The sequence below is a fragment of the Sphaerodactylus townsendi genome, linkage group LG08, assembly GCF_021028975.2.
Source record: "Sphaerodactylus townsendi isolate TG3544 linkage group LG08, MPM_Stown_v2.3, whole genome shotgun sequence".
NCBI lineage: Eukaryota > Metazoa > Chordata > Lepidosauria > Squamata > Sphaerodactylidae > Sphaerodactylus > Sphaerodactylus townsendi.
This window is the reverse complement of record NC_059432.1, coordinates 106960135-107031306: the sequence shown is the minus strand read 5'-3', so window position 1 is coordinate 107031306 and position 71172 is coordinate 106960135.

The following is a 71172-nucleotide window of genomic DNA, read 5'->3' as shown; positions in this document are numbered from 1 at the left end:
GGGAGGCAGTGGTGGGTGGGGTTCACCGAGGGTCAGGCCTGGGGGCGAGGGAAGGGACACTGGCTTGATTAAAATACGCCATCCTGTACCTGGGGGGAAGGGAAGAAGTCAGTCCGGGAACGCGAGACAGCGTCGAAGCGTCACACTGGAGCACTGTTTGCCGTCAAAGAAGGTGACCGAGGTGGTGTGTGTCCCAGAGCTGGAATGGAGAAGGGGGCCTTTATGTGGAAAGCTTGTTCATCAGAGTGACCCTCATAGAATCATAGAGTTGGAAGAAACCTCAAAGGGTCATCCAGTCCAACCCCCTGCCATGCAGGAACACACCATCAAAGCACTCCCGACTGATGGCCATCCAGCCTCTCTTCAAAAACCTTCAAAGAAGGAGACTCCGCCACTCTCCAAGGCGGTGAATGCCACTATCCAACATCCCTGACGGCCCGGAAGTTCTTCCTAATGTTTAGGTGGGATCTCTTTTCCTGCACCTTGAACCCGTTGCTCTTCGTCATGGTCTCTGGAGCAGCAGAAAACAAGCTTGCTCTCTCTTAAACATGACATCCCTTCAAATATTTAAACATGGCCATCATGCCACCCCTTAACCTTCTCCTCTCCAGACTACACATCCCCGGCTCCCTAAGTCTCTCCTGGTAGGGCATGGATTCCAGACCTTTTACCATTCTGGTCGCCCTCCTCTGGACCTGTTCCAACTTCCATCCTTCTTGAATTGCAGTGCCCAGAAATGGACGCAGTATTCCAGGTGAGATCTAACGCAGAATAGAGTGGTATTATTACATCCTTCAAAGATGGCATTGCATCAGAAACAGGCCATTTGAATCCTCTCTGTGCCAGGACACACACACACTATATTTGCATAAATAAGTTAGTTTGGAGTTTAGAATAGGCTGACCAGACGTCCGTCTTTTGGCGGGACAGTCCCACCTTAAAACAATTTGTTTTTTCAAGTGTCCCGATTTTTGGAAGGCTTTAGCAGGAGTATAGCCTTGTGTTTAAGGCTCTCATTTCCGTCCCAGACAGGGCAGGAAACGGGATGCCTCAGAAGGCAGTGTGTGCTCCCATGGTTGTGTGCACCCATGTGTCACTTCACCAAATTGGGTCCCGGTTCACAAAGGTGACCATTTGGTCACCTTAGTTTAGAAGCACCTCAAAGACCAACAAGAGTTTCGAGGTGTGAGCCGAAGGTCCCAAACACGGCGCCCAGCTCCGTGGCACCTGCCAACACTTTTCTTAGCACTTAGCAAGTGTTTTTAGAAAATGGACCTCTGCCCAGCAGGGCTTCTAATTGTCCATCAGACATCGGATTATTTGTGCCGATTAAAATAATGTTTTGGCACAAAAGACTTGTTGATTTTATTTGTTTATTTGTTTATTTATTTATTTCTTGAATTTGTAGACCGCCCCATCCCCGGGGGGCTCTGGGCGGTGCACAACAATATTCATTACAATCAGTAAAGTTATTAAACTAATAAAATCTATTAAAATCTATTAGAAGCAGCGGTTAGTACAAAGATATCAGGCACCCCAAAACCCAATTTAATTAGAGGCCTCCCTAAGGAAAGGGAACCAAACACGGACTCCCCTCTAAGAGGGTAACATATGGTGGTAATTGAATATAGAGAGGGGGGCGCACATTTCAGCGACTGGACACTCCAAAGGCCCGGTGGAACAACTCAGTCTTACAGGCCCTGCGGAACTCACCAAGGTCCCGGGCAACTGACAGCTGGAGGGAAGAGTGTTCCATTCAAGCCAAGCCAGGGCTGTCAGAAAGTCCTGGCCCTCGCGGTGGAGGCCAGCCGTGACTACTGAGGGGCCAGGAACCACTAGTAATTGGCATCTGCTTAGAGGTCAGGTAGGGGCATATGGGGTAATGCGGTCTCTGAGGTACGAGGGTCCCAGGCTGTGTAAGGCCTTAAAGGTCAAAACCCATACCTTGAAAATTTTATTCCTTCTCTCTCTCCTTTTTCCCCAGGGCAATTCCACTTAGTATAAAGAATAATGCACTTTCAATCCACTTTCAGTGCATTTTGAAGCTGGATTTTACCGTGCAGAAGAGCAAAATCCACTTGCAAACAATTGTGAAAGTGGATTGAAAGTGCGTTATTCTGCATGTGCGGAAGGGGCCTCAGACCCCGCTGCTTGTGGGGGTGGGGGTGGATTGAAGGGCTGATTATTTTTTATTAATTTCTCACACATAAAACAAACAAAACACACAAACATAAAAAAACCCATCCTACTACACATTTTATATTGACTCCCCGTTTCCTCATCTTTAATTAAAAGTTATCTCTAGATTCATGCACATATAGTTAAACCAACAATTCAATGACTATTTCTTAAGTGTATTCTAGCAGTTGCAATCTACGGTTTTCTTTAGATTTCAGACCCTGCCACAACTTCTCTATTTGAAAAAGTTTCAAGCAGATATTCCGTAAAAGGTTTCCAGTTTTCTAAGAATAAAAAATGTTCAAACGAATGTCTCTTGTGTCATCCGCTTCGCCGTTTCTGAACATTCCGTGCCTTTCAAAATCCCATCTTCTTTTGTTGGTGTCTTCTTGCCTCTCCGCCTTTGCACATATAAAGTCCTTGCTGCAGTTGTCATATACATAAACAGGGTTCTATATTGCTTAGGAGATGGGGGGGGCTGCAATTAGTGCATCCCCTTTGTTTACCGTATTTACATGAGGGCAGGGGGACTGTCAGTGGGGCGGAGGGGGGGCTCAAGAGGTAGAGAGCCCCAGGGCTTCAGGTGCGAGGAGTCACCTGCGGGTCAGGCGGACGGAGGAGGCTCATCTCTAACCTGGGAAAGAGACAAGCAGTCATTGTTTGAATGGCTCAGGAAGGCCAAGAATGCTGTTCAGCGTCTCCCCGCCCGCCCCCCCCAAGCCCTCGGCAGAGGGAGGCAGGAACCGATTGTACATTGCCTTCATTCAGGGCCTCCAGCCCCCCAGCTGCGATGGGAGGGGCAGCGGTGGGGAGCAACATTCGAACCCAAGAGCGCTCCTCCAGCACGGCTGGTATAACGCATGACACTGCATCCACCTCCGCTCTTGCAACAGCGAAGTGGAGCTTCCATGTGTTGAGGTTGTATACCTCAGACTATTTATCCCTGAGGCTGGTCTAGACCAGGGGTGTCCAACTCTGGTGCTTCAGAGATTCATGGAATATCCCATCAGCCCCTGCTGGCATGGCCAATTGGGAATTGTAGTCCATGAACATCTGAAGCGCGAGGGCGGAAATATGGGGTATACATTAGGCTACAGAATGGGAAAGTCACCATCTATGCTTATTATGTCTATCTCTGTTGATTATATATGCTGCTATGATTATTGTTGCCTTGAAGAAGAAGAAGAAGAAGAAGAAGAAGAAGAAGAAGAAGAAGAAGAAGAAGAAGAAGAGGAGGAGGAGGAGGAGGAGGAGGAGGAGGAGGAGGAGGAGGTGGAGTTTGGATTTATATCCCCCTTTCTCTCCTGTAGGAGACTCAAAGGGGCTGACAATCTCCTTTCCCTTCCCCGCTCACAACAAACACCCTGTGAGGTGGGTGGGGCTGAGAGAGCTCCGAAGAACTGTGACTAGCCCAAGGTCACCCAGCTGGCGTGTGTGGGAGTGCACAGGCTAATCTGAATTCCCCAGATAAGCCTCCACAACTCAAGCGGCAGAGCCAGGAATCAAACCCGGTTCCTCCAGATCAGAGTGCACCTGCTCTTAGCCGCTACGCCACTGCTGCTCCATTATAGCTTATGACGTTATGATTATTGACGTTCTTGTTTATAATTCTATGTTTATAACGTTGGGTTTATTGATCCTATGTTTATTGAATTTGTTGTTGCTTGATGTTATGGTTACTGATGTTTGCTGTTGTTGTTCACCGCCCTGAGCCCTTCGGGGGAGGGCGGTATACAAATCAAATAATACAATACAATACAATGCAGAGTTAGACACCCCTGGTCTAGAGAAGGGTCCCCCAGCTTTTGGAGACTGAGGGCATCTTTGGAATTCTGACTGGGGTGGGATGCTTGCACAGTGCTGCTCTTTAATTCACTTGCGCGTGTAACCCCTCTGTTCAGAATGGGTTGACCCAGAAAGGGGTGGAGACTCAAAGCAGCAGAAGGCTGCAAAAACTGGTGAAGTTGGAGGAAGCTCTTAGGCTACCAGGCTGGGACCTTGATTTAATTCTTTATAAGCTCTTAACACCTTGTTTAAGGTAACTGCAAAGTTGTTGGGAACTAGTGGGAAGGGAGTTGTTTATTTTTGCTATATTTGTAAATGTTAGAATTTATTGTTTCAGGGCTTGCTATGTATGTAATTGATGGGAGTTCGTTTGGGGACCTTCATCATCTTGGATCCCATTCACCCAGCCTCTGAAGTCTTCATAAGCCAACCACCAGCAGGAAGAATTGGACTTGGCATTTATCAGTAGATTGTCACGATAAGGACTTGAAATGCAACCTAGAAGGACTGTAAATTGTTAATGTTAAATGTTAATGTTAAAAGTGTTATTTGTTAAGGAAGTAAACCATTTTGTTTTAAAATTTAGTTCTTTGCAACTCCTTCCAAGTTCTGCCCCACAGAACCCACAGTTAGAGGTTACACGCGCACACACACACACACCACAAATACCCACAGCCCCACAGTTATCCTCTGTCCTACTTCATCACTGCGGGTGGTCAAGTTTCCGGTCTCCACGGCCTTCCCACCCTCCCCCCCTCTCTCACACACCAACCCTTCACCCCAAAATTTATGACTTCTTACTGGCTGCAATTAAATCCCCTCCTGTGTACTGCCCAGCCCCGGCCGACGGCTTTCCCACGTGGCCCCCCCCTTACATATATACATACATACACCCACTCGCAAGCCCAGAACAGACTATACCCCGTGATCTTTATGGAGCTGCCTCTAATGGGCTCACACAGGTTTATGGGTCACATTAAATATTTCATTTATTCCTGGTCCCAAGTTACGGCCCATTTTAACGGCTGCTCGGTGCAGCTGGCCCTTCGGCCCCCCAGCTCCAGAAACCTGGTTTGGAACAAGGAGAGACAGGAGAGAAAGACTCTCAAGCAAGCCATCGAGGAAGGAACAGGGAATTGGCACCGGCTTTCCCATAATAGCCTGTGCCAAGCTAATGGGGCTTTCTCTCAGGCCCCAGGGGCGTTGGTCCCTTTCCAAAAAAACGAAAATGAACTCTTGATATTGCTTGCGAGGGAGGGGGGGGGAAATCCCTGGGATTTATAAGGATTATTCGTTTTATTTCTTTATTTACTCTTTTGTTCCGCCACGGGCAGGTTTCAATTCTGCTGGCAGAAAACCCCCAGAAAGAGGCATTATTAGGCACAGAATAGTTCTGTTTAAAAATGGCAATTTCTATTTTTTTTCCTAACAAAGGGGGCAGGTTTTTTGTCCTCCTGACTGAAAGCACGTGGGCACGACCTTCCTTTCAGCCCCTATCGCAGAGGTCTTCAAACTATGGCCCTCCAGATGTTCATGGACTACAATTCCCATCAGCCTCTGCCAGCATTGCCAAGTGGCAGGGCTGATGGGAATTGTAGTTCCTGAACAACTGGAGGGCCATAGTTTGAAGACCCCTGCTCTATCGGATTGCCATCCTGCAGGTGATGTTTGGAGATCTCTTCGCATTGCAACTGATCTTCAGGTGGACAAAATGGCGGTTTTGGACTGGGCTCCAAGGCCATTTATGCTTGCAGAACAAGAAGAGAAGGAGGAGGAGGAGGAGGAGGAGGAGGAGGAGGAGGAGGAGGAGGAGGAGTCGTTTGGATTTATACCCCACCTTTCTCTCCTGTAAGGAGACTCAAGGTGGCTTACAAGCTCCTTTCCCTTCCTCTCCCCACAACAGACACCTTGTTAGGTAGGTGGAGCTGAGAGAGTTCCAAAGAACTGTGACTAGCCCAGCAGGAATGTAGGAGTGCAGAAACACATCTGGTTCACCAGATAAGCCTCAGTCACTTAGGTGGAGGAGTGGGGAATCAAACCCGGTTCTCCACATTAGAGTCCATCCGCCTGCTATTAACAACTACACCACGCTGGCTCTCTTTTGCAGTGGGGTCTCCCTGCATTTCCTAGGGGCTTTCCGCACTACAGAAGGGAGCTAAGGTCGACTCGGTTCCCTTCAGTGGGGGGCGATTCCAGGCTGTTCGCACAGCAACTTACTTGGCCCCCTGGAACCGAGCTAAGTGGGCGGGATCATCTTGGTGCCTGTTTCGCTCCTCGATCGTGATTGGAGCTTGTGTTACCATGGGAAATGGGAGCGTTCTTTTTTTTTTCCAGTTTTTCCAGTTTACAGTTTACAGTTACATGCCCGCCATGACTCTCCCGTTCTGCGCATGCCACAAAAGCGGCTCCTGATTGGTTGAACGGATGAGGTGTCGTTTCGATGCATCCGCACTTCGAAGATTCGAAGTGGTATCGACCTTGTTCTAGCAGAAAGATGCAGTTCATAACTGCGACAGGGATGTCGCAGTTCTGAGGGGGGGGGGAACTGAGACAAAACAACATTGAGCTCAGTTGCAGTGCAGATACACTGAGGTGAACCTAGATAGAAACCAGTACAACTCTGTCAGTGCGGAAAGCCCCTTAGTGTACATGCAAGATGTGCCCTACTGATGCCTCCCGACCTAGCCACCATTTTGCCTTCTCCTTGCTTCCAGGTCATATCTGCAACCTCCATTTTGGGATGCTGCATACCACCTTTGGAGGAGCAGTTTTAATGTTCTATCATTCTTGTAATATACCTAAAGTGTTTTTGAAAGCTCCATTGATCCCCCAAAAATGCTGGCCGAGAAGTGGGCAGAACTCATCCTACACGTGTGGGGGAAGGCAGAGCAAAGGGGCAAACCTGGAGCAAATGAAATGGACGCTGGCCTACTTTGCTTTCCCTGCACAGGCAGGGGAAAAGTCACATTTTACCCACTTTCAGAAACGGCGGGGATTTTCTGATCTGTGGCACGATGAGTTCGGGAGCAGGGAAAACATGTGCACAACTGAGAATCTGATGCAAAGGAAATGTGCGCTTGGTTGGGGGAGGCCACAAGTGCATAAATAGCCTGTGACATTATAACTTGCTCCCCAAACCCCACCCTCCCCAAATCTCGATGAATTTTCCAGTCCGCAGTTGTCAACCCAACCCCCACAGCTAGCCAAAAGCGAAATAGATTGTTCTCGATAGGCAACGCTGCAGAATGCATTGTGCAAATTCAGAAGAAGAAGAAGAGTTTGGATTCATATCCCCCCTTTCTTTCCTGCAGGAGACTCAAAGAGGCTCACAATCTCCTTGCCCTTCCCCCCTCACAACAAACACCCTGTGAGGTGGGTGGGGCTGAGAGAGCTCCGAGAAGCTGTGACTAGCCCAAGGTCACCCACCTGGCGTGTGTGGGAGTGCACAGGCTAATCTGAATTCCCCAGAGAAGCCTCCACAGCTCAGGCGGCAGAGCTGGGAGTCAAACCCGGTTCCTCCAGATTAGATACACGAGCTCTTCACCTCCTACGCCACTGCTGCTCCTATGATGGCCAATTTCCTTAACGTGGTGATTCATACGGGTCGCAAAATTCAGTGTCGGGTTTCGTAGTACTGCGGGGGGGGGGGGGGATTTTTTAAGCACAGAGTTTCCTGCAGCCCTGATAATTCCCTTGCTTGAAAGTACATAATGACTTCTGTTATTAAAATCAGTTTTGACAAGGAGAGAGGCCCTGGAAAAGGTCTGTGCCAACAGCTTTCCAACACACACACCAAACACTCAGCATAGCAACCGGCGCATTTGTATGATTACGATATATTTAACCAGATAGGGCCAGAGCATTATACTGAGGTTTACTGACTTGAGTTTGAGGCCAGATATGTATGCAAAATGCCATCAAGTGACAGCTGACTTACAGCAACCTTGGAGGGGTTTCCAAGGCAAACGAGGCATGGGTGGGGGGAGTTGTCACTGCCTACCACTACAAAGAGACCCCAGGATTCTTGGCTGGTCTCCCATCCAAGCACTAACCAGGGGGGTCCCTGCTTAGACTCTGAAATCTGACAAGATCAGGCTTTGCTGAGTAGGGTTGCCAGTTCCAGAAATCCCCGGATATTTTAGGGGGTGGAGCCTGGAGAAGAAGAAGAAGAAGAAGAAGAAGAAGAAGAAGAAGAAGAAGAAGAAGAAGAAGAAGAAGAAGAAGAAGAAGAAGAAGAAGAAGAAGAAGAAGAAGAAGAAGAAGAAGAAGAAGAAGAAGAAGAAGAAGAAGAAGAAGAAGAAGAAGAAGAAGAAGAAGAAGAAGAAGAAGAAGAAGAAGAAGAAGAAGAAGAAGAAGAAGAAGAAGAAGAAGGAGGAGGAGGAGGAGGAGGAGGAGGAGGAGGAGGAGGAGGAGAAGGAGAAGGAGAAGGAGAAGGAGAAGGAGAAGGAGAAGGAGAAGGAGAAGGAGAAGGAGAAGGAGAGGAGGAGGAGGAGGAGGAGGAGGAGGAGGAGGAGGAGTTTGGATTTATATCCCCCCTTTCTCTCCTGCAGGACTCAAAGGGGCTGACAATCTCCTTGCCCTTCCTCCCTCACAACAAACACCCTGTGAGGTGGGTGGGGCTGAGAGAGCTCCAAGAAGCTGTGTCCAGCCCAAGGTCACCCAGCTGGCGTGTGTGGGAGTGTACAGGCTAATCTGAATTCCCCAGATAAGCCTCCACAGCTCAGGCGGCAGAGTGGAGAATCAAACCCGGTTCCTCCAGATTAGATACATGAGCTCTTAACCTCATACGCCACTGCTGCTCTCAGAGGTTTGGTGAGGGGATGGACTTTGATGGGGTATGATGTCATAGAGTCCCCTTTCCAATGCAGCCATTTTCTCCAGGGAAACTTATTTCTTATCAACTGGAGATCGGTAGTAGCAGCAGTAATAGTAGTAGTTGAGAGTGGTAGTGGTAGAGCTGGATTCTAATCTGGAGAACCAGGTTTGATTCCCCACTCCTCCACTCGAGAGGCGGAGGCTTATCTGGTGAACCAGATGTGTTTCTGCACTCCTACATTCCAGTTGGGTGACTTTGGGCCAATCACAGTTCTCTCTGAACTCACTTAGAACCACCTACCTCACAAGGTGTGTGTTGTGGGGAGAGGAAGGGAAAGGAGTTGTAGACTGTCTGGAGTCTTCTTACAGGAGAGAAAGGTGGGGTATAAATCCAAACCTCCTCCTCCTCCTCCTCCTCTTCCTCCTCCTCCTCCTCTTCTTCTTCTGACTTCTATGGCCACTTCTGAGGTCTTCCTTGCCAGCCCTCTTACCTATTCCCACTGACTCAAGAGTGGCCAACCTCTAGGTGGGGCCTAGAGATCTTCTGGAATGACAACTGGTCTTCAAACTAGAGATCCATTCCCCCAGAGAAAAAGGCTGCTTTGGAGTGTAGACCCTACAGTTTTATAGGATCTTGGTGTGGTCCTTCCCCTCCCCAAAGCCTATCCTCCTCAGGCTCTACCCAGAGGTGGGATCCAGCAGGTTCTCACAGGTTCCCGAGAGTAGGTTACTAATTATTTGTGTGTGCTGAGAGGCGGTTACTAATTGGTGATTTTGCCACGTGATTTTTGCCTTAGTTACAGCCCTCCCTCCTCTCAGCAGTAGCCAGAGACAAGCAGTTTAACTTGGGAGGTGCACTGGCGTGCGTGGCAGCCTGCGCCTGCGTGCATTAGTTTCAGCCCAGGGACGAGCGCGAGTGGCTGCATCCTTGCACAGCCTAAGCCCAGGAATGCCCGCCCCAGAATGCCTGCCGCCCTGTGGTGCCCGCCCATCCCCATTGGTGCTCATACAGTTTGAATCCACCACCATAGGAACCTGTTACTAGAATTTTGGATCCCTACTGGTTTTGGGGAACAGGAGGGATCTCTGCAGGATTTAATGCTGTAGATTCCACTCCCCAAAGCTGCAATTTCTTGCAAAGGCAACCCGACCTCTGCCTTTGGAGATCAATTGTAATTCCAGAGCGTCTCCAGGGCCCATCTGGAAGTTGGCAGCCTTTCTAGGGGTCAGGCCACACCTCCTTTCTCTATGCATTCTATCAGAAGTTCTGAGTTCAAGCCTTGGCGTTTATTCTTCAGGGCAGGGGAAGAGCCCAGCTGCATAAGTTGGGCTTGGACAGATTTATGGAGGAGAAGTCGATCTATGGCAGTGGTGGCGAACCTTTGGCAGGTGCCAGAGGTGTGCTCGACCATCTCTGTGGGCACCACACAGAGTCGCCCCACACACACAAATCTATGCTGGCCGGGGCCCCGGGGCGCGATTATTAGCGGTAAAACCTAAGACTAGTTTTGGGGGAGCAGTGTAGGTCACCCTGTTAAGCGCTGTTAAACCTCACTGATTTTCATGAGAACTAAAGCATGATCCTTTACTTGGGAGTAAGCTCGGTTGCTGGCAATGGGGCTTGCTTCTGAGTAAACCCTCCTAGGGTCATGATTCTCAGCAGTAGCGCGCAGAACTTGAAGCAGTCTAGCAGGAGGTGCACCTGCGTGGCAGCTCTGCGCCTAAGTGCGATGCATATCTGCTTTCCCACCCAAGGATCTGGGGCGTGAGCGACCAAGGCCTCCCTTGCCACAGCCCCGCCCAGGAATGCCCCACCCCTGGGAAGCCCGGCCCGGCCACACCCCCATCGTGCCCCGCCCAGCCCCATTGGTGCTACGCCACTGTTTGAATCCCACCACCATGGGAACCTGTTACTAAAATTTTTGGATCCCACCACTGGCTCTACCCCCAAAATCTCCAAGAATTTCTCAATGCAGAGTGACCCTTGTTGGGCAACATTCTTGTCGCACCCCTCAGCCATATGGCCTTTATTATTATGGTCTCCAGCGCCACGTTGGGAATTACCTGGAATTTTGCGGGGTGAAGTTTGAGGAAGGTGGTCTTTCAGGAGGGGAAAGATAATGCCACAGACTCCACCTTTCCAAAGCGGCCATTTTCTCCAGGTGAAGTGATCTCTGTTGCCTGAGGATCAGTTGTAATAGTGCAGTGATGGCGAACCTATGGCACAGGTGCCAGAGGTGGCACTCAGAGCCCTCTCTATGGGCACTCGCAAACAGAGTGCCCCCCCCCCCCACATACACACACACCCTCTAGGGCTGGCCTGGGCCAATGCTTGGAAGCTCCGCATTAATATTAGCATTACTAAAAAACCTTAAGATCTAGTTTTGGGAAAGCAGTGTAGGTAACCCTGTTAAGCGCTGTTAAACCCAATTGATTTTCACGCGAAGAACTAAAGCACCATACTTTACTTGGGAGTAAGCTTGGTTGCTGGCAATGGGGCTTGCTTCTGAGTAAACCCTCCTAGGGTCGTGATTCACCCATTGGAAGAGTTGCACGGTTGTTCCAAAGCAAAGCCACCGACTACCACCAAGCTTACTCCTGAATAACGCACGCTTCGGAGCCAACTGTTTTTTCTAAACTAAAATCTCAGTATTCAGGTTAAATTGCCGTGTTGGCACTTTGCAATAAATAAGTGGGTTTTGGGTTGCAATTTGGGCACTCGGTATCGAAAAGGTCCGCCATCACTGTAATAGTGGGAGATCCCCAGTCACCACCTGGAGATTGACAGCTCCACTCATTATCTAGAGCAGTGGTGGCGAACCTTTGGCACTCCAGATGTTATGGACTACAATTCCCATCAGCCCCAATTGGCCATGCTGGCAGGGGCTGATGGGAATTGTAGTCCATAACATCCGGAGTGCCAAAGGTTCGCCACCACGGATCTAGGGCTTTGGAGGTGCTTCCCTCCTGCCAGTAGCTACTCATCTGGAGGAGATTTGTGGTCTCCTTTGCATTATTTTTTGTGGTCTGGGCTTGCCCATCTGCTGTTTCCTGTGCGGTCAGCCACATACTTGTCAGGTCTTTTTTCTGCTACAGATAATGGAAAAACGGTACTTTTGTGGCTTGGTGTTAGAAGGAGAACCGCTTATGGAGAGAAGATGACAACTTGGCCCCTAATAAATGGAACCCACAGGAGCCCCAGACAGGATCTCTGCCCCTAGGGGGAAACCAAAGCCCAAGGGTATAAAATTATGCATGGGGTAGAAAATGTTGACAGAGAGAAATGTTTCTCTCTTTCTCACAATACTAGAACCAGGGGCCATCCATTGAAAGTGCTGGGGGGAAGAATTAGGACTGATAAAAGGAAACACTTCTTCACGCAACGTGTGATTGGTGTTTGGAATATGCTGCCACAGGAGGTGGTGATGGCCACTAACCTGGATAGCTTTAAAAAGGGCTTGGACAGATTGATGGAGGAGAAGTCGATCTATGGCTACCAATCTTGATCCTGCTTGATCTCAGATTGCGAATGCCTTAGCAGACCAGGTGCTCGGGAGCAGCAGCAGCAGAAAGCCATTGCTTTCACCTCCTGCCTGTGAGCTCCCAAAGGCACCTGGTGGGCCATTGCGAGTAGCAGAATGCTGGACTAGATGGACTCCGGTCTGATCCAGCAGGCTAGTTCTTATGTTCTTATGTTCTTAAGGGGACCTCTGATATACAAGAAGAGTCACAAAGTCTGGGTCATGCTATGAGTGAAGGAGCATCCTTTTCCATCTCTCTGACTTCCGGGTATGCCAAGGGACATGAAGCCTCTTTAGCGTACATAAGAACTGCGGCCCATCTGTGTTGTTTAACTTCAAAGGTCATGGGATGCTGGAGTTGGACATAATTATAGAATCATAAAGTTGGAAGAGACCCCAGAGGCCATCAAGTCCAACCCCTTGCCATGCAGGAACACAATATGGAAAAATGTATTTCTTGAGTGTGAAGGTCACACCATGGAAAATGAGACAGAGAGAAAAGAGAAACTAAAGGGAGGAAAGAACAGGGAACTAGGCCTGTGGTAGCCGCAAACACAGGATATTGACGCATGTTTGTGCCACATATAGAATTAGCTGATTTCCTAATAGGAGCAGCAGTGGCGTAGGAGGTTAAGAGCTCGTGTATCTAATCTGGAGGAACTGGGTTTGATTCCCTGCTCTGCCGCCTGAGCTGTGGAGACTTATCTGGGGAATTCAGATTAGCCTGTACACTCCCACACACGCCAGCTGGGTGACCTTGGGCTAGTCACAGCTTCTCGGAGCTCTCTCAGCCCCACCTACCTCACAGGGTGTTTGTTGTGAGGGGGGAAGGGCAAGGAGATTGTAAGCCCCTTTGAGTCTCCTGCAGGAGAGAAAGGGGGGATAAAAATCCAAACTCCTCCTCCTCCTCCTCCTCCTCCTCCTCCTCCTCCTCCTCCTCCTCCTCCTCCTCCTCCTCCTTCTTCTTCTTCTTCTTCTTCTTCTTCTTCTTCTTCTTCTTCCTCTTCTTCTTCTTCTTCTTCTTCTTCTTCTAATAAAAGTATTCTGTGCTCGCTTTGCTAATACCTGCATGTGGAAAGCTCCTGATGTATCAAGGGGATATGTGTTAAAAGCTGATTGGTCAGATTGTGAACCTCGTGTCCACTTGAGGGGTGGGCAAGAGGGCAGAGAAAGGGGCCTTAAAAATGAGCTGTGCTGCGCCACAGACTTTAGAGAGCCGCACCCACCAAGGTGCCCTCTCTCCACGTCTGCAGTCGTGACTACAATAAACTGCTTACTGCTGACCGCCTTGTTCGTGAGTGTTTTTGGGCAGAAAATATTCCATAACAAACACACAATCAAAGCACTCCTGACAGATGGCCATTCAGCCTCTCTTTCAAAACCTCCAAAGAAGGAGACTCCACCACACTCCGAGGCAGTGAATTCCACTGTCGAACAGTCCTGACAGTCAGGAAGTTGTTCCTGATGTTGAGGTGGAATCTCTTTTCCTACACCTTGAACCCATGACTCCTGGTCCGAGTCTCTGGAGTAGCAGAAAACAAGCTTGCTCCCTCACCAACACAACATCCGTTCAAACATCTAAACATGACTATCCTGTCTTAGAGGACATCTCAGCCAACCCACTGCTCAGTGCAGGAGAACCGCACCATAGCACTCCTGACAGAGTACAGCCCAGCCTTTGGTTGGATATTCCTGGTGAGGGACCACTCGCCTTGATCACATCTTGGTCGATTCCGCACTTCCGTTATCGACCTAAGTTCGAGCTGCGGTCGACCTAAGTGCTCTGCACAACCACTGGGATCGACGTGGTTTTGTACCAGCTTCGCCCCGTGTAACGGTCCAATTTCCGACTCCAGTTGGCAACTACTACTTTTTCAGGGAACTCCACTCGAACGCAGCTCGATTCCAGTAAAGTGCGGAATCTCTGGTGCCAGGAGTCCCCCATTCAGCCAATCACAGCCGAGTGTTTCGGGCATGCGTACAGCTGGCCAATCAAAAAATGCCACCTTTGTCCCTCCATTCCTGTGGCAGTTTTTTTATAACGTGTGTGGGGATAGACGGAACATGGGTCGTAGCAGAACAGTAGCCAATCGGAACGGAGCGGCGAAGAGGCACAGGATGATTCCGCCCTCCGAGCTGGGATCAAGCTGGTTGCAGTGGGGAACAACAATGGCTTCGACCTAGGTCAGTACCCTTCTCAGGGAACTGGGTCGAACCTATTTTACTCATATGCGGAATTTTGATTCCTCTTCTCACGTCTGCAAAACAAATCTGTGATGCTCTAATTCCCTATTTCCTGTTTCCTTTCGTCACATCTTCGCCATGAAACGTGCCATTTCTAGCAGTAGCCGCATATCAGTCATTCAACATTACGCCTATGTAGAGAAATCGTACACATTGTAGGAATGAATATCGTAGGATATGAATGAATATCGTAGCAAAAGAGAAAAGATCCACATCAGTTACAGTCACAATGCCAAGAAACATGCAGGACTGACTGTGGAAAGCAGAGAAATAAAATCATCAACAAGAATAAAGCAGATAAAATTATTGACTTAAATGGATGGATAACTAACAGAACATGCAATCATGGGGAAAGTAATGCCTTTAGTGCAGTGGTGGCGAACCTACGGCACTCCAGATGTTCATGGACTACAACTCCCACCAGCCCCTGCCAGCATGGCCATAGGTTTGCCACCATTGCTTTAGTGCATACTAGTACAATTATAGAATTCCAAAATAAATGGAATATATTACTAACTCACATAAATTTAGGAGAAGAGAAGTAAATTATGGAATTAGAAACTTACAAATAAATGATTAGTCGGCATGAGTAAGAATATATAGTAGATATTTGGGTGCTGTGTGGTTTCCGGGCTGTATGGCCGTGTTCTAGCAGCATTCTCTCCTGACGTTTCGCCTGCATCTGTGGCTGGCATCTTCAGAGGATCAAATGATCCTCAAATGATCAAATGATCCTCTGAAGATACCAGCCACAGATGCAGGCAAAACGTCAGGAGAGAATGCTGCTAGAACACGGCCATACAGCCCGGAAACCACACAGCACCCAAGTGATTCCGTCCGTGAAAGCCTTCGACAATATATAGTAGATATTAATTGTTAGATGATCAAAATGAATAGACATGTTTTCTAAATGTGTGAATGTATCAAAAATAATAAATAAGAATTGTAACATAAAAATGTTAGATGGTGAGTTTCTTGTAGTTTCTTTTCTTCTCTTTTTGCTTTTTGACCGTACGGTTTGCATCGGTTGAACATTGAAATTTAATTTAATTTTTTTTTCAAGACAATAATGAATATAAAAAGAGAAGTGGAAAGGAAACAGTGGCTGACCCTGACCTCACCCACCTAATGAGGCAGCAAGAGATTCATTGGCTTTTCTGCTCCTGTTTCATGCCAGGGATATCTCGGACGGCTCTGCTGAAAGGAAATGGAGGTGCTTCATTCCTTTTGCTTTATTCTGAATCCCATATTTTTCCACAGCCTGAACTCCTGTGGCAAAGGGCAGCACAAAGCTGGCGTCTCTAGGGGGAGCTAGAAGGGGCAGGTGACCCAGGCACTAGTTGCCTGGCTCACATGGGGGCTCAATTTGACCCCCTCCCCCACCCCTGCGCCCAACCTGTAGCTGAACCCTCCCTGCCCCTGTGCTGCCAAACTTCCCCCCACCAGTCTCAGAGTGTTCCCAACCTCCAGGTGAGGCCTGGAAAACCTCCCTTGGTCAAGTTGGTGTGAGACACGATATCGTCCTTCTACTGGATTTCTGTGCGGGCATAGAGTCCCTGCCTTCTATTTCATCTGCTGCATTGGAACCATTAGGTAACATATCACCTTGCTGCTTCCCAGTTCCCTCTCTATCATCCAAACCTATTTTTCTCACGTTTTTATATCTCTAGGAACTTGTGTGTATGTGCCTCCATATCTTCCTGTATGTGTGTTTTAAACCAAATTTATATAAACATTTTAAACTCAATTTGGACACCTTGTGTTACTCTGCGGAACGCTCCATGCTATATTTCCACGTATACATAGTCTAAAAGATCCCCTCCCAGTCACATTGCCAAGTGAGCCATTTCCCCAAAGCATTGCCAAGCCAAGTTATTTTCCCATCGCCATTTTAAAGACATTTGTGTGTTGTTACACTCTTAGCAGCTGGTGGAGATTTCCTTAAGAATACATTCTTCTACTGTTAAACTGGGTAACAATATGTAAGGGGCTACTCTTGGGGATGGTCCATGCAGGCTGGAGACATTTTCCACAACAAGGCCTCATCATAACCTGCCAGGCCTGGACACACCCTCAGAATGGGGGAACCCCAAACGGGACTCGCTGGAACGAACTCCCAGATCTGAATCTCTGTAATAATGGAGACAAGCGCTCCTTGCTGAGGGAGGGAGAGTCCGCTTTCAAAGGCTGCCAAGGCAGCCGAGCCTTTGAAGTGGTGAAGGTTAGGGAGAGCGGGGAGATAAAACAAGGTTCAGCTGCCAGTCAGCAAGAGAGGGAAACATTGCTGGGGAACCGTGGGGGGTGGCCGTGAGGCAAGCACAGAGAGAATCCAGAGGCACCCATTCCCAGCCTGCCGTGCTTTTTAGCTCTCCGGTGGATTTTGCAAGGTAGAAATATAAATCTGTCTTCCTCCTCCTCCTCCTCTTCTTCTTCTTGCCTTCTTTGGTCCAGTGTTACTTTGCTAGACCACGTCAGTTCCTTGTTAATTTAACAGGGTCTATCGCTCTAGAGAAGGGAGGGAGGGAGGGAGGGAGGGAGGGAGGGAGGGAGGGCAAGACCACGTCAGTTCCTTGTTATTTAACAACGTCTATCGCTCCAGAGAAGGAAGGGAGGGAGGGAGGGAGGGAGGATGAAAGGAAGGAAGGAAGGAAGGAAGGAAGGAAGGAAGGAAGGAAGGCCCCCCCCCCCCCCACCCCCCCCCCCCCCCACCCCCCCCCCCCCCCACCCCCCCCCCCCCCCACCCCCCCCCCCCCCCACCCCCCCCCCCCCCCACCCCCCCCCCCCCCCACCCCCCCCCCCCCCCACCCCCCCCCCCCCCCACCCCCCCCCCCCCCCACCCCCCCCCCCCCCCACCCCCCCCCCCCCCCACCCCCCCCCCCCCCCACCCCCCCCCCCCCCCACCCCCCCCCCCCCCCACCCCCCCCCCCCCCCACCCCCCCCCCCCCCCACCCCCCCCCCCCCCCACCCCCCCCCCCCCCCACCCCCCCCCCCCCCCACCCCCCCCCCCCCCCACCCCCCCCCCCCCCCACCCCCCCCCCCCCCCACCCCCCCCCCCCCCCACCCCCCCCCCCCCCCACCCCCCCCCCCCCCCACCCCCCCCCCCCCCCACCCCCCCCCCCCCCCACCCCCCCCCCCCCCCACCCCCCCCCCCCCCCACCCCCCCCCCCCCCCACCCCCCCCCCCCCCCACCCCCCCCCCCCCCCACCCCCCCCCCCCCCCACCCCCCCCCCCCCCCACCCCCCCCCCCCCCCACCCCCCCCCCCCCCCACCCCCCCCCCCCCCCACCCCCCCCCCCCCCCACCCCCCCCCCCCCCCACCCCCCCCCCCCCCCACCCCCCCCCCCCCCCACCCCCCCCCCCCCCCACCCCCCCCCCCCCCCACCCCCCCCCCCCCCCACCCCCCCCCCCCCCCACCCCCCCCCCCCCCCACCCCCCCCCCCCCCCACCCCCCCCCCCCCCCACCCCCCCCCCCCCCCACCCCCCCCCCCCCCCACCCCCCCCCCCCCCCACCCCCCCCCCCCCCCACCCCCCCCCCCCCCCACCCCCCCCCCCCCCCACCCCCCCCCCCCCCCACCCCCCCCCCCCCCCACCCCCCCCCCCCCCCACCCCCCCCCCCCCCCACCCCCCCCCCCCCCCACCCCCCCCCCCCCCCACCCCCCCCCCCCCCCACCCCCCCCCCCCCCCACCCCCCCCCCCCCCCACCCCCCCCCCCCCCCACCCCCCCCCCCCCCCACCCCCCCCCCCCCCCACCCCCCCCCCCCCCCACCCCCCCCCCCCCCCACCCCCCCCCCCCCCCACCCCCCCCCCCCCCCACCCCCCCCCCCCCCCACCCCCCCCCCCCCCCACCCCCCCCCCCCCCCACCCCCCCCCCCCCCCACCCCCCCCCCCCCCCACCCCCCCCCCCCCCCACCCCCCCCCCCCCCCACCCCCCCCCCCCCCCACCCCCCCCCCCCCCCACCCCCCCCCCCCCCCACCCCCCCCCCCCCCCACCCCCCCCCCCCCCCACCCCCCCCCCCCCCCACCCCCCCCCCCCCCCACCCCCCCCCCCCCCCACCCCCCCCCCCCCCCACCCCCCCCCCCCCCCACCCCCCCCCCCCCCCACCCCCCCCCCCCCCCACCCCCCCCCCCCCCCACCCCCCCCCCCCCCCACCCCCCCCCCCCCCCACCCCCCCCCCCCCCCACCCCCCCCCCCCCCCACCCCCCCCCCCCCCCACCCCCCCCCCCCCCCACCCCCCCCCCCCCCCACCCCCCCCCCCCCCCACCCCCCCCCCCCCCCACCCCCCCCCCCCCCCACCCCCCCCCCCCCCCACCCCCCCCCCCCCCCACCCCCCCCCCCCCCCACCCCCCCCCCCCCCCACCCCCCCCCCCCCCCACCCCCCCCCCCCCCCACCCCCCCCCCCCCCCACCCCCCCCCCCCCCCACCCCCCCCCCCCCCCACCCCCCCCCCCCCCCACCCCCCCCCCCCCCCACCCCCCCCCCCCCCCACCCCCCCCCCCCCCCACCCCCCCCCCCCCCCACCCCCCCCCCCCCCCACCCCCCCCCCCCCCCACCCCCCCCCCCCCCCACCCCCCCCCCCCCCCACCCCCCCCCCCCCCCACCCCCCCCCCCCCCCACCCCCCCCCCCCCCCACCCCCCCCCCCCCCCACCCCCCCCCCCCCCCACCCCCCCCCCCCCCCACCCCCCCCCCCCCCCACCCCCCCCCCCCCCCACCCCCCCCCCCCCCCACCCCCCCCCCCCCCCACCCCCCCCCCCCCCCACCCCCCCCCCCCCCCACCCCCCCCCCCCCCCACCCCCCCCCCCCCCCACCCCCCCCCCCCCCCACCCCCCCCCCCCCCCACCCCCCCCCCCCCCCACCCCCCCCCCCCCCCACCCCCCCCCCCCCCCACCCCCCCCCCCCCCCACCCCCCCCCCCCCCCACCCCCCCCCCCCCCCACCCCCCCCCCCCCCCACCCCCCCCCCCCCCCACCCCCCCCCCCCCCCACCCCCCCCCCCCCCCACCCCCCCCCCCCCCCACCCCCCCCCCCCCCCACCCCCCCCCCCCCCCACCCCCCCCCCCCCCCACCCCCCCCCCCCCCCACCCCCCCCCCCCCCCACCCCCCCCCCCCCCCACCCCCCCCCCCCCCCACCCCCCCCCCCCCCCACCCCCCCCCCCCCCCACCCCCCCCCCCCCCCACCCCCCCCCCCCCCCACCCCCCCCCCCCCCCACCCCCCCCCCCCCCCACCCCCCCCCCCCCCCACCCCCCCCCCCCCCCACCCCCCCCCCCCCCCACCCCCCCCCCCCCCCACCCCCCCCCCCCCCCACCCCCCCCCCCCCCCACCCCCCCCCCCCCCCACCCCCCCCCCCCCCCACCCCCCCCCCCCCCCACCCCCCCCCCCCCCCACCCCCCCCCCCCCCCACCCCCCCCCCCCCCCACCCCCCCCCCCCCCCACCCCCCCCCCCCCCCACCCCCCCCCCCCCCCACCCCCCCCCCCCCCCACCCCCCCCCCCCCCCACCCCCCCCCCCCCCCACCCCCCCCCCCCCCCACCCCCCCCCCCCCCCACCCCCCCCCCCCCCCACCCCCCCCCCCCCCCACCCCCCCCCCCCCCCACCCCCCCCCCCCCCCACCCCCCCCCCCCCCCACCCCCCCCCCCCCCCACCCCCCCCCCCCCCCACCCCCCCCCCCCCCCACCCCCCCCCCCCCCCACCCCCCCCCCCCCCCACCCCCCCCCCCCCCCACCCCCCCCCCCCCCCACCCCCCCCCCCCCCCACCCCCCCCCCCCCCCACCCCCCCCCCCCCCCACCCCCCCCCCCCCCCACCCCCCCCCCCCCCCACCCCCCCCCCCCCCCACCCCCCCCCCCCCCCACCCCCCCCCCCCCCCACCCCCCCCCCCCCCCACCCCCCCCCCCCCCCACCCCCCCCCCCCCCCACCCCCCCCCCCCCCCACCCCCCCCCCCCCCCACCCCCCCCCCCCCCCACCCCCCCCCCCCCCCACCCCCCCCCCCCCCCACCCCCCCCCCCCCCCACCCCCCCCCCCCCCCACCCCCCCCCCCCCCCACCCCCCCCCCCCCCCACCCCCCCCCCCCCCCACCCCCCCCCCCCCCCACCCCCCCCCCCCCCCACCCCCCCCCCCCCCCACCCCCCCCCCCCCCCACCCCCCCCCCCCCCCACCCCCCCCCCCCCCCACCCCCCCCCCCCCCCACCCCCCCCCCCCCCCACCCCCCCCCCCCCCCACCCCCCCCCCCCCCCACCCCCCCCCCCCCCCACCCCCCCCCCCCCCCACCCCCCCCCCCCCCCACCCCCCCCCCCCCCCACCCCCCCCCCCCCCCACCCCCCCCCCCCCCCACCCCCCCCCCCCCCCACCCCCCCCCCCCCCCACCCCCCCCCCCCCCCACCCCCCCCCCCCCCCACCCCCCCCCCCCCCCACCCCCCCCCCCCCCCACCCCCCCCCCCCCCCACCCCCCCCCCCCCCCACCCCCCCCCCCCCCCACCCCCCCCCCCCCCCACCCCCCCCCCCCCCCACCCCCCCCCCCCCCCACCCCCCCCCCCCCCCACCCCCCCCCCCCCCCACCCCCCCCCCCCCCCACCCCCCCCCCCCCCCACCCCCCCCCCCCCCCACCCCCCCCCCCCCCCACCCCCCCCCCCCCCCACCCCCCCCCCCCCCCACCCCCCCCCCCCCCCACCCCCCCCCCCCCCCACCCCCCCCCCCCCCCACCCCCCCCCCCCCCCACCCCCCCCCCCCCCCACCCCCCCCCCCCCCCACCCCCCCCCCCCCCCACCCCCCCCCCCCCCCACCCCCCCCCCCCCCCACCCCCCCCCCCCCCCACCCCCCCCCCCCCCCACCCCCCCCCCCCCCCACCCCCCCCCCCCCCCACCCCCCCCCCCCCCCACCCCCCCCCCCCCCCACCCCCCCCCCCCCCCACCCCCCCCCCCCCCCACCCCCCCCCCCCCCCACCCCCCCCCCCCCCCACCCCCCCCCCCCCCCACCCCCCCCCCCCCCCACCCCCCCCCCCCCCCACCCCCCCCCCCCCCCACCCCCCCCCCCCCCCACCCCCCCCCCCCCCCACCCCCCCCCCCCCCCACCCCCCCCCCCCCCCACCCCCCCCCCCCCCCACCCCCCCCCCCCCCCACCCCCCCCCCCCCCCACCCCCCCCCCCCCCCACCCCCCCCCCCCCCCACCCCCCCCCCCCCCCACCCCCCCCCCCCCCCACCCCCCCCCCCCCCCACCCCCCCCCCCCCCCACCCCCCCCCCCCCCCACCCCCCCCCCCCCCCACCCCCCCCCCCCCCCACCCCCCCCCCCCCCCACCCCCCCCCCCCCCCACCCCCCCCCCCCCCCACCCCCCCCCCCCCCCACCCCCCCCCCCCCCCACCCCCCCCCCCCCCCACCCCCCCCCCCCCCCACCCCCCCCCCCCCCCACCCCCCCCCCCCCCCACCCCCCCCCCCCCCCACCCCCCCCCCCCCCCACCCCCCCCCCCCCCCACCCCCCCCCCCCCCCACCCCCCCCCCCCCCCACCCCCCCCCCCCCCCACCCCCCCCCCCCCCCACCCCCCCCCCCCCCCACCCCCCCCCCCCCCCACCCCCCCCCCCCCCCACCCCCCCCCCCCCCCACCCCCCCCCCCCCCCACCCCCCCCCCCCCCCACCCCCCCCCCCCCCCACCCCCCCCCCCCCCCACCCCCCCCCCCCCCCACCCCCCCCCCCCCCCACCCCCCCCCCCCCCCACCCCCCCCCCCCCCCACCCCCCCCCCCCCCCACCCCCCCCCCCCCCCACCCCCCCCCCCCCCCACCCCCCCCCCCCCCCACCCCCCCCCCCCCCCACCCCCCCCCCCCCCCACCCCCCCCCCCCCCCACCCCCCCCCCCCCCCACCCCCCCCCCCCCCCACCCCCCCCCCCCCCCACCCCCCCCCCCCCCCACCCCCCCCCCCCCCCACCCCCCCCCCCCCCCACCCCCCCCCCCCCCCACCCCCCCCCCCCCCCACCCCCCCCCCCCCCCACCCCCCCCCCCCCCCACCCCCCCCCCCCCCCACCCCCCCCCCCCCCCACCCCCCCCCCCCCCCACCCCCCCCCCCCCCCACCCCCCCCCCCCCCCACCCCCCCCCCCCCCCACCCCCCCCCCCCCCCACCCCCCCCCCCCCCCACCCCCCCCCCCCCCCACCCCCCCCCCCCCCCACCCCCCCCCCCCCCCACCCCCCCCCCCCCCCACCCCCCCCCCCCCCCACCCCCCCCCCCCCCCACCCCCCCCCCCCCCCACCCCCCCCCCCCCCCACCCCCCCCCCCCCCCACCCCCCCCCCCCCCCACCCCCCCCCCCCCCCACCCCCCCCCCCCCCCACCCCCCCCCCCCCCCACCCCCCCCCCCCCCCACCCCCCCCCCCCCCCACCCCCCCCCCCCCCCACCCCCCCCCCCCCCCACCCCCCCCCCCCCCCACCCCCCCCCCCCCCCACCCCCCCCCCCCCCCACCCCCCCCCCCCCCCACCCCCCCCCCCCCCCACCCCCCCCCCCCCCCACCCCCCCCCCCCCCCACCCCCCCCCCCCCCCACCCCCCCCCCCCCCCACCCCCCCCCCCCCCCACCCCCCCCCCCCCCCACCCCCCCCCCCCCCCACCCCCCCCCCCCCCCACCCCCCCCCCCCCCCACCCCCCCCCCCCCCCACCCCCCCCCCCCCCCACCCCCCCCCCCCCCCACCCCCCCCCCCCCCCACCCCCCCCCCCCCCCACCCCCCCCCCCCCCCACCCCCCCCCCCCCCCACCCCCCCCCCCCCCCACCCCCCCCCCCCCCCACCCCCCCCCCCCCCCACCCCCCCCCCCCCCCACCCCCCCCCCCCCCCACCCCCCCCCCCCCCCACCCCCCCCCCCCCCCACCCCCCCCCCCCCCCACCCCCCCCCCCCCCCACCCCCCCCCCCCCCCACCCCCCCCCCCCCCCACCCCCCCCCCCCCCCACCCCCCCCCCCCCCCACCCCCCCCCCCCCCCACCCCCCCCCCCCCCCACCCCCCCCCCCCCCCACCCCCCCCCCCCCCCACCCCCCCCCCCCCCCACCCCCCCCCCCCCCCACCCCCCCCCCCCCCCACCCCCCCCCCCCCCCACCCCCCCCCCCCCCCACCCCCCCCCCCCCCCACCCCCCCCCCCCCCCACCCCCCCCCCCCCCCACCCCCCCCCCCCCCCACCCCCCCCCCCCCCCACCCCCCCCCCCCCCCACCCCCCCCCCCCCCCACCCCCCCCCCCCCCCACCCCCCCCCCCCCCCACCCCCCCCCCCCCCCACCCCCCCCCCCCCCCACCCCCCCCCCCCCCCACCCCCCCCCCCCCCCACCCCCCCCCCCCCCCACCCCCCCCCCCCCCCACCCCCCCCCCCCCCCACCCCCCCCCCCCCCCACCCCCCCCCCCCCCCACCCCCCCCCCCCCCCACCCCCCCCCCCCCCCACCCCCCCCCCCCCCCACCCCCCCCCCCCCCCACCCCCCCCCCCCCCCACCCCCCCCCCCCCCCACCCCCCCCCCCCCCCACCCCCCCCCCCCCCCACCCCCCCCCCCCCCCACCCCCCCCCCCCCCCACCCCCCCCCCCCCCCACCCCCCCCCCCCCCCACCCCCCCCCCCCCCCACCCCCCCCCCCCCCCACCCCCCCCCCCCCCCACCCCCCCCCCCCCCCACCCCCCCCCCCCCCCACCCCCCCCCCCCCCCACCCCCCCCCCCCCCCACCCCCCCCCCCCCCCACCCCCCCCCCCCCCCACCCCCCCCCCCCCCCACCCCCCCCCCCCCCCACCCCCCCCCCCCCCCACCCCCCCCCCCCCCCACCCCCCCCCCCCCCCACCCCCCCCCCCCCCCACCCCCCCCCCCCCCCACCCCCCCCCCCCCCCACCCCCCCCCCCCCCCACCCCCCCCCCCCCCCACCCCCCCCCCCCCCCACCCCCCCCCCCCCCCACCCCCCCCCCCCCCCACCCCCCCCCCCCCCCACCCCCCCCCCCCCCCACCCCCCCCCCCCCCCACCCCCCCCCCCCCCCACCCCCCCCCCCCCCCACCCCCCCCCCCCCCCACCCCCCCCCCCCCCCACCCCCCCCCCCCCCCACCCCCCCCCCCCCCCACCCCCCCCCCCCCCCACCCCCCCCCCCCCCCACCCCCCCCCCCCCCCACCCCCCCCCCCCCCCACCCCCCCCCCCCCCCACCCCCCCCCCCCCCCACCCCCCCCCCCCCCCACCCCCCCCCCCCCCCACCCCCCCCCCCCCCCACCCCCCCCCCCCCCCACCCCCCCCCCCCCCCACCCCCCCCCCCCCCCACCCCCCCCCCCCCCCACCCCCCCCCCCCCCCACCCCCCCCCCCCCCCACCCCCCCCCCCCCCCACCCCCCCCCCCCCCCACCCCCCCCCCCCCCCACCCCCCCCCCCCCCCACCCCCCCCCCCCCCCACCCCCCCCCCCCCCCACCCCCCCCCCCCCCCACCCCCCCCCCCCCCCACCCCCCCCCCCCCCCACCCCCCCCCCCCCCCACCCCCCCCCCCCCCCACCCCCCCCCCCCCCCACCCCCCCCCCCCCCCACCCCCCCCCCCCCCCACCCCCCCCCCCCCCCACCCCCCCCCCCCCCCACCCCCCCCCCCCCCCACCCCCCCCCCCCCCCACCCCCCCCCCCCCCCACCCCCCCCCCCCCCCACCCCCCCCCCCCCCCACCCCCCCCCCCCCCCACCCCCCCCCCCCCCCACCCCCCCCCCCCCCCACCCCCCCCCCCCCCCACCCCCCCCCCCCCCCACCCCCCCCCCCCCCCACCCCCCCCCCCCCCCACCCCCCCCCCCCCCCACCCCCCCCCCCCCCCACCCCCCCCCCCCCCCACCCCCCCCCCCCCCCACCCCCCCCCCCCCCCACCCCCCCCCCCCCCCACCCCCCCCCCCCCCCACCCCCCCCCCCCCCCACCCCCCCCCCCCCCCACCCCCCCCCCCCCCCACCCCCCCCCCCCCCCACCCCCCCCCCCCCCCACCCCCCCCCCCCCCCACCCCCCCCCCCCCCCACCCCCCCCCCCCCCCACCCCCCCCCCCCCCCACCCCCCCCCCCCCCCACCCCCCCCCCCCCCCACCCCCCCCCCCCCCCACCCCCCCCCCCCCCCACCCCCCCCCCCCCCCACCCCCCCCCCCCCCCACCCCCCCCCCCCCCCACCCCCCCCCCCCCCCACCCCCCCCCCCCCCCACCCCCCCCCCCCCCCACCCCCCCCCCCCCCCACCCCCCCCCCCCCCCACCCCCCCCCCCCCCCACCCCCCCCCCCCCCCACCCCCCCCCCCCCCCACCCCCCCCCCCCCCCACCCCCCCCCCCCCCCACCCCCCCCCCCCCCCACCCCCCCCCCCCCCCACCCCCCCCCCCCCCCACCCCCCCCCCCCCCCACCCCCCCCCCCCCCCACCCCCCCCCCCCCCCACCCCCCCCCCCCCCCACCCCCCCCCCCCCCCACCCCCCCCCCCCCCCACCCCCCCCCCCCCCCACCCCCCCCCCCCCCCACCCCCCCCCCCCCCCACCCCCCCCCCCCCCCACCCCCCCCCCCCCCCACCCCCCCCCCCCCCCACCCCCCCCCCCCCCCACCCCCCCCCCCCCCCACCCCCCCCCCCCCCCACCCCCCCCCCCCCCCACCCCCCCCCCCCCCCACCCCCCCCCCCCCCCACCCCCCCCCCCCCCCACCCCCCCCCCCCCCCACCCCCCCCCCCCCCCACCCCCCCCCCCCCCCACCCCCCCCCCCCCCCACCCCCCCCCCCCCCCACCCCCCCCCCCCCCCACCCCCCCCCCCCCCCACCCCCCCCCCCCCCCACCCCCCCCCCCCCCCACCCCCCCCCCCCCCCACCCCCCCCCCCCCCCACCCCCCCCCCCCCCCACCCCCCCCCCCCCCCACCCCCCCCCCCCCCCACCCCCCCCCCCCCCCACCCCCCCCCCCCCCCACCCCCCCCCCCCCCCACCCCCCCCCCCCCCCACCCCCCCCCCCCCCCACCCCCCCCCCCCCCCACCCCCCCCCCCCCCCACCCCCCCCCCCCCCCACCCCCCCCCCCCCCCACCCCCCCCCCCCCCCACCCCCCCCCCCCCCCACCCCCCCCCCCCCCCACCCCCCCCCCCCCCCACCCCCCCCCCCCCCCACCCCCCCCCCCCCCCACCCCCCCCCCCCCCCACCCCCCCCCCCCCCCACCCCCCCCCCCCCCCACCCCCCCCCCCCCCCACCCCCCCCCCCCCCCACCCCCCCCCCCCCCCACCCCCCCCCCCCCCCACCCCCCCCCCCCCCCACCCCCCCCCCCCCCCACCCCCCCCCCCCCCCACCCCCCCCCCCCCCCACCCCCCCCCCCCCCCACCCCCCCCCCCCCCCACCCCCCCCCCCCCCCACCCCCCCCCCCCCCCACCCCCCCCCCCCCCCACCCCCCCCCCCCCCCACCCCCCCCCCCCCCCACCCCCCCCCCCCCCCACCCCCCCCCCCCCCCACCCCCCCCCCCCCCCACCCCCCCCCCCCCCCACCCCCCCCCCCCCCCACCCCCCCCCCCCCCCACCCCCCCCCCCCCCCACCCCCCCCCCCCCCCACCCCCCCCCCCCCCCACCCCCCCCCCCCCCCACCCCCCCCCCCCCCCACCCCCCCCCCCCCCCACCCCCCCCCCCCCCCACCCCCCCCCCCCCCCACCCCCCCCCCCCCCCACCCCCCCCCCCCCCCACCCCCCCCCCCCCCCACCCCCCCCCCCCCCCACCCCCCCCCCCCCCCACCCCCCCCCCCCCCCACCCCCCCCCCCCCCCACCCCCCCCCCCCCCCACCCCCCCCCCCCCCCACCCCCCCCCCCCCCCACCCCCCCCCCCCCCCACCCCCCCCCCCCCCCACCCCCCCCCCCCCCCACCCCCCCCCCCCCCCACCCCCCCCCCCCCCCACCCCCCCCCCCCCCCACCCCCCCCCCCCCCCACCCCCCCCCCCCCCCACCCCCCCCCCCCCCCACCCCCCCCCCCCCCCACCCCCCCCCCCCCCCACCCCCCCCCCCCCCCACCCCCCCCCCCCCCCACCCCCCCCCCCCCCCACCCCCCCCCCCCCCCACCCCCCCCCCCCCCCACCCCCCCCCCCCCCCACCCCCCCCCCCCCCCACCCCCCCCCCCCCCCACCCCCCCCCCCCCCCACCCCCCCCCCCCCCCACCCCCCCCCCCCCCCACCCCCCCCCCCCCCCACCCCCCCCCCCCCCCACCCCCCCCCCCCCCCACCCCCCCCCCCCCCCACCCCCCCCCCCCCCCACCCCCCCCCCCCCCCACCCCCCCCCCCCCCCACCCCCCCCCCCCCCCACCCCCCCCCCCCCCCACCCCCCCCCCCCCCCACCCCCCCCCCCCCCCACCCCCCCCCCCCCCCACCCCCCCCCCCCCCCACCCCCCCCCCCCCCCACCCCCCCCCCCCCCCACCCCCCCCCCCCCCCACCCCCCCCCCCCCCCACCCCCCCCCCCCCCCACCCCCCCCCCCCCCCACCCCCCCCCCCCCCCACCCCCCCCCCCCCCCACCCCCCCCCCCCCCCACCCCCCCCCCCCCCCACCCCCCCCCCCCCCCACCCCCCCCCCCCCCCACCCCCCCCCCCCCCCACCCCCCCCCCCCCCCACCCCCCCCCCCCCCCACCCCCCCCCCCCCCCACCCCCCCCCCCCCCCACCCCCCCCCCCCCCCACCCCCCCCCCCCCCCACCCCCCCCCCCCCCCACCCCCCCCCCCCCCCACCCCCCCCCCCCCCCACCCCCCCCCCCCCCCACCCCCCCCCCCCCCCACCCCCCCCCCCCCCCACCCCCCCCCCCCCCCACCCCCCCCCCCCCCCACCCCCCCCCCCCCCCACCCCCCCCCCCCCCCACCCCCCCCCCCCCCCACCCCCCCCCCCCCCCACCCCCCCCCCCCCCCACCCCCCCCCCCCCCCACCCCCCCCCCCCCCCACCCCCCCCCCCCCCCACCCCCCCCCCCCCCCACCCCCCCCCCCCCCCACCCCCCCCCCCCCCCACCCCCCCCCCCCCCCACCCCCCCCCCCCCCCACCCCCCCCCCCCCCCACCCCCCCCCCCCCCCACCCCCCCCCCCCCCCACCCCCCCCCCCCCCCACCCCCCCCCCCCCCCACCCCCCCCCCCCCCCACCCCCCCCCCCCCCCACCCCCCCCCCCCCCCACCCCCCCCCCCCCCCACCCCCCCCCCCCCCCACCCCCCCCCCCCCCCACCCCCCCCCCCCCCCACCCCCCCCCCCCCCCACCCCCCCCCCCCCCCACCCCCCCCCCCCCCCACCCCCCCCCCCCCCCACCCCCCCCCCCCCCCACCCCCCCCCCCCCCCACCCCCCCCCCCCCCCACCCCCCCCCCCCCCCACCCCCCCCCCCCCCCACCCCCCCCCCCCCCCACCCCCCCCCCCCCCCACCCCCCCCCCCCCCCACCCCCCCCCCCCCCCACCCCCCCCCCCCCCCACCCCCCCCCCCCCCCACCCCCCCCCCCCCCCACCCCCCCCCCCCCCCACCCCCCCCCCCCCCCACCCCCCCCCCCCCCCACCCCCCCCCCCCCCCACCCCCCCCCCCCCCCACCCCCCCCCCCCCCCACCCCCCCCCCCCCCCACCCCCCCCCCCCCCCACCCCCCCCCCCCCCCACCCCCCCCCCCCCCCACCCCCCCCCCCCCCCACCCCCCCCCCCCCCCACCCCCCCCCCCCCCCACCCCCCCCCCCCCCCACCCCCCCCCCCCCCCACCCCCCCCCCCCCCCACCCCCCCCCCCCCCCACCCCCCCCCCCCCCCACCCCCCCCCCCCCCCACCCCCCCCCCCCCCCACCCCCCCCCCCCCCCACCCCCCCCCCCCCCCACCCCCCCCCCCCCCCACCCCCCCCCCCCCCCACCCCCCCCCCCCCCCACCCCCCCCCCCCCCCACCCCCCCCCCCCCCCACCCCCCCCCCCCCCCACCCCCCCCCCCCCCCACCCCCCCCCCCCCCCACCCCCCCCCCCCCCCACCCCCCCCCCCCCCCACCCCCCCCCCCCCCCACCCCCCCCCCCCCCCACCCCCCCCCCCCCCCACCCCCCCCCCCCCCCACCCCCCCCCCCCCCCACCCCCCCCCCCCCCCACCCCCCCCCCCCCCCACCCCCCCCCCCCCCCACCCCCCCCCCCCCCCACCCCCCCCCCCCCCCACCCCCCCCCCCCCCCACCCCCCCCCCCCCCCACCCCCCCCCCCCCCCACCCCCCCCCCCCCCCACCCCCCCCCCCCCCCACCCCCCCCCCCCCCCACCCCCCCCCCCCCCCACCCCCCCCCCCCCCCACCCCCCCCCCCCCCCACCCCCCCCCCCCCCCACCCCCCCCCCCCCCCACCCCCCCCCCCCCCCACCCCCCCCCCCCCCCACCCCCCCCCCCCCCCACCCCCCCCCCCCCCCACCCCCCCCCCCCCCCACCCCCCCCCCCCCCCACCCCCCCCCCCCCCCACCCCCCCCCCCCCCCACCCCCCCCCCCCCCCACCCCCCCCCCCCCCCACCCCCCCCCCCCCCCACCCCCCCCCCCCCCCACCCCCCCCCCCCCCCACCCCCCCCCCCCCCCACCCCCCCCCCCCCCCACCCCCCCCCCCCCCCACCCCCCCCCCCCCCCACCCCCCCCCCCCCCCACCCCCCCCCCCCCCCACCCCCCCCCCCCCCCACCCCCCCCCCCCCCCACCCCCCCCCCCCCCCACCCCCCCCCCCCCCCACCCCCCCCCCCCCCCACCCCCCCCCCCCCCCACCCCCCCCCCCCCCCACCCCCCCCCCCCCCCACCCCCCCCCCCCCCCACCCCCCCCCCCCCCCACCCCCCCCCCCCCCCACCCCCCCCCCCCCCCACCCCCCCCCCCCCCCACCCCCCCCCCCCCCCACCCCCCCCCCCCCCCACCCCCCCCCCCCCCCACCCCCCCCCCCCCCCACCCCCCCCCCCCCCCACCCCCCCCCCCCCCCACCCCCCCCCCCCCCCACCCCCCCCCCCCCCCACCCCCCCCCCCCCCCACCCCCCCCCCCCCCCACCCCCCCCCCCCCCCACCCCCCCCCCCCCCCACCCCCCCCCCCCCCCACCCCCCCCCCCCCCCACCCCCCCCCCCCCCCACCCCCCCCCCCCCCCACCCCCCCCCCCCCCCACCCCCCCCCCCCCCCACCCCCCCCCCCCCCCACCCCCCCCCCCCCCCACCCCCCCCCCCCCCCACCCCCCCCCCCCCCCACCCCCCCCCCCCCCCACCCCCCCCCCCCCCCACCCCCCCCCCCCCCCACCCCCCCCCCCCCCCACCCCCCCCCCCCCCCACCCCCCCCCCCCCCCACCCCCCCCCCCCCCCACCCCCCCCCCCCCCCACCCCCCCCCCCCCCCACCCCCCCCCCCCCCCACCCCCCCCCCCCCCCACCCCCCCCCCCCCCCACCCCCCCCCCCCCCCACCCCCCCCCCCCCCCACCCCCCCCCCCCCCCACCCCCCCCCCCCCCCACCCCCCCCCCCCCCCACCCCCCCCCCCCCCCACCCCCCCCCCCCCCCACCCCCCCCCCCCCCCACCCCCCCCCCCCCCCACCCCCCCCCCCCCCCACCCCCCCCCCCCCCCACCCCCCCCCCCCCCCACCCCCCCCCCCCCCCACCCCCCCCCCCCCCCACCCCCCCCCCCCCCCACCCCCCCCCCCCCCCACCCCCCCCCCCCCCCACCCCCCCCCCCCCCCACCCCCCCCCCCCCCCACCCCCCCCCCCCCCCACCCCCCCCCCCCCCCACCCCCCCCCCCCCCCACCCCCCCCCCCCCCCACCCCCCCCCCCCCCCACCCCCCCCCCCCCCCACCCCCCCCCCCCCCCACCCCCCCCCCCCCCCACCCCCCCCCCCCCCCACCCCCCCCCCCCCCCACCCCCCCCCCCCCCCACCCCCCCCCCCCCCCACCCCCCCCCCCCCCCACCCCCCCCCCCCCCCACCCCCCCCCCCCCCCACCCCCCCCCCCCCCCACCCCCCCCCCCCCCCACCCCCCCCCCCCCCCACCCCCCCCCCCCCCCACCCCCCCCCCCCCCCACCCCCCCCCCCCCCCACCCCCCCCCCCCCCCACCCCCCCCCCCCCCCACCCCCCCCCCCCCCCACCCCCCCCCCCCCCCACCCCCCCCCCCCCCCACCCCCCCCCCCCCCCACCCCCCCCCCCCCCCACCCCCCCCCCCCCCCACCCCCCCCCCCCCCCACCCCCCCCCCCCCCCACCCCCCCCCCCCCCCACCCCCCCCCCCCCCCACCCCCCCCCCCCCCCACCCCCCCCCCCCCCCACCCCCCCCCCCCCCCACCCCCCCCCCCCCCCACCCCCCCCCCCCCCCACCCCCCCCCCCCCCCACCCCCCCCCCCCCCCACCCCCCCCCCCCCCCACCCCCCCCCCCCCCCACCCCCCCCCCCCCCCACCCCCCCCCCCCCCCACCCCCCCCCCCCCCCACCCCCCCCCCCCCCCACCCCCCCCCCCCCCCACCCCCCCCCCCCCCCACCCCCCCCCCCCCCCACCCCCCCCCCCCCCCACCCCCCCCCCCCCCCACCCCCCCCCCCCCCCACCCCCCCCCCCCCCCACCCCCCCCCCCCCCCACCCCCCCCCCCCCCCACCCCCCCCCCCCCCCACCCCCCCCCCCCCCCACCCCCCCCCCCCCCCACCCCCCCCCCCCCCCACCCCCCCCCCCCCCCACCCCCCCCCCCCCCCACCCCCCCCCCCCCCCACCCCCCCCCCCCCCCACCCCCCCCCCCCCCCACCCCCCCCCCCCCCCACCCCCCCCCCCCCCCACCCCCCCCCCCCCCCACCCCCCCCCCCCCCCACCCCCCCCCCCCCCCACCCCCCCCCCCCCCCACCCCCCCCCCCCCCCACCCCCCCCCCCCCCCACCCCCCCCCCCCCCCACCCCCCCCCCCCCCCACCCCCCCCCCCCCCCACCCCCCCCCCCCCCCACCCCCCCCCCCCCCCACCCCCCCCCCCCCCCACCCCCCCCCCCCCCCACCCCCCCCCCCCCCCACCCCCCCCCCCCCCCACCCCCCCCCCCCCCCACCCCCCCCCCCCCCCACCCCCCCCCCCCCCCACCCCCCCCCCCCCCCACCCCCCCCCCCCCCCACCCCCCCCCCCCCCCACCCCCCCCCCCCCCCACCCCCCCCCCCCCCCACCCCCCCCCCCCCCCACCCCCCCCCCCCCCCACCCCCCCCCCCCCCCACCCCCCCCCCCCCCCACCCCCCCCCCCCCCCACCCCCCCCCCCCCCCACCCCCCCCCCCCCCCACCCCCCCCCCCCCCCACCCCCCCCCCCCCCCACCCCCCCCCCCCCCCACCCCCCCCCCCCCCCACCCCCCCCCCCCCCCACCCCCCCCCCCCCCCACCCCCCCCCCCCCCCACCCCCCCCCCCCCCCACCCCCCCCCCCCCCCACCCCCCCCCCCCCCCACCCCCCCCCCCCCCCACCCCCCCCCCCCCCCACCCCCCCCCCCCCCCACCCCCCCCCCCCCCCACCCCCCCCCCCCCCCACCCCCCCCCCCCCCCACCCCCCCCCCCCCCCACCCCCCCCCCCCCCCACCCCCCCCCCCCCCCACCCCCCCCCCCCCCCACCCCCCCCCCCCCCCACCCCCCCCCCCCCCCACCCCCCCCCCCCCCCACCCCCCCCCCCCCCCACCCCCCCCCCCCCCCACCCCCCCCCCCCCCCACCCCCCCCCCCCCCCACCCCCCCCCCCCCCCACCCCCCCCCCCCCCCACCCCCCCCCCCCCCCACCCCCCCCCCCCCCCACCCCCCCCCCCCCCCACCCCCCCCCCCCCCCACCCCCCCCCCCCCCCACCCCCCCCCCCCCCCACCCCCCCCCCCCCCCACCCCCCCCCCCCCCCACCCCCCCCCCCCCCCACCCCCCCCCCCCCCCACCCCCCCCCCCCCCCACCCCCCCCCCCCCCCACCCCCCCCCCCCCCCACCCCCCCCCCCCCCCACCCCCCCCCCCCCCCACCCCCCCCCCCCCCCACCCCCCCCCCCCCCCACCCCCCCCCCCCCCCACCCCCCCCCCCCCCCACCCCCCCCCCCCCCCACCCCCCCCCCCCCCCACCCCCCCCCCCCCCCACCCCCCCCCCCCCCCACCCCCCCCCCCCCCCACCCCCCCCCCCCCCCACCCCCCCCCCCCCCCACCCCCCCCCCCCCCCACCCCCCCCCCCCCCCACCCCCCCCCCCCCCCACCCCCCCCCCCCCCCACCCCCCCCCCCCCCCACCCCCCCCCCCCCCCACCCCCCCCCCCCCCCACCCCCCCCCCCCCCCACCCCCCCCCCCCCCCACCCCCCCCCCCCCCCACCCCCCCCCCCCCCCACCCCCCCCCCCCCCCACCCCCCCCCCCCCCCACCCCCCCCCCCCCCCACCCCCCCCCCCCCCCACCCCCCCCCCCCCCCACCCCCCCCCCCCCCCACCCCCCCCCCCCCCCACCCCCCCCCCCCCCCACCCCCCCCCCCCCCCACCCCCCCCCCCCCCCACCCCCCCCCCCCCCCACCCCCCCCCCCCCCCACCCCCCCCCCCCCCCACCCCCCCCCCCCCCCACCCCCCCCCCCCCCCACCCCCCCCCCCCCCCACCCCCCCCCCCCCCCACCCCCCCCCCCCCCCACCCCCCCCCCCCCCCACCCCCCCCCCCCCCCACCCCCCCCCCCCCCCACCCCCCCCCCCCCCCACCCCCCCCCCCCCCCACCCCCCCCCCCCCCCACCCCCCCCCCCCCCCACCCCCCCCCCCCCCCACCCCCCCCCCCCCCCACCCCCCCCCCCCCCCACCCCCCCCCCCCCCCACCCCCCCCCCCCCCCACCCCCCCCCCCCCCCACCCCCCCCCCCCCCCACCCCCCCCCCCCCCCACCCCCCCCCCCCCCCACCCCCCCCCCCCCCCACCCCCCCCCCCCCCCACCCCCCCCCCCCCCCACCCCCCCCCCCCCCCACCCCCCCCCCCCCCCACCCCCCCCCCCCCCCACCCCCCCCCCCCCCCACCCCCCCCCCCCCCCACCCCCCCCCCCCCCCACCCCCCCCCCCCCCCACCCCCCCCCCCCCCCACCCCCCCCCCCCCCCACCCCCCCCCCCCCCCACCCCCCCCCCCCCCCACCCCCCCCCCCCCCCACCCCCCCCCCCCCCCACCCCCCCCCCCCCCCACCCCCCCCCCCCCCCACCCCCCCCCCCCCCCACCCCCCCCCCCCCCCACCCCCCCCCCCCCCCACCCCCCCCCCCCCCCACCCCCCCCCCCCCCCACCCCCCCCCCCCCCCACCCCCCCCCCCCCCCACCCCCCCCCCCCCCCACCCCCCCCCCCCCCCACCCCCCCCCCCCCCCACCCCCCCCCCCCCCCACCCCCCCCCCCCCCCACCCCCCCCCCCCCCCACCCCCCCCCCCCCCCACCCCCCCCCCCCCCCACCCCCCCCCCCCCCCACCCCCCCCCCCCCCCACCCCCCCCCCCCCCCACCCCCCCCCCCCCCCACCCCCCCCCCCCCCCACCCCCCCCCCCCCCCACCCCCCCCCCCCCCCACCCCCCCCCCCCCCCACCCCCCCCCCCCCCCACCCCCCCCCCCCCCCACCCCCCCCCCCCCCCACCCCCCCCCCCCCCCACCCCCCCCCCCCCCCACCCCCCCCCCCCCCCACCCCCCCCCCCCCCCACCCCCCCCCCCCCCCACCCCCCCCCCCCCCCACCCCCCCCCCCCCCCACCCCCCCCCCCCCCCACCCCCCCCCCCCCCCACCCCCCCCCCCCCCCACCCCCCCCCCCCCCCACCCCCCCCCCCCCCCACCCCCCCCCCCCCCCACCCCCCCCCCCCCCCACCCCCCCCCCCCCCCACCCCCCCCCCCCCCCACCCCCCCCCCCCCCCACCCCCCCCCCCCCCCACCCCCCCCCCCCCCCACCCCCCCCCCCCCCCACCCCCCCCCCCCCCCACCCCCCCCCCCCCCCACCCCCCCCCCCCCCCACCCCCCCCCCCCCCCACCCCCCCCCCCCCCCACCCCCCCCCCCCCCCACCCCCCCCCCCCCCCACCCCCCCCCCCCCCCACCCCCCCCCCCCCCCACCCCCCCCCCCCCCCACCCCCCCCCCCCCCCACCCCCCCCCCCCCCCACCCCCCCCCCCCCCCACCCCCCCCCCCCCCCACCCCCCCCCCCCCCCACCCCCCCCCCCCCCCACCCCCCCCCCCCCCCACCCCCCCCCCCCCCCACCCCCCCCCCCCCCCACCCCCCCCCCCCCCCACCCCCCCCCCCCCCCACCCCCCCCCCCCCCCACCCCCCCCCCCCCCCACCCCCCCCCCCCCCCACCCCCCCCCCCCCCCACCCCCCCCCCCCCCCACCCCCCCCCCCCCCCACCCCCCCCCCCCCCCACCCCCCCCCCCCCCCACCCCCCCCCCCCCCCACCCCCCCCCCCCCCCACCCCCCCCCCCCCCCACCCCCCCCCCCCCCCACCCCCCCCCCCCCCCACCCCCCCCCCCCCCCACCCCCCCCCCCCCCCACCCCCCCCCCCCCCCACCCCCCCCCCCCCCCACCCCCCCCCCCCCCCACCCCCCCCCCCCCCCACCCCCCCCCCCCCCCACCCCCCCCCCCCCCCACCCCCCCCCCCCCCCACCCCCCCCCCCCCCCACCCCCCCCCCCCCCCACCCCCCCCCCCCCCCACCCCCCCCCCCCCCCACCCCCCCCCCCCCCCACCCCCCCCCCCCCCCACCCCCCCCCCCCCCCACCCCCCCCCCCCCCCACCCCCCCCCCCCCCCACCCCCCCCCCCCCCCACCCCCCCCCCCCCCCACCCCCCCCCCCCCCCACCCCCCCCCCCCCCCACCCCCCCCCCCCCCCACCCCCCCCCCCCCCCACCCCCCCCCCCCCCCACCCCCCCCCCCCCCCACCCCCCCCCCCCCCCACCCCCCCCCCCCCCCACCCCCCCCCCCCCCCACCCCCCCCCCCCCCCACCCCCCCCCCCCCCCACCCCCCCCCCCCCCCACCCCCCCCCCCCCCCACCCCCCCCCCCCCCCACCCCCCCCCCCCCCCACCCCCCCCCCCCCCCACCCCCCCCCCCCCCCACCCCCCCCCCCCCCCACCCCCCCCCCCCCCCACCCCCCCCCCCCCCCACCCCCCCCCCCCCCCACCCCCCCCCCCCCCCACCCCCCCCCCCCCCCACCCCCCCCCCCCCCCACCCCCCCCCCCCCCCACCCCCCCCCCCCCCCACCCCCCCCCCCCCCCACCCCCCCCCCCCCCCACCCCCCCCCCCCCCCACCCCCCCCCCCCCCCACCCCCCCCCCCCCCCACCCCCCCCCCCCCCCACCCCCCCCCCCCCCCACCCCCCCCCCCCCCCACCCCCCCCCCCCCCCACCCCCCCCCCCCCCCACCCCCCCCCCCCCCCACCCCCCCCCCCCCCCACCCCCCCCCCCCCCCACCCCCCCCCCCCCCCACCCCCCCCCCCCCCCACCCCCCCCCCCCCCCACCCCCCCCCCCCCCCACCCCCCCCCCCCCCCACCCCCCCCCCCCCCCACCCCCCCCCCCCCCCACCCCCCCCCCCCCCCACCCCCCCCCCCCCCCACCCCCCCCCCCCCCCACCCCCCCCCCCCCCCACCCCCCCCCCCCCCCACCCCCCCCCCCCCCCACCCCCCCCCCCCCCCACCCCCCCCCCCCCCCACCCCCCCCCCCCCCCACCCCCCCCCCCCCCCACCCCCCCCCCCCCCCACCCCCCCCCCCCCCCACCCCCCCCCCCCCCCACCCCCCCCCCCCCCCACCCCCCCCCCCCCCCACCCCCCCCCCCCCCCACCCCCCCCCCCCCCCACCCCCCCCCCCCCCCACCCCCCCCCCCCCCCACCCCCCCCCCCCCCCACCCCCCCCCCCCCCCACCCCCCCCCCCCCCCACCCCCCCCCCCCCCCACCCCCCCCCCCCCCCACCCCCCCCCCCCCCCACCCCCCCCCCCCCCCACCCCCCCCCCCCCCCACCCCCCCCCCCCCCCACCCCCCCCCCCCCCCACCCCCCCCCCCCCCCACCCCCCCCCCCCCCCACCCCCCCCCCCCCCCACCCCCCCCCCCCCCCACCCCCCCCCCCCCCCACCCCCCCCCCCCCCCACCCCCCCCCCCCCCCACCCCCCCCCCCCCCCACCCCCCCCCCCCCCCACCCCCCCCCCCCCCCACCCCCCCCCCCCCCCACCCCCCCCCCCCCCCACCCCCCCCCCCCCCCACCCCCCCCCCCCCCCACCCCCCCCCCCCCCCACCCCCCCCCCCCCCCACCCCCCCCCCCCCCCACCCCCCCCCCCCCCCACCCCCCCCCCCCCCCACCCCCCCCCCCCCCCACCCCCCCCCCCCCCCACCCCCCCCCCCCCCCACCCCCCCCCCCCCCCACCCCCCCCCCCCCCCACCCCCCCCCCCCCCCACCCCCCCCCCCCCCCACCCCCCCCCCCCCCCACCCCCCCCCCCCCCCACCCCCCCCCCCCCCCACCCCCCCCCCCCCCCACCCCCCCCCCCCCCCACCCCCCCCCCCCCCCACCCCCCCCCCCCCCCACCCCCCCCCCCCCCCACCCCCCCCCCCCCCCACCCCCCCCCCCCCCCACCCCCCCCCCCCCCCACCCCCCCCCCCCCCCACCCCCCCCCCCCCCCACCCCCCCCCCCCCCCACCCCCCCCCCCCCCCACCCCCCCCCCCCCCCACCCCCCCCCCCCCCCACCCCCCCCCCCCCCCACCCCCCCCCCCCCCCACCCCCCCCCCCCCCCACCCCCCCCCCCCCCCACCCCCCCCCCCCCCCACCCCCCCCCCCCCCCACCCCCCCCCCCCCCCACCCCCCCCCCCCCCCACCCCCCCCCCCCCCCACCCCCCCCCCCCCCCACCCCCCCCCCCCCCCACCCCCCCCCCCCCCCACCCCCCCCCCCCCCCACCCCCCCCCCCCCCCACCCCCCCCCCCCCCCACCCCCCCCCCCCCCCACCCCCCCCCCCCCCCACCCCCCCCCCCCCCCACCCCCCCCCCCCCCCACCCCCCCCCCCCCCCACCCCCCCCCCCCCCCACCCCCCCCCCCCCCCACCCCCCCCCCCCCCCACCCCCCCCCCCCCCCACCCCCCCCCCCCCCCACCCCCCCCCCCCCCCACCCCCCCCCCCCCCCACCCCCCCCCCCCCCCACCCCCCCCCCCCCCCACCCCCCCCCCCCCCCACCCCCCCCCCCCCCCACCCCCCCCCCCCCCCACCCCCCCCCCCCCCCACCCCCCCCCCCCCCCACCCCCCCCCCCCCCCACCCCCCCCCCCCCCCACCCCCCCCCCCCCCCACCCCCCCCCCCCCCCACCCCCCCCCCCCCCCACCCCCCCCCCCCCCCACCCCCCCCCCCCCCCACCCCCCCCCCCCCCCACCCCCCCCCCCCCCCACCCCCCCCCCCCCCCACCCCCCCCCCCCCCCACCCCCCCCCCCCCCCACCCCCCCCCCCCCCCACCCCCCCCCCCCCCCACCCCCCCCCCCCCCCACCCCCCCCCCCCCCCACCCCCCCCCCCCCCCACCCCCCCCCCCCCCCACCCCCCCCCCCCCCCACCCCCCCCCCCCCCCACCCCCCCCCCCCCCCACCCCCCCCCCCCCCCACCCCCCCCCCCCCCCACCCCCCCCCCCCCCCACCCCCCCCCCCCCCCACCCCCCCCCCCCCCCACCCCCCCCCCCCCCCACCCCCCCCCCCCCCCACCCCCCCCCCCCCCCACCCCCCCCCCCCCCCACCCCCCCCCCCCCCCACCCCCCCCCCCCCCCACCCCCCCCCCCCCCCACCCCCCCCCCCCCCCACCCCCCCCCCCCCCCACCCCCCCCCCCCCCCACCCCCCCCCCCCCCCACCCCCCCCCCCCCCCACCCCCCCCCCCCCCCACCCCCCCCCCCCCCCACCCCCCCCCCCCCCCACCCCCCCCCCCCCCCACCCCCCCCCCCCCCCACCCCCCCCCCCCCCCACCCCCCCCCCCCCCCACCCCCCCCCCCCCCCACCCCCCCCCCCCCCCACCCCCCCCCCCCCCCACCCCCCCCCCCCCCCACCCCCCCCCCCCCCCACCCCCCCCCCCCCCCACCCCCCCCCCCCCCCACCCCCCCCCCCCCCCACCCCCCCCCCCCCCCACCCCCCCCCCCCCCCACCCCCCCCCCCCCCCACCCCCCCCCCCCCCCACCCCCCCCCCCCCCCACCCCCCCCCCCCCCCACCCCCCCCCCCCCCCACCCCCCCCCCCCCCCACCCCCCCCCCCCCCCACCCCCCCCCCCCCCCACCCCCCCCCCCCCCCACCCCCCCCCCCCCCCACCCCCCCCCCCCCCCACCCCCCCCCCCCCCCACCCCCCCCCCCCCCCACCCCCCCCCCCCCCCACCCCCCCCCCCCCCCACCCCCCCCCCCCCCCACCCCCCCCCCCCCCCACCCCCCCCCCCCCCCACCCCCCCCCCCCCCCACCCCCCCCCCCCCCCACCCCCCCCCCCCCCCACCCCCCCCCCCCCCCACCCCCCCCCCCCCCCACCCCCCCCCCCCCCCACCCCCCCCCCCCCCCACCCCCCCCCCCCCCCACCCCCCCCCCCCCCCACCCCCCCCCCCCCCCACCCCCCCCCCCCCCCACCCCCCCCCCCCCCCACCCCCCCCCCCCCCCACCCCCCCCCCCCCCCACCCCCCCCCCCCCCCACCCCCCCCCCCCCCCACCCCCCCCCCCCCCCACCCCCCCCCCCCCCCACCCCCCCCCCCCCCCACCCCCCCCCCCCCCCACCCCCCCCCCCCCCCACCCCCCCCCCCCCCCACCCCCCCCCCCCCCCACCCCCCCCCCCCCCCACCCCCCCCCCCCCCCACCCCCCCCCCCCCCCACCCCCCCCCCCCCCCACCCCCCCCCCCCCCCACCCCCCCCCCCCCCCACCCCCCCCCCCCCCCACCCCCCCCCCCCCCCACCCCCCCCCCCCCCCACCCCCCCCCCCCCCCACCCCCCCCCCCCCCCACCCCCCCCCCCCCCCACCCCCCCCCCCCCCCACCCCCCCCCCCCCCCACCCCCCCCCCCCCCCACCCCCCCCCCCCCCCACCCCCCCCCCCCCCCACCCCCCCCCCCCCCCACCCCCCCCCCCCCCCACCCCCCCCCCCCCCCACCCCCCCCCCCCCCCACCCCCCCCCCCCCCCACCCCCCCCCCCCCCCACCCCCCCCCCCCCCCACCCCCCCCCCCCCCCACCCCCCCCCCCCCCCACCCCCCCCCCCCCCCACCCCCCCCCCCCCCCACCCCCCCCCCCCCCCACCCCCCCCCCCCCCCACCCCCCCCCCCCCCCACCCCCCCCCCCCCCCACCCCCCCCCCCCCCCACCCCCCCCCCCCCCCACCCCCCCCCCCCCCCACCCCCCCCCCCCCCCACCCCCCCCCCCCCCCACCCCCCCCCCCCCCCACCCCCCCCCCCCCCCACCCCCCCCCCCCCCCACCCCCCCCCCCCCCCACCCCCCCCCCCCCCCACCCCCCCCCCCCCCCACCCCCCCCCCCCCCCACCCCCCCCCCCCCCCACCCCCCCCCCCCCCCACCCCCCCCCCCCCCCACCCCCCCCCCCCCCCACCCCCCCCCCCCCCCACCCCCCCCCCCCCCCACCCCCCCCCCCCCCCACCCCCCCCCCCCCCCACCCCCCCCCCCCCCCACCCCCCCCCCCCCCCACCCCCCCCCCCCCCCACCCCCCCCCCCCCCCACCCCCCCCCCCCCCCACCCCCCCCCCCCCCCACCCCCCCCCCCCCCCACCCCCCCCCCCCCCCACCCCCCCCCCCCCCCACCCCCCCCCCCCCCCACCCCCCCCCCCCCCCACCCCCCCCCCCCCCCACCCCCCCCCCCCCCCACCCCCCCCCCCCCCCACCCCCCCCCCCCCCCACCCCCCCCCCCCCCCACCCCCCCCCCCCCCCACCCCCCCCCCCCCCCACCCCCCCCCCCCCCCACCCCCCCCCCCCCCCACCCCCCCCCCCCCCCACCCCCCCCCCCCCCCACCCCCCCCCCCCCCCACCCCCCCCCCCCCCCACCCCCCCCCCCCCCCACCCCCCCCCCCCCCCACCCCCCCCCCCCCCCACCCCCCCCCCCCCCCACCCCCCCCCCCCCCCACCCCCCCCCCCCCCCACCCCCCCCCCCCCCCACCCCCCCCCCCCCCCACCCCCCCCCCCCCCCACCCCCCCCCCCCCCCACCCCCCCCCCCCCCCACCCCCCCCCCCCCCCACCCCCCCCCCCCCCCACCCCCCCCCCCCCCCACCCCCCCCCCCCCCCACCCCCCCCCCCCCCCACCCCCCCCCCCCCCCACCCCCCCCCCCCCCCACCCCCCCCCCCCCCCACCCCCCCCCCCCCCCACCCCCCCCCCCCCCCACCCCCCCCCCCCCCCACCCCCCCCCCCCCCCACCCCCCCCCCCCCCCACCCCCCCCCCCCCCCACCCCCCCCCCCCCCCACCCCCCCCCCCCCCCACCCCCCCCCCCCCCCACCCCCCCCCCCCCCCACCCCCCCCCCCCCCCACCCCCCCCCCCCCCCACCCCCCCCCCCCCCCACCCCCCCCCCCCCCCACCCCCCCCCCCCCCCACCCCCCCCCCCCCCCACCCCCCCCCCCCCCCACCCCCCCCCCCCCCCACCCCCCCCCCCCCCCACCCCCCCAAAAAACCCCCCCCACCCCCCCCCCCCCCCAACCACACCACCCCCCCCCCCCCCCCCCCCACCCCCCCCCGCCCCCCCCCCCCCCCCCCCCCACCCCCCCCCCCCCCCCCCCCCCCCCCCCCTCACCCCCCCCCCCCCCCCCCCCCCGACCCCCAACCCCCCCCCCCCCACCCCCCCCCCTCCCGACCCCCCCCCCCACCCACACACCCCCCCCCACACCCCCACACATCCCCCACCACCCCCCACCCCCCCCTACAGTCTTCTTGAGAGCCAGTATGGTGTAGTGATTAAGAGCAGGTGGATTCTAATCTGGAGAACTGGGTTTTTTTCCCCCCACTCCTCCACCTGAGTGGAAGAGGCTTATCTGGTGAACCAGATGTGTTTCCGCACTCCTTCTGGGTAACCTTGGGCTAGTCACAGTTCTTTGGAACCCTCTCAGCCCCACCTACCTCCCAAGGTGTCTGTTGTGGGGAGAGGAAGGGAAAGGAGCTTGTAAGCCACCTTGAGTCTCCTTACAGGAGAGAAAGGTGGGGTGTAAATCCAAACCCCTCTTCTTCAGATGGTCATTGGAACATACACTCCGTTTTTACACTTGGTGTGCGCCAGAGAGGACTCTAAGTAATATAGTTCCAGCTTTCACTCCACTAAATATTTCCCAGCTCTTCTGTGATCTCACCTGCAAGCTTATCCATCTCGCTCCTGACACAATCTGTTATCTAAATGGACCATGTCCTCCCCTATTCTGGAATGGGCAGCTGCCGGCACACGGCCTCACTATCTCCCAAGAATGATTTTCACGATGCCTTGACTCCCGTGAACTAATTATGGGCGCCTCTCCCCTGCATGCAATTTATCTCTCTCTCTTTGCGAAGAGGCAGTTTAATTAAGATAAAAGCCTGCCCTTTTCCGCTCAGGGACTTGGCCCCCGCTCACTTCTGGGGCACAGATCTGATGAATGGACGTCAGGCTGACCCAGATGGGAAGGGGGCTTCCGTCCCACCACCAAATGGAACGAGCAGAGCGGCAGAATTGAGGCTGCGTGGAATCTTCTCCAAAAGGGATGGAACTCTGTCGATACCTTGTCCTCCAGATGGGGGAAATTTAGACCTGGTTTAAGCATAAGAGCCAGTGCGGTGTAGTATTTGGGGGCAGTGGACTGAGGTGGGCCTGAGAGAGTTCTGAGAGAACTGTGACTAGTCCAAAGTCAGACATCACTTTCACAGTCAGGCTTTATGCGGAGGAGTGGAGAAGCAAACCCAGCTCACCAGATAAGAGTCTGCTCCTCTTAACCACTATACCGTTGTGGTGCCAGTGTGGTGGTAGTGGTTAAGAGTGGTGGACTCTTATCTAGAGAACCCGGTTTGATTCCCCACTCCTCCACCTGGGTGGCGGAGGGTTATCTCATGAACCAGATGTGTTTCTGCACTCCTACATTCCTGCTGGTGACCTTGGGCCTGTCCCAGTTCTCTCAGAACTCTCTCAGCCCCACCTACTTCTCACGCTGTCTGTTCATACAGCATTTAATGGCGCCAGGTGTAAGTAGGCTTGGTCAATACCCTAGAAATTCGGTAAAATTCGGATTCAGATTTATTCGGGCATGTAATTATCTGTATGCCCAGATAAGAAAAATAACATATTCGGATATTCGGGAATATCAGAAAAATTCGAGTCTGTCTGATTTTTTCCCCAGTATTTTGGGTGGGTTTTTTTAATTTTTAATGCTAGCGGTACCAAAATTTGTCCTGATGATACCATCCGAGTTTGGTGAAGTTTGGTTCGGGGGGGGGGGGCAAAGTTATGGGAGCTAACAGAAGATGGGGGCTACCCTTTGAGGGTTCATAACTTTGGCCTCCCTGAACCAAGCTTCACAAAACTTGGTTGGTATCACTGGGCCAGTCTCTGGATGATTTGGGCAGCTGGAGCTGGAAGGCAGCAGGAATTATTCAGGTTTAGGTCTGATAGACACGAAATTTTTGAACAACCTGAAAAATCCGATATTGGGAACTGAATTTTTCAGGTTTTCTGGAAATGTACAGGACTATTAAATCCAAACGTGAAAAATGCCCATTTTTTTTAAAAAAAAATGCTGTCCACTTGTAAATCCCAGACTAGTAGGATACATGGATGTGGACTGGGTTGGAGATATTAACCAAAAAGTCAACCAGTGGACATGTGTTCTTCTGTACTGACGAAGCAGTCAGCTGAAGTAGCAGGGAGTAAGAAACAGTAGTTGAATCCTCAGGTGAAGCTGACTATGTATCCGTAGCAGAAGGGTCCAACTAAGTTAATGCAGAACTTTGGGAGAGATAACTTGGTTGGATACTGCAATTAATGCAGAACTTTGGGAGAGATAAACTCAAACCCATACAATTTGAGGACAACTAAGGGTGCATGAAGCTTGCACAGATGAAGATACATTCCAGAATTAAACTCATGGATGTGGAGCATCATCTAATGGGATACATGTATGAAGATGGGGGTTCATGATTTGCAGGACTGTCGTACTGAAGAAATGATGGCAGGTTCCTTCACCAAGCCCCAACCTGGAAACAAGTTTGGAAGTCTACAGAAGAAGATGTATCTTGTAAATTTTGTACACTAGGCCTTGAGAAGGGATGTTGGAACAGGGTGATGTCTAATGCACAACAGGCACCTTGTGAGGCAGGTGAGGCTGAGAGAGTTCGGAGAGAACTGTGACTGGCCCAAGGTCACCCAGCAGGAATGCAGGAGTGTGGAGACACATCTGGTTCACCAGATAAGCCTCTGCCCCTCAGCAGGTGGAGGAGTGGGGAATCAAACCCGGTTCTTTAGATTAGAATCCACCTGCTCTTAACCACTACGCCACACTGGTTCTCGAAGGACACTAAAGGAAGAATCTGCAGGATTCAATCTGAACCGGAAGAACCCCGGCTTTGGTGAAACTTATTCGTTAGTGCCTTTGAAGTCCCTAAAGCCCTGGAGCTCTAGGTGGCCAACTCGAGGGGGAGACATTCCTGGAGATTTGGGGGCGGAGCCTGGGGAGGGACTGGTTTGGACAGGGAGGAGTCTTAGGGGGGTGTAATGCCATAAACCCCTCCCTCCCAAGCAGCCATTTTCTCCCCAGGAGAGCAACTGAAATTGTGGTCGATCTCCAGGCCTCCCCAGGAGTCTGGCAACCCTACCACCTTTGCAACTCCTTGTTGCACGAGCTCTTAACCAGTGGCGTAGGAAGTTAAGAGCTCGTGTATCTAATCTGGAGGAACCGGGTTTGATTCCCAGCTCGGCTGCCTGAGCTGTGGAGGCTTATCTGGGGAATTCAGATTAGCCTGTACACTCCCACACACGCCAGCTGGGTGACCTTGGGCTAGTCCCAGCTTTTTGGAGCTCTCTCAGCCCCACCTACCTCGCAGGGTGGTTGTTGTGAGGGGGGAAGGGCAAGGAGATAGTCAGCCCCTTTGAGTCTCCTACAGGAGAGGAAGGGGGGATATAAATCCAAACTCTTCTTCTTTTATCTGACTGGCTGAACCCTAAGGCTACCAACTCTATGTTGCAAAATTTCTGGATATTTGGGGGTAGCGCCTGGGGAGGGCAGGTTTTGGGAACATGGATAAAATGGTAAAAGGTCTGGAATCCATGTCCTACAAGGAGAGACTTAGGGAGCTGGGTATGTCTAGTTTGGTGAAGACAACATTAAGAGGTGACCTGATAGCCACGTTTAGAAGAAGGAGGAGGAGGAGGAGGAGGAGGAGGAGGAGGAGGAGGAGGAGGAGGAGGAGGAGGAGGAGGAGACGAAGAAGAGGAGGAGGAGAAGACGAAGAAGAGGAGGAGGAGGAGGAGCAGGAGGAGGAGGGGAGGAGGAGGAGGAGGAGGAGAAGACGAAGAAGATGAAGAAGAGTAGTTTTGGATTTATATCCCCCCTTTCTCTCCTGTAGGAGACTCAAAGGGGCTTACAATCTCCTTGCCCTTCCCCCCTCACAACAAACACCCTGTGAGGTGGGTGGGGCTGAGAGAGCTCCGAGAAGCTGTGACTAGCCTTGGGTTAAGGTCACCTACAGCTGGCGTGTGTGGGAGTGTACAGGCTAATCTGAATTCCCCAGATAAGCCTCCACAGCTCAGGCGGCAGAGCGGAGAATCAAACCCGGTTCCTCCAGATTAGATACACGAGCTCTTAACCTCCTACGCCACTGCTGCTCCTTTATTTGAAGGGATGTCATGTTGGTGAGGGAGCAAGCTTTTTTTCCGCTGCTCCAGAGACTAGGACTAGGGGTAACGGGTTCAAGGTGAAGGAAAAGAGATTCCACCTAAACATCAGGAAAAACTTCCTGACAGTAAGGGCTGTGTGACAGTGGAATACACTACCTCGGAGTGTGGTGGAGTCTCCTTCTTTGGAGGATTTTAAAGAGAGGTTCAATGGCCATCTGTCAGGAGTGCTTTGATTGTGTGTTCCTGCATTGTAGGGGGTTGGACTTGATGGCCCTTGGGGTCTCTTCCAGCTCTATGATTCTATGATTCCTTGACCTTCCATGGAGCCCACCCTGTCAAGCAGCCATTTTGTTGTCTGGAGAGTAATTGTAACGACTTGTTATTCCAGGACATTTCCAGATCTAACGTACTATTTGGCAATTCTGAAGCACTCGCCATCTCGAGAAAAAAACTATGAACATCAATAAACCGTCGGGGGAGAAAGACTTGAGGAACAGCTTCACTTTTCCAGGCCAAAGTTCTCCTTCCCCCAAGACAACTGGGGACCCGCCACTGAGATATGATCCACTAAAAGGGAACGAGGATGCCTTAATTAACCGAGTCATAAAAGGAAAAGAGGCAATTGTGTCCTAAATGGGAGCAATGGGGCCGCAGAGTAAACAAGTCTTGGAGGACATCAATTAGCCGGCAAATTAATGCGTATTTATGGCTTTTATTTGCCGGCGCTAATGAAGTCCTCGCCGCTGAGAAACATTCATGCCAGGAGCCGAGTCCCCCTTGCCGCACCTCAGTAAAAGTGTTTGCTCTCCCGAACAGGCCTTGCGTTACCATGGCAGCGCCCAGGAGGCTCCCAACTTCTTCTGAGCTTCTTTGCGCTGTCGGGGAAGAGTCGGTGATAAGAGCTGCGACGTGTGACTCCTGGAGGAAGGAGGAATATGTGCGAACATCTCTGGGACCAGAGGTTTCCTGAGAGTAATGGTGCACGTATGAAATGAAAGGTGCCACTAACAGCGGCGTGGAAGGGCACAGTCAGAGGTCAACCTCCGAATCGGTCCCTAATTTTGCCAGCCATGACTTCAGTTAGAAGGGCCACGATTCACTAGGGCCTTTTCCGCACAGGCCATTTCCATCATTTCCAGCGTAGTCTTCATAGGTGCAGCAGTGGCGTAGGAGGTTAAGAGCTCGTGTATCTAATCTGGAGGAACCGGGTTTGATTCCCAGCTCTGCTGCCTGAGCTGTGGAGGCTTATCTGGGGAATTCAGAGTAGCCTGTGCACTCCCATCGCTTCAGCTGCGATCTTTTGGCTAAATCGCAGCTTCTCGAAGCTCTCTCAGCCCCACCTACCTCACAGGGTGTTTGTTGTGAGGGGGAAAGGGCAAGGATATTGTAAGCCCCTTTGAGTCTCCTACAGGAGAGAAAGGGGGGATATACAACCAAACTCTGTAGTGCTGTAGTGTAGTTTCCGGGCTGTATGGTCAGTGGTTCCTATAGCATTCTCTCCTGACGCTTCTCACCAGTATCTGTGGGTCGGGTGCATCTTCAGAGGATCCTGTGTGTGCGTGCGTGCGCATGATGGATCCCAATAAAGCGGTAAGCTTAAGCACAAAAGAAAGTCGGAGCCAGTTGTAGTTTCTAGTCTAATAAAAAGAGTATTTATTAGTGAACTCTATTCTGGACAGAAAGGTAGTTGCAGGTAGAGTCAATTGACGCTATCCTAATCTAGCTGGATGGGAGATGGATGCGTGGAGCTCTTTCTAGGCATGGTAGGAAACAGCGAATGGAGAAGGGGTTGAGGAAGCAAGCCAGAAGGAAGCAAGTCCCTGAGAGTACTGGAATCTAACATCAAAGCGGGATAGAACCAGCATGATAGAGAAAAGAGGCCAAATCCCTAGGTCCCTATCTAGCCACTCAGCTCTCTAGTAAAACCCCTCTGTGTAGTTTAGAGGCAAGGAAACAGCCGCAATGGTGTAAAGTCCTTCACTTCCAAACCCCCCCCCCTCGATGCTCTCTTGGATCTGTAGAATAAGCTGCCTGGCTGTGTTCTAGTTTCAATTGCGCCGCTTCAGCTAATTCACGGGCTCATTCCGCTATTACGCAGAATACTGCACTTTCAAACTGCTTTCAGTGCTCTTTGAAGCTGTGCGGAATGGCAAAATCCACTTGCAAACAGTTGTGAAAGTGGTTTGAAAACGCATTATTTTGCATGTGCGGAAGGGGCCGTATACGATAAGGGACAATCTCCAACTACCAGGAGCACTTATCCCAATGTGGAGGAGTGGGGAATCAACCCCGGATCTGCAGATTGGAGTCCGCCATTCTTAAGCACGCTGGCTCGCTCTGCACCAACTCTGCACCTACCTATTGAATAGAATAGAATAGAATAGAATCTTTATTGGCCAAGTGTGATTGGACACACAAGGAATTTGTCTCCGGTGCATATGCTCTCAGTGTACATAAAAGAAAATACATTTGTCAAGAATCATAAGGTACAGCACTTAATGATTGTCATATAGGTCTAGTAAGCAATCAGGAAACAATCAATAGTAATAAAAACATAAAATGTAAAATCATAAAATAACATGAAACCTCAGCCCAGGACATAGTCATACAGTCATAATTGGCACGAGATGGGTAATAGGACTGCTGAAACAAGTAGTGCAGTAATTATATAACAATATATAATAAATAGTTTGGCTACTATCGAGGGAATTATTTGTTTACCAGAGACATGGCATTCGGGAAAAAACCGTTCTTATGTCTAGGTTGTCTTGGTGCGCAGTGCTCTTTTGCAGCCACGCTTAGGAGGTAAGAGTTGAAACAGTTTATGTCCAGGGATGCGAGGGGTCAGCAATATTTTCACGTTCCCCTTTTGGACCCGGTGCAGCATACAAGGTGTCCTCAATGGAAGGCAGGTTAGCAGCAATTGTTTTTTTTCTGCAGTTCTGATTATTCTTCTGAAGTCTGTGTCGATCTTGTTGGTTGGCAGAAACCAAAACCAATACAGTTATAGAGGTACAGATGATGACTCAATGATTCCTTCCGTAGAACTGTATCGAAGAAATTCCTTGGGCAGCTTGAGTCTTGGAGCTGGCGCAGAAAGAACATTCTTTGTTGCGCTTTTTTACCGACATTTTTGATATTAGGTGACCAATTTTTTTTTTTTTTTTTTTTTTTTTTTTATCGATGGTTTCCCCAGAAATCAGCTGTCTCTACTGCGCTGATACTGCGTTGTCTAGCATTGTGGCGAGGAATTAGGATCGGGAGGGTTTCTTCCCTGAAAATCTACCACCATTTCTACGGCTCTTTTAAGTGTGTCTTAGTCTTCTAGATTGTTCCAGTGGTACCACTAGTGGCTAGTTGTGCAACCTCCCGCCTGCATGCGGTTTCATCGCTATGTCTCGAATGAGACTAACCTCACTGCTGCATCATCTGCAAATTTCTGGCATTTTAACAGATGGATCATCGGAGATGGTAAGCTCATTGGCATACAGGCCAGAGAAGAGAAGTGGTGAAAGTACACAGCCTTGGGGGGCCCCTGTGCTCATTTTACAGGTGTCTGATGTACAGGTGTCTGATGATGATTCTATTTCTGTTCTCAGTTGCACGAATGGAGAGTGCTTACATGCCGTTCCTCCCTTGCTTGCTGCCTCCCCCCCCTCCACTTTTCATCTCCCAGCTTTAAGAATCACCCCTCCACCCCCGAATCCGCTGCTGGGGAGGGGGCTCCCCCCCTGCCTGCCCCGATTTCTCTAAGGGCCCCTGATGAAAAGCAAGAGTGCTCTTCCTTTGTCTGGGGCAGCTCTCACAGAGTCCTCTCGGGCCTGAGAGAGGGACCCCGCCAGAAAGGAAATCAGGGGCTTAGTACATTCATTTCTCCCCTAATTTGCCAGTTCTGCCATGAAATCCCATTACAAAAGGCTTAGCGGCCGCTCGGAGGGGAAGGTCACCCCCGGGGGCCCTGCGAGGGGATTTACGCAGCAGAAAAGGTGCTAGAAAAGAGCAACCCCACGCTCTTCTGGCCCTAAACGGACAAGGTCCCCCCCCCCCAAATACACCCCCCTCCCGCTCCTCCACCCCTTGCGACAACAGACAGAAGATTAGGCCTGGGACAAAGATCGGATTCAGCTACCAGAGAAGGAAGCTTGTTCGTGGGGTCGTTCGGTTCTCCGGCTCTTTGCAGCCTGGCCGGTCCTCCTATCTGGCTCTCACGTTGTCTGTCAGCACTGCTGGCCTTTGCCACATCTTGTGGCGGTAAGTCCCAAAGATCAGCAATGAAAGGGACAGCCTGGTTGCTTCTTTTCAAAGCAACCGCACCCCACGTGATTCCTCGGTGAGCCTGCGCTAAGCAAAAATTCGGAGCCGCGGCTAAAAATTCGAGGCACCGTAAGGCACGCAGCAGGCATCTCGCCACCTGTTGTATAGAATCCACCTTTGAGGCAGGTGTTTCCCTTGCAAAAGTAGAGCGGCACAGAGGATGAACACAGGGAAGTTTACCTGGGCACACACATGTGGCTGAGCTTGCTAGAGAGAACTTCAGACGCAAAAGAAAGTCAGAGTCATTTGTAGTTTCTAATCTAATAAAAAGAGTATTTATTAGTGAACATTCTGGATAGAAAGGTAAACAGGTTCACTAACTAATCTATTCTAGCTGGATGGAGGCGGATGCTCGAGGCATGCATCCTCTCCCTAGGCATAGTGAAAGTAATATGGAGAAGTTCTGAGAAGAAGGCGGAAGCAAGGGAGGAAGTCCCTACCATGTTTCCCTGAAAATAAGACAGTGTCTTATATTAATTTTTGCTGCCAAAGATGCGTTATGTCTTATTTTCAGGGGATGTCTTATTTTTCTGTGTTCTGTTCGTTGGGCATGCTTCCAAACAAAAACTTTGCCATGTCTTACTTTCGGGGGATGCCTTATATTTCGCACTACAGCAAAACCTCTACTACGTCTTATTTTCAGGGGATGTCTTATATTCAGGGAAACAGGGTAAGAGTATCAGTCTACATCAAAGGATAGAGTCAGCATGATAGAGTAAAGGTGACAAATGCCTAAGTCCCTATCTAGCCACTAGCTCGCTAGTAAAAAAAACCCTCTGTAGGATGAGGCAGGAAACAGCGTAAAGTCCCTTTCTTCCAACAAAACCAGGGCCATCCAAGCAATTGCAAATGTTAAACAGACAGATGTTATTTTCGGCAATCGGTCTCAGCTTCCCCCTGCTCTTGGCTCCCGGGTATCCCTCCCAACTTCGGCACTGAAATGCACAGCAGCTGTCTGGAGTCACAGCACTCCGAAAGAGATGAACATGACATTTGGCCCTGGCTTTCCACACCGAATTGAAAAGCTGCATTTGAGTGACAGTGTGGAAGACAGGAAAAGTCGCTCTTCTTTGCGGTGCCTCTTCTGTTCGCCTGGCATCAAACGCCACCCAAATGCCTGTGCTCCGTTTGATACCAGAATTACCCATGAAACTCTACTGGGACTGGGCCCCTTTGGCTTGGATCCTGTTTGCAATGTTGGTTGAAGTTTCCTGCTACCCTGTCTCACTTCCTAGTCCTTCCCACCCATAGGTTGGTGCCACGACACACTTGCTCATATGCACTTATGTATTACAGCCTGCTTCCCCCACCCCCCCAACAATCATTAAGAACATCTGAACATAAGAACAAGCCAGCTGGATCAGACCAGAGTCCATCTAGTCCAGCACTCTGCTACTCGCAGTGGCCCACCAGGTGCCTTTGGGAGCTCACGTGCAGGATGTGAAAGCAATGGCCTTCTGCTGCTGCTGCTCCTGAGCACCTGGTCTGCTAAGGCATTTGCAATCTCAGATCAAGGAGGATCAAGATTGGTAGCCACAGATCGACTTCTCCTCCATAAATCTATCCAAGCCCTTTTTAAAGCTATCCAGGTTAGTGGCCATCACCACCTCCTGTGGCAGCATATTCCAAAACAACAACTAACACGCCAATGCCAGAAGAAGTGTTTCCTTTTATTAGTCCTAATTCTTCCCCCCAGCATTTTCAATGCATGCCCCCTGGTTCTAGTATTGTGAGAAAGAGAGAAAAATTTCTCTCTGTCAGCATTTTCTACCCCATGCATAATTTTATAGACTTCAATCATATCCCCCCTCAGACGTCTCCTCTCCAAACTAAAGAGTCCCAAACGCTGCAGCCTCTCCTCATAATGAAGGCGCTCCAGTCCCCTGAATCAATCTTCGCTACCCTTCTCTGCACTTTTTCTATCTCTTCCTCGCATATCCTTTTTGAGATGTGGCGACCAGAACTGAACACAGTACTCCAAGCGCTGCCGCGACCAATGCTTCTTTATATAAGGGCACATGATAAATCTTTGCAGCTCTTTGGCGCCAGCCTCTCTGCAGTTTTACTCTCAACAGCAACCCTGTAAGGTTGGTTAGGCTGAGAGTGTATGACTAGCCCAGGTCACCCAGCAAAGTTAAATTACATAGTAAGGATTCGAACCTGGAACTTTCTGTGTCGTGAAATTCAGCTTTCTAGCTGGGTCGCCAGCATGCCGTATACTAAGGTTCTTTGGTACAGAAGTTCAACATATGCGTAGGAGGTTACATTCGCGGTGTATCTAAATCTGAATGAACCGGGCTTGATTCCCCGCTCTGCCGCCTGAGCTATGGAGGCTTATCTGGGGAATTCAGATTAGCCTGTACACTCCCACACATGCCAGCTGGGTGACCTTGGGCTAGTCACAGCTTCTCAGAGCTCTCTCAGCCCCACCTGCCTCACAGGGTGTTTGTTGTGGGGGGGGGGGGGAAGGGCAAGGAGATTGTCAGCCCCTTTGAGTCTCCTGCAGGAGAGAAAGGGGGGATATAAATCCAAAACTCTTCTTCTTCTCTCTTCCTTGATTCCAGGGATCCCCAACCCTTAAAGCCTGCAGGCACCTTTGGAATTATGTTACTAGATGGTGGACGCAGCCACAAAATGGTTGCCAGAAGAAGCAGAGCCAATCACAAAATGTCAGGAAGTGAGGTCATGCATAATGCCAAAAAGTGATTACTCAGCACTTCAGGTCTACGTTGTGCTTAAGAGAATTCCTTTTAAAATGAACGTATTGTTTCAAAAGATTTCTCTGCATACCCTCAGGTTATTTTCAGTGAAGATTCTTGTGTGGTGTGGTGGCATCTACTGCCGAAACATTTTTAAAAATCTGCCAAGTCACTCAGATTTCCAATGGCCAATCAGAAGCTCTGCTGCGCAAAAGCCCACCTGGTCCCTCCCACCTCTAAAAACACGTGGCGAGCACCAGGAAAGGTGGTCAGCCCTGCTTTATTGAATCAATCTAGCTACTGTTGGGTCTTCCTCTTTTCCTTCCTTCAGTCTATCGTAGCATTAAGTCTTGCTTTCTCATGACGGCACCATATTTGCTTACATCATCTTCCAACAATCTTGGAAGGTAGGCCAGCGTGTGTCCTTATGGTACAAATAGGAGCTTCAGGCATGAATGACCTTTACTAAGGTGATCCACCAAGTTCACGGCTGAGGACTGATTTGAACCTGGGGCTTTCTTGATACCTGTGTGGGAGGTTTTGATGAAATACTTGGCTGCATGTGAATAGGCTCCCCAACCTCCATGTGGGACGTGGAGATTTTCTGCAATTACAACTGATCTCCAGAATCATAGAATCATAGAGTTGGAAGATACCCCCAAGGGCCATCAAGTCCAACCCCCTGCAATGCAGGAACACACAATCAAAGCACTCCTGACAGATGGCCATCCAGCCTCTCTTTAAAAACCTCCAAAGAAGGAGACTCCACCACACTCCGAGGTAGTGCATTCCACTGTCGAACAGCCCTTACTGTCAGGAAGTTTTTTCCTAATGTTTAGGTGGAATCTCTTTTTCTTCACCTTGAACCCATGATTCCTGGTCCTAGTCTCTGGAGCAGCAGAAAACAAGCTTGCTCCCTCACCAACATGACATCCCTTCAAATATCTAAACATGGCTATCAGGTCACCTCTGAACCGTCTCTTCACCAAACCAAGCATCCCCAGCTCCCTAAGTCAGTGATAGCAAACCTTTTCGAGACAGAGTGCCCAAATTGCAACCCAAACCCCACTTATTTATCCCAAAGTGTCAACACGGCAATTTAACCTGAATACTGAGATTTTAGTTTAGAAAAGCCAGCGCTGGGTTCCAAGGTGTAAGCATTCGGGAGTAAGCTTAAGGGCGTCAGTAATTTCGCTTTGAGCTGCGCAACCGTGCAACTCTTCCAACGGGTGAATCACGTCCCTAGGAGGGTTTACTCAGAAGCAAACCCCATTGCCAGCAACTGAGCTTACTCACAAGTAAAGGATCGCTACTTTTGTAGCAATTTCGCCGCATTTAGTAACCAAAGGGTTTAAACAGCTTCTTTTAACAGGGTTACCTGCACTGGTTCCCCAAAACTAGGTCTTAGGTTTAATGCTAATAATCAAGCCCAGTGGCCCAGGCCAGCCTATGTGTGTGTGTGTGGGGGGGGGGACTCTGTTTGCACGTGCCCACAGAGAGGGCTCTGAGTGCCACCTCTGGCAATCTGCGGCTTGCTGTAGGTTTGCTGTACTAATCATAGATGCGTGGATTCCAGACCTTTTACCATTTTGGTTGCCCTCCTCTGGACCCGTTCCAGCTTGTCAGAAGGCAGAGATCAGTTACCTTTGGGAAAATGGTGGCTATGGAGGGTGGATCCATGAGGAATTCTGGAGCAGGGCCAGCCCCATGGCTGACATTTAACTGGACCCCTGCCCTGAACTCCTTGAGGCTGGGTGCAGTTGCAAGGGGGGCACAGCAATGCGTCCACCCGGAAGTGGCGCCTGGGGCTCTATACCCCTTGTGTCCCCCTTCTCTACGCTGGTGCTCTGAAGGTATTAGAACCTGGTGAAGTCCTTCCCCATCCTTGGCTCCACCCCCAAATCTTCAGGTACATCCTAATCTAGGGGTGGCAACTTCAACTGCTGTTCCACACAATTGGGACCGAGCTTCAGTCGACAAACGTAGGGAGCGGCGGTGAATTCCTCATAAACAATTAAGCCAGGAATGGAAAATTAAACAGGGCCAGAGGGCGGCAGCTGCGGGAAGGTGATTTTTCCCTTTTTTTGTCGTCAGCCCGAGCAAATCAGCAAATTGCAGCTTCGAGCTCCTGTGACCCCAGCGTGGGAAAAGACGGCGGCCCGCAGAAGAAGGAGTCAGGGTACAAAGCAGGTGCGCGAGTCTCGTTTTCTGACACATCAGATCCCAACGAGCCGAGAACACAGGCCGAGACTTCGCTCAGATCTCCGCGAGCCGAGCCCCGAGTGCTCCCCTTGAAATCCGTTTTCAAACGAGGTCTTGGTTTAAAAGAACAAACGCTCGCTTGAAAAGGAAGGCCTGAAATGTTTCATGTTCCTCTTCCCCTCCCAGTGGGGATCTTCTTTTAGAGAAAAGAGTGCTGGAAATGTCCCTTCCCTTGTAGTAACAGACAAACATGTGTACAGAGGAGGTATTGTGTGGGGGGCAAGTGGGAATCTGGCAATCAGAATCCAGATCTAACACAATGAAATACAAACAGCTTCTCCTGCACTAGAGTTGCCAACCTCCAGGTGGGGCCTGAAGATCTTGAGCTCTTCCAATTGCTCTCCAGGCAATAGAGTTCCGTTGCTCTGGATAAAATGGCTGCTTTGGAGGGTGGGCTCTATGGCAGTGGTGGTGAACCTTTGGCACTCCAGATGTTATGGACTACAATTCCCATCAGCCCCTGCGGACCCACGCCCTTCCATTCCAATTCACATAAATAATAACTATTTCCAGGACACATCCTTGTCTTTTGTCTCTGAATGTCTTTTGTGTAGGATTAGAGACTTGAGAATGTAGAAGAGGCTTGGGAAACATGAGTTGTCCATTGCCAAAATGCTTCAAGTGTGCAAGAAGCATGCATGCTTGAAGGGCCCGTTTAGCTTATCTGCATAGTATAGTGATCCCTAGGGTGCTTTTCAGGGATAGTTCCACTACAAGTCATTGGTGAAAAGTGCTTGCAGTAAAATGGTTAAATAGAAAGGGTTTTTCCGGTTGTAAAATATGGTCTGGTGGATCTTTTGTTCTTGACGTTTAGCTTCGCATCTGTGGCGGGCATCTTCAGAGATGTATTACATAGAGCAGCTTCAGCTACACGACTGTGATACACCTCTGAAGATGCCAGCCACAGATGCATAAAACGTTAGGAACAAGATCCACTGTGACCACCGGCCATAACAATCCGGAAAACCCAATTCGCCAACCTGTTTCTGGCAAAACGCCGGTAAACATTTCTCGGCCCTTCCCCGTTTGTTCAAGATTCCCTCCTCTCGAAAAACGCCTTCCTGGTCGCCATTACTTGCGATTCTCCATTATTTTAATGTCTCCATAGATTCATAGCCTTGATGCTTCAAAGCATCATGCTGCAAACCTTTGTGGGTTGCGTCTTCGTAGCTTCAAAGTTATCACACTGGCGTAATGCCCATTGGGCAAGGTGGGCAGCTGCCCAGGGCATCACCTTGTGGGGGGCATCGTCGCTGGGCTCCGCTTTTGGGCATTTTATGCGGTTTTCCATTTTTAATTCGCAGGGCGCGCGGTTTTTAGGCTAGCGGCACCACCAGCATATCATCAGGAGACTATACTTATGTTACTCCTCATTATTTGCGAGGTTTGGTTCAGGGAGTACAATGTGCCGCGGACTCCCAAAGGGGGCGCCCCTATCTCCCATTGGTGTTTCCAAATGGGAGTTAATAGGAGATGGGGGCTACATATTCGAGGGTCCATAACTTTGGCCCCCCTGAACCAAACTTCTCGCACCCTCAAACTTGGGGGGTACCATTAGGGCAGTCTCCCCGATGAGACCCTGAAAGTTTTGAGACCGTGCCTGCGAAAATGTGCCCTCTACAGCCTGCAACCCCCCATTGACAGCAATGCAGAAAACTCAATGCAGAACAACAAAGATTCTTGGGCACTCTAGGATGTTCTTTTGGTGTGCATTTTTAGATGTATCGGCACTAAAATTACCCTCAGGGTATCATCTGGAGACATGGCACCCCCCAAGTTTAAGAGGCCCGGTTCATAATAAAGTTATGGACCCTCAAAACTGTAGCCCCCATCTCCTATTAGCTCCCATTGGAAACAATGGGGGATGGGGCACCCCCTTTGGGAGTCCATAACTTTGGACTCCCTGAACCAAACCTCACCAAACTTGGGGAGTAGCATGAGAACAGTCTCCTGATGATATGCTGAAATTTTGGTGCTGATATGTCTAAAAATGCACCCCCTGTAGGCACCAGTGTCCTGGTGCAAAAAGAAATTTGGTCATGGTGGAGTGGCTGCCCATGGGGGGGGGGGGGCATCCAACTCAGGTTTTGCCCAGGGCTACAGTTTGCCCAGGGCTGCCTCGTTACGCCCCTGAGTTATCACCTCCCATTTTTTTAAAATAATGGCAGGAAACGGGACACAATGTAAAATGGCCCCAAGGAGGAAGTCGAGGGACTGCAGAGAGCGGTAGGAAACTTGTAAAAGACCTCCACACAGCAAGTGAAAATGTTTTGAAAACATTTCAAAATTTTTTTTGCTAACATAGAGGCTGCATATAAAACATTTTGAGGCTGGAAATTAAAATGTTTTGAGCTAAAAACTGTGCAGAGCTCTTCAGAGGAAATGTTTTATATCCTGCCTTGAACCTTTTTATTTTATTTTTATTTACATTTTAAATGTATTAGCCGCCCTCCCACTGTGATAATTGCTGTCTTTCCCCATGTCCACGTGCCTTTTGAATCTTGGGGATGCAATCTAAAGCAGTAGTCTCCAACCTATGGCCTTCCAGATGTTCATGGGCTACGATTCCCATCGGTTCCTGTCAGCACGGTCAGTCAGCAGAGCTGGTTGGAATCATAGTTCATGAATACCTGCAGGTCGCAGGTTGGAGTCCCCTGATCTAAAGTGCCTTGAAAGGAACAGAAAACAAATCAACCACTAGTTGTTTGACTAGCAAGGTGCTAAAGCCATCCTAGGCAGGCTCATCACCACTGCAGTGAAGTGGTAAGGGAGTTGGACTAGGATCATGGAGACATAGGTAAGCTTTACCTCTTGTTTGCCCTCACAGCAACCCAGCGAGGTAGGTTTGAGTGAGAAAGAAAGCCTACGCTAAGGTCACCAGGCAACCCTCATTACAAGTGGGGATTTGAACCTCCGCCTTTTCAGATCCTAGCTCGATACTCTAACCGGGGTCCCTTCCGCACATACAGAATAATGCACTTTCAATCCACTTTCACAATTGTTTGCAAGTGGATTTTGCTATTCCTTTTAAAAAAATAATTTTTATTGTATCATTTGAATATTCCATTTTATATTAATACTCTTCTTCATTTGTTTTCAAACAATACATTTTCTCCCTTTTTCCCCTCCCCCCTGTATTTTCTTCATAGTTTTATCAAACAAACAGCAGTGAGTTCATTCTTTGTAATCTCTTCTCCCATATCTCCTCATTGACTCCAGCTTCTTTCATCCAGTCCGCATATATTGTCCATATCTTCAAAATTTCACTCTGTTTATCTTGCCACAGTTTATTTTTTGTTATTATTTCGAAAATGTCCAGTGTCACTTGTTCCCAGATGTATTCCAACCATTTCTGGATTGTCCATTTTTTCTTTTCTTTCCAGCCTAAAGCTATTGGTGCATGTGCTGCTTTGATCATTATTTTATACATGTAGCTATATTTTTAATCTACCCTTCTATCCTCCATTACACCCATGAACATTAAATCATTATTTATCCCAATATTAATCTTCACCAGTTTCTCGATATATAACATTACGGTTGTCCAAATTTTTTTCACTTCTATACATTCCATCCACATGTGGCTATAATATGCCTCCTGATCTCCGCAGTGCCAGCATTTAGGACTAAGTCCTTTAATCCATAGGTGTCAAACTCGCGGCCCTCCAGATGTCATGGACTGCAGTTCCCATCATCCCCTGCCAGCATCATTCTGGCATGGGATGATGGGAACTGTAGTCCATAACATCTGGAGGGCTGCGAGTTTGACACCTGTGCTTTAATCATATATGCTAGTTGTTTTGCTGTTCTACAACATTTCAATATCACTTTTCCTGGATTTTGCTATTCCACACAGTAAAATCCAGCTGCAAACTGCATTGAAAGTGGATTGAAAGGGCATTATTCTGCAAGTGCGGAAGGGGCCCAGCACTCTCCTGGAACTTCCAATTAGCGTGGATGTTCCAAACAGGACCGGGTTGAACTCCGAGCACCCTAATTTCAAATTTTGGCAGTATCATTAATAATATTGTAGCTACGGACAATAGAAACTGCCTGGCAGGACTGCAGCACTAGACAGACTACACCGGCACAGGCCGAGCGAGTATATAACCCCTTATGTTGAGGATGAACATAGCTTATAATGATAAATGTGCCTCTCGGGGAAGCACCTATGTTGTGAAAATGAAAAGAACCATGCCTAAATGTGAAGCCGGTGGGGGGAAAGCGGGCGCCTTTTAAAAAATCCCCGCAGTCAGCATATAAGATGAGCTCAAAGGCATCTTCCGACAGATAAGAGCGTCTCGGAACGAGAATATAACTTACAGACCACTCGGGGACTCCAGCAAATCTCCATTAAGAAAAATCCATTTCCCATCACCAGACAGAGGGAATGATGGTTTTGATATTACGGCGGAGCTGGAAATCTATTGAAAATTCAGAACAGACTACAAACTAGATTAGCTCCATGTTTGCAAGGTAACTGAAAAAGTCAAAGCCGGGATGCGCACGGAGCCAGATGTTTTATGCAAGACCATAAAAGACGGGCATTATGGGATGAAGGCTATTGAAGATACTGCAAAGAGTTCTGTTCAAAAAGGGTTTTTTTTAAAAAAAAAAGTAAAAAAAGAAAAAGAAGGCTTTTTTGCAAGAGCAAAGTCATAAAACACAGCCTTCAAGAGGCCTGGCTTCAGATAGTACATTGCAATGAATTTTGCATCTCTGTCTTACCTGCGTAAAAAGGATGACTTGGCACTAAACTTCAACTGAAAGATTGTCCCCAAAATGTAGATAGTGTTGCATAGCGGTTAGAGCAGTGATAGCTAACCTTTTTGAGACCGAGTGCCCACATTTCAACCCAAAACCCACTTATTTATAGCAAAGTGCCAACATGGCAATTTAACCTGAATACTGAGGTTTTAGTTTAGAAAAAAACAGTCGGCTCCGAGGCGTGCGTTACTCGGGAGTAAGCTTGGTGGCCGTCAGTGACTTTGCTTTGAAGCAACCGTGCAACTCTTCCAACGGGTGAATCATAACCCTAGGAGGGTTTACTCAGAAGCAAGAACCATTGCCAGCAACCAAGCTTACTCCCAGGTAAAGGATCACGCTTTAGTTCGTTGCATGAAAATCAGTGGGGTTTAATAGCGCTTAACAGGGTTACCTAAACTGCTTCCCCATAACTAGGTCTTAGGTTTAATGCTAATAATCGAGCTCAGAGGCCCAAGCCAGCCTAGATGTGTGTGGGGGGACTCTGTTTGCGCGTGCCCACAGAGAGGGCTCTGAGTGCCACCACTGGGTTAGAGTATCAGACCAGCATCTTGGAGACTCATGTTTTTATCCCTACTCTGCCATGGTAGCTTGCAGGGTGACCTCAGATTACTCTCTCAGACTAACTTACCGCATAGGGTTATTGTGAGAATAAAATGGAGGAGATAAGAATGTGGGACGTCGCTCTGGGTTCTCACTGGAGATAAATTGGGGCATAAATTAAGTCAAGCAAAATAATAATAATAATAATAATAATAATAACAACAACAACAACAACAACGATAATAATAATAATAATAATAATAATAATAATAATAATAATAATAATAATAATAATAATAATAATAATAATAATAATAATAATAATAATAATAATAATAATAATAATAATAAATGCAACTCTACTTTCCAGTCCAACACCCCAATTTCCAAAGTTAGCAACACATTATGATTATTTTTAATTTTGTTTAATATCATAGCTGCCAGTTCTTTAGCTGGTTGTTGGCCTTTTGTTACGATTTGCGCCTCACCCGGAGGCCTAGGACGTTGTAATGTATTGGCATAGTATTCGTGCCAATCCCAGCAGGGCTGCCTTCTGAATCTGACAGATGTTGATTTTGTCGATTTGAAGGCGTTTCAAGTGCAGCTCGAGTGTTTTCGGAATGGCGCCCAGGGTGCCGACTACCACTGGGACGACCTCAGCTTGTTTGCGCCATTGTCGCTGAATCTCGATTTTCAAATCATGGTATTTAGTGGCCGTCTCGTGGTCTTTCAAACCAGTTTAAAACCTGAGAAACCAGCCCAAGTGTGCCCACCAACTGTTTGGTATATATTGGTCCAGTAGAACACAAGAGACAGATTCTCAGTTACTTTTTAAATATTAATTTACTAACTATAAGAGAGGGTTACATGGAGATAAAATAAGAAATCCTTTCTTTTCTGTTACACAGCCACATTATTGTACATTTGGTTACATCTTGGTACCTATCTGCTGTCTCGTGCTCATGGTGGTGGCGGCGTCGGCGTGTCTGCTCAAACACAGAAACAGTTACATTTATAACTTTAGGAATATGTGCTCACAAACATGTAAGCAGTGGCTATCTGACTGACCAATAGCTAATCAGTAGATCGGGTGGTGAAACAAATACAAAAGAATCCTATACTATATTGGTTGTTATGTGGGTTAACAAGGGCTGCGTTGCATGCTGAGATCCCTGGGCATGCATCGACAAGTGGAGCAACGCATTGTTGTTGTTGTTGTTGTTAAATTTTGTTTAATATCACAACTTCCGGTCCGTTAGCTGGTTGTTGGTCTTTCATAGCAATTTGAGCCTCACCCAGATGCCTAGGAAGTTGTAATGTATCGGCATAGTATTCATAGGATCCCAGCAGGGCTGTCTTCTGAATATGACAGATGTTGATTTTGGTGATTTGAATATGTTTCAAAGGCTCCCTTAGTGTTTTTGGAATGGTGCCCATTATCACTGGGATGACCTCAGCTGGTTTGTGCCATAGTCGCTGAATCACGATTTTCAAATCGTGGTATTTAGTGACCTTCTCGTGTTCTTTTTCAGCTACCCTGCAGTCCCCAGGTATTGCTATGTCGATGAGGGTCACTTTCTTGTCCTCGATCACTGTGATGTCCGGTGTATTATGTGCCCAACACTTTGTCCGTTTGGATGATGATGAAGAAGAAGAAGAAGAAGAAGAAGAAGAAGAAGAAGAAGAAGAAGAAGAAGAAGAAGAAGAAGAAGAAGAAGAAGAAGAAGAAGAAGAAGAAGAAGAAGAAGAAGAAGAAGAAGAAGAAGAAGAAGAAGAAGAATTCAATTTATATCCCATTGTTCCCACCAAGTGGGCTCAGATTTATTGTTGAAGGCTTTCACAGCTGGAATCACTGGGGTGCTGTGTGGTTTCCGGGCTGTATGGCCGTGTTCTAGCAGCATTCTCTCCTGACTCTGAAGATGCCAGCCACAGATGCAGGTGAAACGTCAGGAGAGAATGCTGCTAGAACACGGCCATACAGCCCGGAAACCATACAACAAACAATGATCCCGACAATGAAAGCCTTCGATATAACTTCTGATTCTTCAGGAGTCTGTTCAGTGGGTGTTCAATAACCAGGATTTTAACTGGCCTCGTAATTCCTTCTCGGTATTCCTTTCTAAACATGCAGCACAACGCAACTGGCTTTTTATGCACGATTCAGCAGGGTTCCTTAAATAAACCACACCACTCACCAACCATAAAAATCAGTCATAAATAAACACTTTATTGCAATAAAAAACCAATCCTTCAGTGCTCATCTAAGTAATTCTTGGTGACGCTGATAGCCACCTATCTGTTTGAATCAGCAGCCTCTTTATGCATGCACAGATTTGAAAAAACCCGACGCAAACCAGTTCAGTAGGCATTTGAGGGTGTTCAGAATGACCCAAACTGATCAGGCAATTGGCTTGCATCTGATCGACACTTTTGAATACAATTAGTTTGACTGTTGAGGACGTCTCTAGTAAAATTTATAGCACCTCCAGTCTGTTTTCATTTTGAGATCTTAGTCTCCGAGGCTTATGCTGCTCTGTAGTCTTCTTTGCATTTCCTCCTGCCATTCAGTTCAAGATAATAGTTAATCTTGAAGCACAGAAATGAGTCCCAAATCTCCAGACCAAATTTTATTCACTCCAGAGAGGCGCTCTCTGAACTGAGAAAGGCGAGCAGACCCACAGCCGGCAGACGAGTTAAACACAAAAGCCCACGGCTCCGCTTGCAAAGTTTCCGAACTTTGCAAAAGTGGAAAGATATTGTGGAATGCAGCAAAATGATTATGGGATATGTGCACGTGAGCTTCGAAGTGGACACTCAAGGTAAGTTGCCCAGGCGTAGCTTGCAGCTGAAAGGGTGGGGTGGGGGACATCAGATCAAAAATCTTTATTAGTTTCAGGGATTGCACCTAGTTGATTGAGATGCATTCCTAGCTCAATGTAATTGTTACAAAAATATATGCGATGATTATATCTGGTTGATTGAGATGCATTCCTGCTTCAGTGTAATCACTACAAGATATATGTAACCAGCCTGCTATATGTTACCACTGCTGTAATGGGACATTCTTTCCTTGATCTTTCTTTTATGGCTTCACATGCTGAGTAGATAACTAGGCTCACCCCTGACATTTTCTGGTCCCATGCGAAATGGGATGTTATCATTGCTCTGTGGGGGAAGGAGGTCAGGTGGCTTTGTCACCAACCTTGGGGCGCCTAAGCTCCAAAATAACTTTTTCTCACATTCTTTGGGAATACGGGAGGGGGGATCAACTTCTGGATAAAGGGGATAGCAAATGCCAGGTTTGGCAGAACTAGCTTTGACAAACTGGGTTCTTCGTTGCCTTCCAATAAATGCTGCTAATCAACAATATAGAGTTCATTTACTGATTCAAGGTCTGAGACCTAACAATTAGGCAAGTACCGCAAATGACACAAACAGGTTAAACAATGTCAAGAAATAACACAGCCTGAATGATTGTAAAAGAGGAAAACAGAAATCACCCAACGCTGTTGACAATCAATTTCGGAGCCTCACAGTAGTTAGGACATATTTAGTTACTTGATTAGTGACATGAGGGTTTTGGTCAGATAAGACGACAAAAAACTAGCTGCTTATTGTGTCGTGGTCAGGCCCATAGCCGCAGTGGCGCAAAAAGGGGCTGGGCCCCATCAATCATTTGTCCAGCCCCTTCGATCAACATTTGGGTTGGTGTGAAACCCATCATGAGTCTTTCGAGTATAAATTTTCCATGAGAAAAAAAGGAAACAGCTGAGCTAAAAATCCTATCATAACATGCGGATTTTCTATGCAATTGACTAGAACAGAATCAGCAGTGGGCAAGGCTGAAGTGTCCTAATTGTAAAAAGCCGGGGGGGAGGGGGCATATGGGATGTCTGAAACTTTTTTAAAAAAGTTTCTAATTTTTGTAATCCTAGGTCTATTGCATTGCTTATTAGATCCCTCCTGTGATTCAATTATGTTGCTTTATACTATGTATACACCTTTAGTCTCAAGTTCAAAATTGGTAAAATAAATGACAAAACACAAATTAATTACACAGAAAATGAATGATGATGATGATGATGATGATGATGATGATGATGATGATAATAATAATGAAGCTGATGAAACTGTAGATCATGTCCTCAGCTGCTGCACAAAGATTGCCCAGACTGAGTACAAACAGAGACACAACTCAGTGGCCAAGATGATCCACTGGAATTTATGCAAGATTGACAACATAAGAACAGCTAAGAACTGGAAGGAACATTGTCCAGAGAAAGTAATGGAAAATGAGAAGGTCAAGATCCTGTGGGACTTTCGAATCCAAACGGACAAAGTGTTGAAACACAATACATCAGACATCAGTGCAACAGAGGACAAGAAAGTGACCATCATCGACATTTCAGTCCCTGGTGACAGCAGGGTCATTAAAAAAACACGAGAAGGTCACTAGATATCGCAATTTGAAAATCGAGCTTCAGCGTCTATGGCACAAACCAGCTGAGGTCATCCCAGTGGTAATTGGTACGCTGGGCGCCATCCCAAAAACACTAGGGCAGCACTTGAAACATCTTCGAATTGACAAAATTAACATCTGTCAAATTCAGAAGGCAGCCCTGCTGGGATCCGCACGAATACTACGCCGATACATTACAACTTCCTAGGCCTCTGGGTGAAGCTGGAATTGTAATGAAGGCCAACAACCAGCTAAAGATCTGGCAGCTGTGAAATCTACCATAATAATAATAATAATAATGGCTTGAGTCATTGTACTAATTTGCCCTCGGCCTCATGAAAATGTTCTGGCTTTGGGCCTGATTGTGGTTAGTATCTGAATGGGAAACCTCTAGGAATGTGATTTGGAGGCAGGCAATGGCTGTTTCCACACAAGTCACCTAAAACGTTTTAAATCTCCCCCAAATAACACAATTTTTGTTCACACTCACCCTCCTGAAACAATTCCTGACCACCATTTTATGTTTTTCCCTTCAGCCCCCCCCCCCCCCCCCCAGTGTGTGGACAAGTTGGGCTGAGAAAATGGCGCCAATGAAGAAGTTCAGGGAAGGCAGAGAGGCTTGGGAAAAGTCTTAAAGAGACCACACGGGCAAATAAAGTCGTTTTGAAAACATTTCAACGAAACAATTTTTTTAAAAGGACATTCAGTGAAAACGTTTTGAGGTTGCAAATTAAAAAAAAATTGGAGTAAAAATAGTGCCGAACTCCACAAGCAAAGCATTTTATTTCCTGCCTCAAAACATTTTAAAGGGTCTGTGTGGAGAGGGCCAGTGGCATGTCCCTTTTCACTCTGATGTCGGAGAAGCATGCATGATGGTGCAAATGGATAGATCTATGCACAAATGGGCATATCTGTTCCCCACACTGCGTTTGCTGGACGAATGTAAATGGAGAAATAATGACTTGCAGGGGGTTGGGCTGGCAATTTGGAGGGAGGTGTATTTGACCCCTCCCAGACTGACCAATTCTCCCCGTAGATCCCACCCTGGCTGTTTGCCCCCCAACTGAGCTTAGACCAGTGATGGCGAACCTTTTTGAGACCGAGCCGAACTGCAACCCAAAACCCACTTATTTATCGCAAAGGGCCAACACGGCAATTTAAACCTGAATACTGAGGTTTTAGTGTAGAAAAAACGGTTGGCTCCGAGGCACACGTTACTCGGAAGTAAGCTGGGTGAAGCAACCGTGCAATGCTTCGAATGGGTGAATCACGACCCTAGGAGGGTTTACTCAGAAGCAAGCCCCATTGACAGCAACCGCGCTTACTCCCAGGTAAAGGATCACACCCAGGCTAGCCTAGATGTGTGCATGGGGGGTGATCCCCCCCCACATGATGAACTCTGTGCACATGTGCCCACAGAAAGGGCTCTGAGTGCCACCTCTGGCACCCGTGCCATAGGTTCGCCACCGCTGGCTTAGACCCATTTCCAGACACAAATGCACTCAAAACCCACTAGGGGGAGACCCTTGCAGTGGGGAACGAGCTCGCAGAATGGGACTCTTATCTTGCCTTCTCAATGTAACCCCCAACACGGTGCAAATGAATGCGGGTACAAGCAGAGTTGCGTAGACGCCGGAGGAGGCCATTCACGTCTCAGCGCATGCTTGCCGGCACGGATGACGGCCAAGCATGGTCCGACACCCCCCGTTTCTCACCCCCACCCAAAGTCTGCCTTTCAGACCCTCTGTCTGCGGTGACCCAGCCGAGATCTTTGTCTTTCCATGAGAGATGATTAGCGGCACGTCGAGGGGGGAGAAAAAGAATGAATGAATGCCCGCGTTTGGAGACAGAAAGGGCCTGCTTGGCGTTTCTCACTGATTCAAACGGAGAGAAAGGCGCAGGAAAGAAACCCACCCTGTGAATGGTAATTAGCCCCAAATGAACACACACGGCCACAAAGCCGGCAGCTGGGCCGGCGGGCTCAAAGAGCTATTTCTCCCATGTTTGCAAATATTGAAGGCCACGTACTGTTCGGGAAGGGGGGGTTGTTGTCATGTGAAAATTGGGCCAAGCCCAAAGTGGGGAAGAATGAGGAGCAAGAGGGGTGGCGGCATCCCACAATCCTCCGGGGCGTCTTGTGCTGGCTTGCCACGGCCTGTAGAAGACACCGAGGACTTGTATTTATGCAGACGCCGGCCGAAGCGTGTCGGCTTCTTCCTTTAAAGTGTCTCCATGATTTTACTGTTTTTGTCTTCGATTAGAATTCCAAAGTATCAGAATAATGCACTTTCAATCCACTTTCACAATTGTTTGCAAGTGGATTTTGCTATTTCGCACAGTAAAATCCAGCTGCAAAGTGCATTGAAAGTGGATTGAAAGTACATTATTCTGCAAGTGCGAAAGTACCCTTACTTTCCTAACCACCTGAATGTTAGATAGTGTTTCTAAGGATTGTTTCTCTTGTTGTTGGGTAGATTAATATTTTCTTTTCTGCATATTCGTGTGGAATCCCACCACGTCGCCATATCCTTGAATTGTTTCCAACAGCTTTTTAATTGTATCTGCTGGGTCTTTTTTTTTAAAAAAAAGTACAACATCATCAGCATACGCCATACGTTTGTATTCCTGACCATCTACTTCCAATTCTTTTATTACATTCCTGCTCCATATTTCGTTTACGCGGACCTCTAGTGTGATTATGAACAATAAAGGTGATAAGGGGCATCCTTCTCAAGTACCGCTAGTAAAATAATTATAATGTAATGTGGAAAGACATTAAAAAGAAACTTGACATGTGGGCAAAAATGAATTTCACTCTATATGGGAGAATCTTGATATTTAAGATGACAATGCTGCCAAAAATAATGTACCTTTTTCAGAACCTCCCATTTTTACGGAATAACAAAATATTTGCGGTTTGGAAGAAGGACATAATACACTTTATATGGAACGGGGGGAAAACCAAGGGTGAAATATACACATGAAATCGATAGTAAACAAAAAGGAAGATATGGATTACCAGATTTACAAGTTTACCACGACGCGGTGGCGCTGACCTGGATTAGGACTTGGGTATGATTGAAGGAGGAAAGGGTATTGAAGTTGGAGAGATACAAGATGAAAAAGGGATGGCACCATTGTTTGTGGCCAAATTTTACCAGAAATATGGATGTTAATAAGCAAATTTGAATACACTATCTCACAATACTAGAACCAGGGAGCATCCATTGAAAATGCTGGGGGGAAGATTCAGGACTAATAAAAGGAAACATTTCTTCATGCAATGTGTGATTGGTGTTTGGAATATGCTGCCACAGGAGATGGTGATGGCCACTAACCTGGATAGCTTTAAAAGGGGCTTGGACAGATTTATGGAAGAGAAGTTGATCTATGGCTACCAATCTTGATCCTCCTTGATCTGAGGTTGCAAATGCCTTAGCAGACTAGGTGCTCAGGAGCAGCAGCAGCAGAAGGCCATTGCTTTCACATCCTGCATGTGAACTCCCAAAGGCACCTGGTGGGCCACTGCGAGTAGCAGAGAGCTGGACTAGATGGACTCTGGTCTGTTCCAGCAGGCTTGTTCTTATGTTCTTAGAAACTCACTTTATGGGATATGGAGAAAATACAGAAAGATATTTTATCTGAGGATACCACAGTGGGCATCAAGAATGGAAGCAAGACAACTATCTAATAGAAAAGAGGGATACACTTGGCTAACATATTGTGACATACTAAAGAAATTAAATGGATGACTACAGCTGAAAACAAGAGAGAAAATACACATAAATGGTGAACCTTGGGATGAGATAACATACCAACAAATACAACAGAGTTTTAATTATGAATATATATAAAAAAAACCCAAGCACAATATATAAAATACTATTGGAGCAAAGAGTAGATCAAGACCTGATAAGAAACTGCATGAATGAATGGGCAAAATTCAGAGGGAAAATAATATTGTTAGATGAATGGAACAGATATTGGAAAACCATGTATAGATACACACCAAATCTCGACATCCGGGTATATAACCTGAAAATGTTTTCATTGAATTATATAATGCCAGAAGTCCTTTCAAAAATAGATTTAAAAGATTCTCCTATTTGCTGGATATGTGGAAAAGAAAACAGATCCTTTGAACATGTGTGGTGGTTCTGCGCCAAAATAAATGAATATTGTCAAGCAATAGGCAAATAGATTAACGAACACAACTTTCCACTACACCCTATCAACTATTTATTAAGTCCAACCTTCGCTAAGGATGACAAATTGAAACCGCATATGCATATTTTACAACATATGCTAATAGCGGCAAAAATAGTTATAGCTAAAAAGTGGAAATCAAAAGAACTTCCTACAGTCAAAGAATGAAAATGGCTACCAATCTTGAGCCTCCTTGATCTCAGATTGCAAATGCCTTAGCAGACCAGGTGCTCAGGAGCAGCAGCAGCAGAAGGCCATTGCTTTCACCTCCTGCAGGTGAGCTCCCAAAGGCACCTGGTGGGCCACTGCGAGTAGCAGAGTGCTGGACTAGATGGACTCTGGTCTGATCCAGCAGGCTCGCTCTTATGTTCTTATGTTCTTAAAACAAAAAGTCCATAACCTTCATTTGATTGATAGAATAAGTCATCAAAGATGCGGGCGGTGGTCAGGTAGATTTATACGGGAGTCGGTGGTCCTTACAGTATGCTGGCCCCATGTCATACAAGGCTTTAAAGGTCAACAGCAGCACCTTGAACTGGGCCTGGAAGAAAATTGAAAGACTGTCAGAAGTGGGAAAAGGCTGGAGCGATACAATCCCTAAAACCTACTCCAGGCAAAATTTTGGCTGCAGCGTTCTGCTTCAACTGCTGCTTCTGAACAGTCTTCAAGGGCAGCCTCTTATAGAGTACTTTGCAGTAGCCTAATCCAAACGTTACCAGGGTACACACCACTACGGAAAGACCGTTTTTGTCTAGGAAGAGCTGCATTTGGCTCACCAATCAAAGCTGCTCCCAGAAAGTGCTCAAAGCAGGATAGAATATTGATCTCTCTCCTTCATTCTCTCACAAAAACCACCCTGTGAGGTAGATCAGGCTGAGGATTGTGTTGAGCCCAAGGACATCTAGCAAGCTCCCATGGTAGAAGTGGAGATTCAAATCTGAGTCTTCCACTCTACCACTCCATCCACTACACCAGAGGTCCCCAAATTATAGCCCTCCAGATGTTCGTGGACCACAGTTCCTATCAGGTCCTGCCAACATGGCCGATTGGCAGCGCTGATGGGAATTGCAGTCAACGAACATTTGGAAAGGAATCATTTGGAGACCCCTGCTCTACCCGTGCTGGCAAGCGAAGCTCTTCACAGTGAAGAATTTCACCTTTCATCGCTGGAGTGAAAAATTGCCTGCCCTAATTGCCGAACCAGGAAGAGTTTCATTTACTTAATTTCTGTGCAACCAATTGCAGTTCAATAATTTTGTGGATTTGATAAATGTGAAGCCACTGCAGAAAGCTGAAATTCAAAACGCAGCGGGCATTTATAGGGGCATCATTTAAAACTTTTTACAGTCACCAGTCCTTTTTGGCAACTGATGGAAATCATCACTGGGGCACTGGAGAAAAATATATGTCTTCTATGCAGTGGCGTAGGAGATCAAGAGCTCGTGTATCTAATCTGGAGGAACCGGGTTTGATTCCCAGCTCTGCCGCCTGAGCTGTGGAGGCTGATCTGGGGCATTCAGATTAGCCTGGGCACTCCCACACACGCCAGCTGGGTGACCTTGGGCTAGTCACAGCTTCTCGGAGCCCTCTCAGCCCCACCTACCTCACAGGGTGTTTGTTGTGAGGGGGGAAGGGCAAGGAGATTGTCAGCCCCTTTGAGTCTCCTGCAGGAGAGAAAGGGGGGATATAAATCCAAACTCCTCCTCCTCCTCCTCCTCCTCCTCCTCTTCTTCTTTTTCTTCTTCTTCTACAGACTAGAGTTGTA